At 36.2% G+C, this 72089-nt stretch overlaps 1 protein-coding gene and 1 long non-coding RNA gene across 2 annotated transcripts; both read left to right on the top strand.

Annotated features, from left to right (window-relative positions):
* Nucleotides 1-21490: 21490 nt before the first annotated feature.
* LOC113281980 lies at nucleotides 21491-35979 on the top strand. The gene is made up of 8 exons (XR_003326465.1): nucleotides 21491-22548; nucleotides 29368-29666; nucleotides 29802-29859; nucleotides 30173-30238; nucleotides 30427-30513; nucleotides 34914-34958; nucleotides 35091-35280; nucleotides 35453-35979. It is a non-coding gene; the product is annotated as an uncharacterized LOC113281980 (long non-coding RNA).
* An 11241-nt stretch (nucleotides 35980-47220) lies between these two features.
* On the top strand, nucleotides 47221-47817 carry LOC113279211. Its single transcript, XM_026527913.1, has one exon. The coding sequence runs from the start codon at nucleotides 47221-47223 to the stop codon at nucleotides 47815-47817; it is 597 nt and encodes a 198-aa protein (XP_026383698.1).
* Nucleotides 47818-72089: the final 24272 nt, after the last annotated feature.

The raw sequence follows: 72089 nt of genomic DNA, 5'->3' as shown, positions 1-72089 counted from the left end.
GACTGTCATTGTAGCACTACGACCCTCCAGTGTTGTGTCTTTGTCACTGTAGATGAACGACATTTCTTTAGGGTCTTATGTTCTTCGTTCTCTCCTTCAATGGCAGCAGCAGAGACAAGCTCTGCAACTCTTTTTCTCACCCTTTTCTTCCCCTAACTCTCCATCCCCCTTGTACACATACCCTACTTCGCTTTTATACCCAACAGGACAAAGAAATCACGCTCATAACTCCATAAGATCTCCCATAACTCGGTAGTGAAAATAATATTCTCGGGAATATTTTGTTTCCATTTTCTTCACCTGTACATGTCTGCAGCTTGTCAATTCGTGTTTACTCACTCCAAACAAAACACATATTGAGTCACGTCTTCTCCCATCACACGCTAACCATAGAGAAACACGGGAAGGAGTAAAATGGTCCCATGAAACCTCACGCCTGTGTTTTCTTCATCCGGGCAATGTAACCAATTCTAAACTGAAACCGTGGACCATACCATCCCTGTTTGGTCCAAACAGGCCCAAAGAAACAAAAATCAGTGATCGAGTCTCACTCAAACTTGCCCAATCTCTTAACAGGGTTTCCGCACGAAGAAAACCCTAGAATCTGTTCAATCCATGAATCCATCGTTCTAGCCAATTATGGTCTAAACTATGACCATTACCAGCTTTGTTGTGTCGAAATAAACAAACCCAACAAGTTTTGGCCTTTGAATCTCCCTACAACACGTCCAATTCTCAAACCCTAAATTCTGTTTTCTAAAGAACACTTTTCCCACCAAAAATAAAATTTGAATGTTGAAGATGAAGTGCCCTGAATCGTTCTACGGATGCCTTTAACATTAGGGTGCTGTGGAAAAATTTGGGCTACATATAGCCGTGAGTGATCCTTAGTAAAAGTGGGGGTTCGTATAGCAATTGTCCTCCGGGGGTGCTCCGAGCAACTTTTCGAGCCGAAATTTCCAACAACATTTATTGCCCAAAAATACCTACAAACACATCAAACACCATAATAAGTACAAAAATGGGTACTAACAATATACAAAATTGAGATGAAAATAGACACATAAATGCGTCTATCAATTATGTCAATTATTGATGGAAGATAGGTTAAAATCTTTTGTTTATAAGGATTATGTCTATTGAATATCGTTATGCGAATAGTAGTGGAAAATAGAATGAATCCTTGTGTATTCCACAATATTGATCTTCCCTGATCCATATTTTATGTATTATTGTGAGGCTCCGTAAAGTATTTTATGTTGAGCATTGAACGACCAAGTTGATTATTTTTATGATTAGCTATGTTGTTGTTCCGTGAGGTACTTTATCTAGAGCATATTCAACAAAATTAATCATCTTGTTTGGTTATGTAGTTGTTGCTCCGTAAGTTTTCTTATGTCGATCATGACCAATTAAATTGATTACTTTTGTGATTAGTTTGGTTGTGTATTTCGATTAGATTAATTATGGGTTCTCTTGTGATTAATCTAATTGTATGTTTTTAAGTCTCCATAAGTTCACTTATGTTGAGCATTTCTCGATTAAGTTAATCATGGGTTCTCTTGTGGTTAGTTTAATTGAATATTTTGGATTCAAATTCATACTTCTATGTGATTTGTTATGTCCAATAAAATCCTTCTTTTCATTCGAAATTAAGGTCGCTCTTGTTGTTCTTTCGGGAATGACATTTTATGGGGGAGACTTCTTAATTCAACTGTGGCTAAATTTCCAAATCTTTGTGGGGAGTGCGGCTGTGGAATATTATAGGGGTTATCTTGTATCTTTACAAACTCCTTGATGAATGCATTCAGCTTCGGATTTATGATTGCATCTATATAAGATGATATATTTTTGCTTTCTTTTGGTCAAGAAATGTTTCTTTCGGAAATTTCATTAGGATCCCGTTCTTGTACCTTTGCCAATTTTATTGACAAAAAGGGGGAGAATTAATATGCAGTTCACACTACAAATACATATGGTTTTCGGATCATTATGTAAGGGGGAGTGGTTTCCATGTGAGATGGAGTATTGACTAAGGGGGAGTGATACATATCACCATAGTATTGTTGTTGAAGTTGTGATACAATTGAACTTTGACACTGTGTAATGATACTATGACACTGTGTAATGATACTATGACACTGTGTAATGATACTATGACACTGTATACCAATGATTGAGAACTCTTGTTTTCTCGTTGTTATAGCTATGGATTTTCAATAACGATGATGCTGAACTTACAACCTTTGGGATCATTAGATTACTTGGAAGTGACGAAGATTTCAAGTAATGTTGAAGATTAGGCTTATGGAATAGGAGCTACAAAAGTTTATTTATTTATTTTTTGTGTTCCATATGTATTGATAGTTTTGTCACTAAAATTGATAAAGGGGGAGATTGTTAGAGCATTGCCCGGTCGAACTCGCATGCGTTGCTATCTCAAACATGTTTGTCAATGTTAGTGATCAAAACTCTAAGTCTTGATTTCTAGTCTACTATAGCTAAGGTCTCGGACTAGGATAGAAAGTGTAGTTGAGCTCAAGAACTCCATGACAATCATCATACAAGACGAAGGACTACTCAAGGAACCGGTGAATCTTCATCGACTAAAAGGTATGTGGAGACTTGAACTTATCTATCACTCAAAAGTCTATTTATCTCCTATCTTGAGACAAAGGTCATTTTGCTATACAGACTTAGATTATACACATTTGTTATTCGAGCCGAGTTTATCTCGCTTATCTATTTCTCGAAATATGTGTTGGTAAGCTTTCGCTTTAACCAAGTTCATCTTTACCTAGTGACGAAAGTCATTACAAGTTTCAATCACTTTGGAAATTTCTTACTTTGACGAAAAATAGTTTGTGAATAACAACTATAGAATATCAACGTCCTCTAAGAATGTTCCAATGATTGAAATGAGAGTTTAGATTATATAACCATTGGAGGATATAAACATTGTTGTGGAAACACATATATGTATAAGTCCTTATTCCTTGAACCGAAGTTTGCGAACTTTGTTGATCAAGAGATTCAGCATGGTGGCGTGAGCCAAGTCCACGAACTCAGTCCGCGAACTGGCGGAAGTTCTTGTCCCGAGAATTTCTGCTGGAGTTTCTGAACTCCGTCCGGGAACTTAAGTACGCGAACCCAGTTCTCGAACTTGAGTAGGTTATATCTAAAAACGATGTTTGTGAACTTATTCTTATATAAACTAAGGAATGCAAATGCAAACCGTGGCTGTATACTTCATGAATCGATTCGAGTGAATCAAATCGTTTTTGCTTCGATTGTGTCTTGTGTAGTTACATAAGATTTCCTTGCAATTTAACAACTCTCTAACTAGTTCATTTGAGTCATTTAAACTAGTTATGGTGAAGAAGAATATGGTTGATATGAGAGTGATCATATGGCTAACAATTTTGTTGACTATTGTTGAACCAACAAATTACAAGTTTGGGTACGGTTACACAAGCCTAGAAACGTGCATTTCATTTGTGTGTAACAAGCTAGTTTTCGATCTAACGGTTGCAAGATATTAGCTTGAATCTAAATCAGGTTTTCATCTAACAGTGAATATTGAATGCTTTGTTACCAAGCTAACATCGATTGCAAACCCTGATTTGAAAGACTATATAAGGGAGAACTCTAGCAACTGGGAGACCTAATCCCCACACCTTGTGTGTGATACTAGTTGTGATAAGCTAGAGTCGATTCTCATTTAACCTTTGGTTTCTTCTTCTAAACCAGGTTAACGACTTAAAGACTTCATTGGGATTGTGAATCCAGACAGTAACTACTTTCTCGTAGTTGTGTGATCTGATCTTCCTGTTTCTATCGTACGAGTACAATTGTAATAATTAGCTTGAGATTGATATCTCCGATAGGAAAGATATAAAATAAATGACAAAAACTTCGTCTCATCGTTTGTGATTCCACAATATCTTTTTTCGCTGCGTCGATTAGGATTATTGTGAGGTGATTGATAATATTAGGTTGTTCTTCGGGAATATAAGTCCGGTTTATCAATTTGTTCCTGTTCACCTTGATTTATCTCTCTAGTATTTGATAAAGACTCGCAGATTTCTATTTGCTTGAGTATATATAAAGTCGAGAGATTGAGATATAAACTCTTTGGTATACTTTTTTATCTAGATTGAGTCTGACTATCTAGTTGATTCTCTAGAAAGTATATTGGAGTTTTTCCATATAGAGTGTTAAGCGAAATATTGGGTGTGGTTGTTGTACCCCCACTTTTTCATGATGAATGCATTTATCTTCGGATTTATGATTGCATATAAATTTGTTGGTATGTTAATACACCTTATGGTCATGATGTATCTCCGTGGAAATTTCATTAGGATCCCACTAGTTTTCGTACCTTTGCCAATTTTTTTGACAAAAGGGAGGAGAATTAATGTGTAGTTCACACTACAAATACATATGGTTTACGAATCATTATGCAAGGAGGAGTGCTTTTCATGTTGAGATATGTATTGACTAAGGGGGAGTGATGCATATCACCATAGTGTTATTGTCAAAGTTGTGATACAATTGAACTTTGATGATGTGTAATAATACTATGACACTGTATAACAATGATTGAGAGCATTTTGATTTCTCATTGTTATAGATACGGATCTTCAACAACTGTGATACTGAACTTACAACCTTTAGGATCATGGAGTACTTGGAAGTGACGAAGATTTCGACTCGCGTTGAAGATGCTAAGGAGATGAAGCATGTGGGTAAGAAGCTACTTTTTTTTTTATCTTTTTTGTAATCCATATGTATTGATAGTTTTTTCACTAAAATTGACAAAGGAGGAGATTGTTAGAGCATTGCTCGGTCGAACTCGCATGCGTTTCTATCTCAAGCATGTTTGTCAATGTTAGTGATCAAAACTATAAGTCTTGATTTCTAGCCTATTTGTAGATGTCTCGGACTAGGACATAAATAGTGTACTTGAGCTTAAATCTCTCGAAGTTCATCTATTGAAGACGAAGAACTACTAAGGGGAGCTTGTGGAACTTCTTCGACAAAAGGTATGTGGAGACTTGAACTCATCTATCACTTGGAAAGTCTATTTCAACTATCTCCTATATTGAGACATAAGTCGTGTTAAGATATAGTTTTCTCTATACACATTTGAGATTTCGAGCTGAGTATATCTCGCTTACATATTTCTCGAAATATGTGTTGGTAAGCTTTCTCTTCGATCAAGTTCATCTTATATCATGAGAAAATTTCCGAGTAACATCTTACATGGTTTGTGTGATACAATCATTTGATGTAGGCTTAGAATGTTTCGATAATGATTATTTCAATATCTTGAAAATTGCTTTGATGCTGATAGTGTGTGAAAACAGCTATTGTCATTATAGAAGAATGTTTCAATGATTGAAATAAAGAGTTGAGAATGTGACCATGTTTGGATATAAGCATATATATAGTGTGTTCACACATTAATGTATAAATCCATAAACCAGGAGCCAAGTGTATCCATATGTGTGTATGAAATTGGTGATGGATACAGGTTAAGTATGCATACCCGTACACATACTGGCGAAAGTTCTCGAACCGAGAATTTCTGCTGAGTTTGGTTTTAGCAAAACTCTTAACTAGTCACCTTAAGTATGCGTACCCGTACGCATACTGGCGGAGGTTTTCGAACCGAAAATTTCCGCTGAGTTTGGAAACTTAACAAACTCAAATCCGGTTGCTTAAGTACGCATACCCGTATGCATACTTAAGTTGGTTACTTTGTCAAGTCGGTCAGTTCATGGACTTAAACATTTAAATCATAAGGAATGCAATCTTTGCAAACCATGGCTATAATTTTCATGATTGATTCAAGTGAATCAAACCGATTTGATTTCAATTGTGTTTTCTAAACAATTGAACAACTATTGACTAGTTTCATTTGAGTAATTTGAACTAGTTATGGTTAAGATGAATAAGGTTGATATGAGAATAATAATATGGCTAACCTCGGTTAACTATTTGTGAACCAAGCTGGTGTACACGTTTAGGTACATTTCATTTGTGTGTAACAAGCTAAGTTCGATCTAACGGTTGAAAGATATTAGCTTGGTTGAATCAGGTTTTTCATCTGACGATGATTATTGAATGCTTTGTTACCAAGGTAACTTGGATTGCAAACCCTGATTTGAAAACTATATAAAGGAGAACTCTAGCAACTGGGAAAGGTAATCCCTACACATAATGTGTATTACTAGTTGTATAACTAGAGTCGACTCTCCTTTAACCTTAGGTTTCTTCTCGAGACCACGTTGGTTAACGACTTGAAGACTTCATTGGCATTGTGAAGCCAGACCCAACTATTATCTTTGTAGTTGTGTGATCTGATCTTGCCGTTTCTATTGTGTTGAGTGCAATTGGAATAATTGGCTCGAGATTTTATATCTCCGATAGGCAAGATAGAAAAGAAATCACAAACAAACTTTGTCTCATCGTTTGTGATTCCACAATAACTTGTTTCGCTAGTCGATTAAGTTTATTATGAGGTGATTGATAATACTAGGCTGTTCTTCGGGAATATAATTTTGGTTTATCAATTGGTTCCTGTTCACCTTGATTTATCAAAAGACGGAACAAAAACTCTTGGGTATTGCTGTGGGAGACAGATTTATTCAATCCTATAGACCTTTCTGTGTGAGACAGATTTGTCTATCAAGTCTTCGACTTTGGGTCATAACAACTCTTAGTTGTGGGTGAGATCAGCTAAGGGAATCAAGTGCGTAGTATCCTACTGGGATCAGAGACGTAAGGAGTGCAACTGTACCTTGAATCAGTGTGAGGTTGATTAGGGTTCAACTACAGTCCAGTCCGAAGTTAATCGGTAGTAGGCTAGTGTCTGTAGCGGATTAATACAGTGTGGTGTTCAATCTGGACTAGGTCCCGGGGTTTTTCTGCATTTGCGGTTTCCTCGTTAACAAAATTCTGGTGTCTGTGTTATTTCTTTTCCGCATTATATTTTGTTATATAATTGAAATATCACAGGTTGTGCGTTAAGGTCAATCAATTAGAATATCCAACCTTTGATTGTTGATTTACATTGATTGACACTTGAACATTGGTCTTTGGTACCGTTTAAGTAACTCCTCTTATATTCAATCAGGCTCGCAAATTTTTATTTGTTGAGTGCAGATTGAGTTAAGAGTTAGAGATATTAAACTCTTTGATATACTTTAATCTAGATTGAGTCTGACGGTCTAGTTGATTCTCTCGAAAGTGTACTGGAGTAAGCCCTCTCAGATTGCCAAACGAATTATTGGGTGTAGTTGTTAGACCCCCGCATTTTCAGTCTCAATTCCAAGACGTAAATTACCAATTACTGCTGGGTCGATAATATTTCCTAGCCGCAAGTGCAAAAGAAACATAATATTTCCTAGACGCAAGTGCAAAAGAAACATATTACTGATGGATTTAAACGGAGTGGATCTACAAAATCCTTAAAATATAAGATTCCCCAAGAATTTTGAGAATATGCTTCATAATATTGGGTGGTTGACTTTAAAAAATAAAATAAAAAAATCTTCAATATCAACTACTGAATCAAACAAAAAAAGAAAGAGAGAAAAAATAATGAAAAAATGTTTTGATTTCAAGAAAAATTAATCCAATGATTAATCCTAATCTATACACTAATCATAAGTAGTTTAGTTAATCACCCTAATTAATACTAATCTAATTGGGGGCACTTTCATGATTTATAAAGAGAGATACCAGTCCTATTAGGGGCTGATACCGTTTCATGTAGGACAAAAAATATTAAGCGATCCTGACTGTTGGATCAGTGAGATGGTATCAGCCCCTAGTAGGACTGGTGTCCCCTCATATAAATCATGGGTATTTTAGACATTATAGAAAAAAGATAATGAGTTATAAGAATTACTACTTCATGACCCATTAAATCCCCCAAAAACCTAGCCATCAAATGCTATCGTTGACCAAAGGTTTAAGTCAGTACAAACTTAGTCACATAAGTTTTTCGTCCACTACCAGTAGAGCTGCTTAAGGTGTTGGTTAATGATTCACTAATGAAATAAAAATCTAAAACAAATCCACAATTTGTTTTATTCAGATATGCCTCTGTTTTTGTTCATTATTTTCGATCACTACAATTAAAACAGATTTGTACAATGATAAATTATAAAGAATTTTCACAAGTATTCAGCAAGTTAACCCTCCACCTTATGGATGTTTCAGAAATGGCTACTCAAATGAGAAAGCAATTGACATGCAGCCGCATAAAAGTTGACACTTTCAGATTTTGAACCAGGGGGCTGCATCCCTTACAAAAGCATGAACTTTTTTGTCCTTGTTCATCTTCTTTAAACCTTCAACATCCATGTAATGACTGATCTTCTGATCCTGTAATCCAGAGTAATGAAGTATGATTACAACAGAGGAAACAATTTGTTTAGTTCTCATAAATATGTCAGATATCAATTTATGTAAGATCCTAGATTCTAGAGAGACTAGTAACAGAACAAACACCTGATGGATTGTCTTTTCTGACAAACCAAGTAATACAGATTTAGTCATAAAAAACAAGATTTAAGTAAATATTATAAATATTTTTAGTATTAAGCAGAAGAACTCAAATATTTAACTTAGTACTAAGATCCTTGTTGTCCAGATTCCAACACATGTAACTAATAAAAGAACACTTTTCAACCTCAAAGCTTAAGCCATAAGAAGCAGACACATATCCAGGGGAACAAGCAAGCATATAAAATACAATGCAATAGACTCTTTAAAAGACTAAAACACTATAAAAAGAAGAACAATGTCAAATTGGCTTTTCATAGTAACAAAGTTATGCAAATCAAGTAAAAAAAACAGTTGATGCTAAACTTGACAAGATTATGTAATACCATAAATACGTTTAACTGAGCACTCTCATTTACAAGATGAGTATTTTTAAAGAATGAATCTACGTGCATATATCTATGTGTTCATTGACCAGGTGAATATTTATGCATTGCAAAGTCAGATCAAATCTAATGTAATTTTCATGACATTACATCACAAACCCAAATACTGAAAATGAAACTAAAATTGTAAGGAGTTACAATAAATTAGAGAAGTGAGTATCGCCTTCATCTCAGACTTTCTTGGCTTTGTTCCACACCCATCTTTTCTCTGCTTGACGAGCTCTCTTGGCTGTGGGGTTCAACTTTCTTTCTCGGATACACCACACATACCACAAATTGACATATTTCTGTCTACTTCCTACAAATCTAAACAACCTGAAAAAGAAACAACAATGACAAATGCGTCGGTCTATTTGTCCCTACCAGGTAGCAACGCGTTTATTCAAACCAACCAATTGAACAAGAAGTGGAGACATGAAATAATCAAACAAACCGAAACAAAAACCTATCCTCACACGTCACACCTTACCAAGCAGGTGAAAGGACCAAAGAGGCAACTACATTTTCGATGACATCCGAGAATCCCTCATCCAATACAATGTCAATCAAGATTATCATCCACATTGGTATATCTCACTATCGAGAGAAAAAAGTGCAAGCAAGAACATCATGAATCAAACGTCAAACAGTTTCAAAAAGTAGCTGGTGGGCAGACATAAACATTTTTTTGTTTCATTTGTATGCTGGATAACATTGTCTCTGCAGTGCAATCGATCAAGGGCAACAAACAAGTTAACAACGGGTTGAGGTTTTATAGATGTAAAGAGAGAAAAATTATGGATACAACTCCAACATAATGTGATATGAGGTAATCTTAAGTATAAGTTGTATTTTTTTTATTTATGAGCCGCATTACATGAAAGCCAATTTCTAATTCATAAGCTAACTTTATGAATTAATGTAAAATGGAACAACCTCAGAGTTAGACCCTTGCGTTGCTCTAATTATCTATGAATCCACCCCTTTCCAGACGATGTGGTTCTTTAGATGACCCTATTGTTATTCACCTGAAATGCATAAACGCACTTAAAATGTAACCTTAGTATTATAAGATTATTATCGTCATTCAGGGCACAATGACGAATTATCCCCTCTTATGTTCCGACTATTTAGCCATATTAAATTATTTTGAAAATGAATATACAAGATAAATGAGTTTAATTATGAAGAATGGTTCCTACAATATAAATTCGTAGAGTACTGCAGTCTTCTATAGGAAAAGTTGAATATTTCAGCAAAACGAAAATGAAATTGGCAAACTGAAACTGACTGTTTATATTTATGACTCAATAGGGGATTTATTATGCCTACTTGAAGTTGATATCATAATTGTTATCCAGTCGGAAGGTAGAAAGTGTTGTGTGCAATAATCAAAAACAAGGAAAAATCAAATAAGCATAAGTTATCGATACTTAGCTCTTTTATAATGGAAGTGATCGATTTGACGAAACGAACGAGTTCCCTAAATCTCCGCAGCATCAACAAGGCAAAACTTTAGAAAAACAGAGTGAATCATGTATTCAACACGCTGTCCTTAAGACACTAGCGCCTGGCTATACTCTTGAGTGATGCTATAGCCCGCATAGGACGGATATCTCCACGATAAAACACCCTACTACACCTGCATATGTAGTAGATGTTCAATTTGATCTTGGCAACTCCGAAAAAACCCTTAGGGAAAACTTCAAATGCTGAGGAAAACAATATAAAATATTTCCCTTGGGGGTCTCTCTAAAATATACAGAACCCCCTTTCCCGTTGATTTTACAAACGTAGAGAATTTGTTTATATAATGGAATAATACAACTTAAGAAGAGTAACTTACCGATGTGGAACTAATAAGATTTTAATTCATAAAGAAAACAAAATTGATTTTAGGGATATTTAGACTTTGGGTCCTAACTTTGTGACCAACTTAGAGTTTGGGTCCTGGAAAAATTTTAATTAGAGTTTGGGTGTCAGGACTCAAGTTGACCATCTTGATTACTAAGTTAACGGCATTGAGTTACGGTTAGCATGTAAGATGCATGTGTTACTCAAAAATCTATTCAAAAACATTCAATGGCTTAGACTAGGTAGGAATCTGAGGAATTTCCACAAACAACTGTTGTGCATCTTACACTTACTTCTTCTATATTTCTATGTAAACGTAATTTTGAAGTTTGTTGATCATCTTCTTCCTCCGCAAATTGGAGAACAATACTACTAGAAGTAGCAGCGGCAGTATCTTCACTATTTTCTTGTAATTGGGCATTTGTTAGTGACGATGATAAACCAACAAAAATATGATCAAATTAATTGATGTTACTATCTTCTTTTTCTGTTTTTGACATTATTATCATTGTTCTTTTTTTATTATTAATCTATCATTCCCTCTCTTAATGTTATCATCAAGGCTACAGAAACATTACCACCACTAATTATACTGTAACTTGGATCTACTCGATGTTCTTAATTTTGCCATGTAACTTCCTTCTATGTACAATCACACATGCATCCTTAACAAGGTGATCTTGGATCTACTCGGTGATTTTTTTTCCAGTTTTTCTTCTTTGTTTTAATATTTTACGGGGTTTATTAATGTTCCTAATTCGATAATGAAGTTATTGTTTTCTGGTTTGTTATGTTCTGTTGAGTAACTATTCAATTGGTTTCCACTATTTTTTTGTCTGGTTTCTGATCAGGAACAATATTCGTAATATTGGTGGTGATGGGAGAGGAGTAGCAGCCGTTGGATTAATCTAACTTATACAGATGGCAGATAAAAATACAATGGCTGGATGGTAAATATATTAAAAGTTAATACTAATTCGGTCAATTCATATTTAAACAGTTTTTATAACTGTCAAGACAGTCAACTCGGGTCCTGAGACCCAAACTCTAGTTAAAAAATTTCTAGGACCCAAACTCAAAGATGATCACAAAGTTGGGACCCAAAGTCTAAATATCCCTAATAAATATTGTTTCCAACAATCCCCCACATGAATGATAACCTCAATAAAACATTAAAACATAGATAGATCTTGGTAAATCAACACGACCCTGCCTGACCGAACAGACATACAGATCGTCCGTGTTTTGAAATCATACTAGTCGTTTTTACGTCCTCTCCTTCACAGAAAAGTGTGTTAACCCCAGGGTCATACTGTGGATTGTGTAAATCATAATAGTATAACGAGCTTTCATCTTTAGTTTCTCACAGGTGAGACTAAAGGTTTCTTTCACCAAAGTGAAAAAGCATGAACTAGTGAACCCTTAGTGACCTTTAAGTTCTAAGTTCCAGTAATACCAAAACCATCAAACTCACATAAAAAATGTAGGAAACACCATTTTAGGCAGAGGTGTCCGTGAGGTCTTTTGCTTAGTGAGATATTATCGGAACTACTTGCTAGAGACAGTAAACGCGATGTCTTGAACTGATAGTGTTTGATGTAATTAAGGATAACAACCACACATGATATCTCCAAGGTTGCTGCCAAGCTCGTGTCGTTGTATCCATTTTGTACTTTGATATATCCTGTTTCTCAGAATGCTCTGGAGAATTAGATCATATTCTCATAGGAAGATACCCACTTCCTCATTCAGATAGGTCAGTTCCATCAAGAGTGTTTACTGCTACACTGCACTTCAATCATAAATTGAAACTATAAAACTCATTAAGACTTATTTAAAAGTCATCCTCCACATGTAGTCACACTGTCACGTCAACACCATAGGGAAAGGACCGAGAATGAAATTCTCAGTTAGTGTTTAACTTTATCCTCAAGGACAACAAGATACCTTTCATAAATCAAACAAAGGGTAATAAAGTATTTTAGATACTGTAATACTCTACTAAGTGCATCCCAATGCTCTTGCTCTGGACTAAAAGTAAATCTACTTAAGTTACTCATAATATAGGCAATGTTTGGACTCTTACAGTTCATTAAATTCATTAGACATCCTATAACTCTTGAGTATTCAAGTTAAGATACTCCACTACCCTTATTTTTCTTGAGTCTACAAGAAGAATCGTATGGAGTACAAGCAGGCTTACAATCAAACTGATTGTATCTCTTAAGCACAAGTTCAACGTAATGAGAATGACTAAGACTATAAATGTTATATTATCTTCTAATCATCATCCCTAAGATTACATCAACAGGGAAGTCTTTCAAGTCAACGTTCTCATTCAACGCATGTTTTTAGTGGAATTAATCACATCTATGTTTGTATCAAGCATATCATCAACATACAAGTATACAATCACACATGCATCCTTAACAAGTTACTTGTAAATATACTTGTCAGATTCATTAACTTAAATCCACTACTCATTGTCACATGATCAAATTTTCCGTGTCACTGTTTACGTGCTTATGTGAAAACCATACAAAGATTTGTTCAACTTACAAACTTTGTCTTCACAACCTTTCAATACAAAGTCCTCAGGTTGGTATATATAAATTTCTTTATCTAATTCACGGTTTTAGAAAAGCTGTCTTAACATCCATCTGATGTATCTCTAAGTTGTTTACGACAACAATAGCAATTAACATCTCAACAGAAGTAATTCTCGTCACAGGTGAATAAGAATCAAGGAAATATACACCTTCTTTTAGTTTATAGCCTTTATCTATCAACCTAGCCTTATATTTTTCTACAGTTCCATCTACCTTATGTTTCCTCTTAAAGACTCATTTACGAATTATGGTCTTACTTCCAGGAGGTAAACTACCAAGCTCTCAAGTTTGGTTCTGACGTACCGAGTCCATTTCACTAAATGAAGCTTCTTACCAGAATGGGGTTTCAGTAGATATTATATATTCTTTACAAGTCTGTGACTCACACTAGCCTAGGCATATTATGAAGTCAAGTCCACAAGAAGTCTCAGTCGTTTTACTTCTCTTGGGCTCATCAACCTCTACTTCATCTTTCTTTGAACCTAAATTCTGACTAGTTGAGACATCTAGAGGATCAGCAACACATCTCTAAATAGAGACAAGTTTCAAATTAACATGTTCAAAAAACTCAACATCCCTAGACTCCAAAATAGTATTCACACCAAAGTCAGAAAAATCAGAACAGACAACCAAAAATTTATAGGTAGAAGTATACTCGGCATACCCTATATCAAGACACAATCAACATTTTTGGTTCCTATCTATTTCTTTTAGGAGGATGAATGCAACCTTAATCAAACACCCCCACATTTTGACGCATGCATAAGAAGGTTGTCTACCTTTCCATAAATCAAATAGAGGTTCATCTGATCCTTAAAAGAGTACTCTATTCAGGATATACTAGTTGAGAAGACTACCTTCCCCCACAAGACCGCAGGTAATCCTGAACTAATCAACATGGCAATTATCATCTCCTTAATGATACGGTTATTATGTTCAAGGCTTGTAATTGGTTTTCAACTTCAAGTTTATACATCTTAAGGCTTCTAAGGCATCATCCTTATCCCTAAGAAAGTATACAAGATAGTACCTCGTACAATCATCTACGAATGTTATAAACCATCTTTTACTACAGTGGTTTTGAGTTGAACTCATGTCAACTAGGCCTAACTATATTAATTCTAAGGGCTTAGAATTAGTTTGAACATTTTTGCTAAAATGGTTTATAGCATATTTTGATTCTACACAGACTTCGCTTTTGTGTTAAAAATCCAAACTAAATTTGGGTACGCAGCCTATACTAGCCAGTTTATGCATTGACTTATAAGTTTGCGGTTTAAAGTATACCATGCAAAACATTCAATCACACAAATAAAGAACAAGAATCAACTATGTTCACTTCATCAGTTTTTCCGTTAAGCTTAGATAGACCCAAAGTCTATAGCCCTTGCCTAAAAAAGCACTGCCTAGTTACAACAAGTTTTCTAGATTCAATTAAAATCTTAAAACTTTTACCATCTATAAAAGAACAAGATACAAGATTCTTACATATGCCCGGAACATGAACACTTCATTCAATGTGAGAATATTACAGATATGAGCTTCTGCTCGACCTTTTCCTTTTATGCAACCTCGGTCGCAAATGAGTTACTCATAAAGAGTTTCTCGACATCCCTATCCTCTGATAGGAGGTGAACATGTCTCTGTTTCAACAAACATGCTTGGTGGCTCCAGAGTCTACCTACTGGTCTCTCACATTAGTTATTAAAATAACTTCCGATTCATGCCACTGAACTTGTTCTAGTTTGGTTCAACTAAATTAGCATTAAATTTCTATTTATTAAGGTTTTTATGTCGTCTACAATTTACTGCCATGTGGCCAAGAATTTTACAAACATAAAAATCACCCTTAATTAAAGTAATGCAGGATTCAGTTTTACGAAACATACCTTTCTTATGAAGACTACGCTTAGAGTTGTATTTGATGTTCTTACCTTTTTCAGCTTTGGAAGACTTGTGTTCATCCACATGCGCCTGGTAACCATGTTCCTTTTCAATTTCATGTCACAATCTTCGTTTATACTCTGACCACGAACACGGTAATTTCCCAATCACCTAATACACCACATCTCACAAACCTTAGTTACAAATCGGAAAATAAAATATGAGTTTTGAATATAACATCTAGATCTACAAACTTCATTTGAATCATCATATCAAAAAACTCATGGTTACCCCATAAAAACTAATTTAGTCAACAAAAAAATTTCTGCTCGTCGGAATTTTTAGGAACGTTTCTCTGTTTTGTAAAATATAAAAAAAATACTTTTACAACTCCAAAAATTCTGAAATTTTGTGGTTAATTATGGGTATGTCTTCTACGTTATGTCAAAAGGGTTCATCGAAATTTCTTCTAGGTTAAGAGATAAATTCGAAACTCTACAGCTGACCAAAAATTCGTTTTTTGTTTTTCACTCCATGATTATTACAAACTCTAATGTCTCCAGATTGTTGGGGTGCAATAATCAAAAACAAGGAAAAAAATCAAATAATCATAAGTTATTGATACTTAGCTCTTTTATAATGGAAGTGATCGATTTGATGAAACGGACGAGCTCTCCAAATCTCCGCAACATCAACAAGGAAAAACTTTAGAAAAACAAAGTGAGTCACGTGTTCAACACGCTGTCCTTAAGACATTAGCGCCCGACTACACTCTTGAGTAATGCTATATCCCTCGTAGGACGGATATCTCCACGAAAAAACACCCTACTACACCTACTACTAACATATGTAGTAGATGCTCAACTTGAGCTTGACAACTCCGAAAAAACCCTTAAGGAAAACTTCGAATGCTAAAGAAAACAATATAAAATATTTCCCTTGGGGGTCTCTCTAAAATATAGAGAACCCCCTTTCCCATTGATTTTACAAAGTAGAGAATTTGTTTATATAATGGAATAATACAACTTAAGAAGAGGAACTTTCCGATATGGGACTAATAAAATTTTCATTCACAAAGAAAACACAAATTAATTTTATTTAATTAAAAACCTTAAAAATAGTAATTAATAAATATTGTTTCCAACAGGAAGTCAATACGGTGTCGATTTTGTTCTTCTCCTCCCTGACGTCATCAATGATATCAAAAGAAACTAATCACCTGGCTTGAAGGGTATAGAGTTCTTTGGTTGGTTGGAACCGTAGAAGACCAAATAGCTCTTAATAATTCATGTAGTTGTAGACCAATAGCTCTTAATTAGGTCGACCGAGCGAAGCGAGGGAAGACTCTATATATGGTGATTTTGTGTCGATGTGAAGCGTAACATTTTTTTCCAATTTCACAAAAAAAATTGAATTTGGTTCAACGATGAAAGGACCTCACCGCCTCTCTTTGATTTTTTTCCTTCTTTAAAGAGACGTAAATAATTACAATGTTGAGGACATCATTGTAAAATGAAAAAACCAAAAACACGGAACAAAGTTAGGGGTCTTAGAGCAACTGCAGTGGTGCGAGTATAATCAAAGACCAAAGAGGGAAAAAAAGATCAAATTTTGGGTTTAGTCTGGTGTGTGACGCTACGGTGGAAAAACTAAATTTGGTCAAACGTACATTATACGTTCGCCTGGTGTGGGGCGTGGATTATACCAACGCCTGGTGTGGGACGGAGACTATACGTTCGCCCGGTGTGTAGAAAGATTCAAAAAGAAATAAAAAAAAAAAGAAAAAAAAATGGGGCGGAGGTATTAAGCCCGTCCCATGCATTTGAACTTTGTAAAGAGTGGGGCGGAGGTATAAACAACGCCCCACACAAAAGAAAAAAAAGAAAAGAAAAAAGGGGCGTGCATTATACGTTCGCCTGGTGTGGGGCATGGACTATACGTCCGCCCGGGGTGGGATGTGAACTATCGTCCTCCTGGTGATGGGGCGTGGACTATATAAACGCCCGACTATATTTGGATTTGGTCTTGGTCGCGGACCAAATTTGGTCTGAATTTTAGTCTTTGATCAAATTTTGATCGATGGTCCGTCCCACTACGCCTATCCACTGGACACTATATTTGGGTTTAGTCGTCCATTATGGACGCTCTTAGGGTCGAATCCCGGCCACCTCCAAAAATTTCATTCTGTTTTTTTTTTTTTTCCTTTCTTCTTCTTCTTCTTCCTCTTCCTCCTCCTTTCTCCTCTCTTCTCATAAAATCATCACCATAACCAGCACAACCAATAGCAGCTCCGTCGCCATCACCACCCAGACCAGAGCCGAACCACACAACAAGACAATAACAGTTCACAATTTTTTCCAAAAAAGAATACGAAAATTTGATTTGACCAGATCAAATACAAAAACCAAAATTGTCAATTTCATCAAATTGAACCATTCCACAAGCAATCAAAATCATTTTTACTAGAGTCTCATATGATTGCAACAAACCCATGTACCGAATTTGACCAATTGCCTGATCCAACTCGATCAATTTGCAGTAGCAGAGATTCAAAACAAAAAAAATGTCTTCACTGAATATTAAATAGAAAAGAAATTATATAAGATAGTAGTTACTTATACACAACTAAAGATGTAGAGGAGTGAGGAAGCATGGAGTCTTTGCTACCTACATCAAGCAATTCATCTTCTTTAGCTCAACCTTAAACGCACCTCGCCTATACAGCCAATCTTGAGAGACAAAATTACTACTGCACCACCACTTGTCTTTTCCACTGGACTTGTTTTAATTTGGTAGAATACAAACATCCCAAGTTTACCAATTTGTCAAAAACAAAAAAAAAAAAAAAAAACCCTTCAATTTGTTGAAATCGGATCAAAATCGACATTGAATTTCCCCATCAATAACATCAGCAGAGAGTTGAAATCTAAATTATTACAGTAGCAGATATCCCAAAGAATACATGAGTTCTCTCAGTATTAGTTAAATAAAGAATGTAACAATGTAAGTATGTAATCATGGAAAAATAGTTTAGGTCGATACAATTACAAGGGTTAACTTCTAGAGAAAAAGCAGGGGCAAAAGTAAAGGGGGAGAAAAAATTATGATTTTTGTCGGAGGGAGAACAAAAATAGATCCGACAAGCGCGAAAATCGTAGTGTAACTTGCTAAATATGACCTGTCCAATATATTTTTCTGATTCGGACCAAACTACCCTACTAAAAACACCAACAAACCGCACAGTTCTCTCCCGCACTCCCCAAACAAACCATCGGTATCTAATGGCGAATAACAAAAGAAAAAAAACTCTTTACTGCTTCCTTTTACAAATTTTCATGGATTAATATATCTCCCTACCCGAACTCTTCATCTATCTTTCGAAACATATCATTTTCTCCTCCCGTGAATAGCTTTGCATCAAACCCAATTCATTCTTCAGGTATAATTTTATTTAGCTCTCGAACCCTAGATGCCGATATTGATTTAATTGGTATGTTCCAATTCCAGTTGAGACATCTAATTCGCAGATCCCTAAAGATACCGAGTTGTAATTGTTTCATCTACGTTGTTAATGGAAAATAAAATCATCTTTGATTTAATCCTAAGATGAAATCAAAAGAGAAGCTACTGGTTATTAATGACAAAGGACGAGAACATGGGTATTGAGTACGAGAGTCATGAAAGACTATTTGGACTGAATATATTACTAAATTAGAGGAAAGGCCATTCAAACAGATAAGAACTCTGTGAAGATGGTGGTGATTGTTGGTTAATGAATGATTTGCGAGTATATTTAGTAGGGTAGTTTGGTCCGAATCAGAAAAATATACTGGACATGTCATATTTAGCGAGTCTGACTACGGTCATCCATTTTTGCTCTCCCTCTAATAAAAATCAAAAATTATGACATAATGAAAACTGGAAATCTAGAAAAGAAAAACACTAGGGTTAATTCGTTTTTCAAATGACCAATACACCCATCATGACCACCTGTTAATCATGCAGGTAGTACCATGGACACGTGGATTTGTGAATTTACTTAAACATTTTGGTTTGGTTGTTGCAGGATGCATCACTTGAACACTTCCCATTAACGCTCGCACATGTCTCTCTTGCACGTGAGTCCGGATGATATGGTAGAATTAAACAGTAAGTACAAAATTTAGTTTTCGGTCAATTTTTTCGGTTATCTAGTAATTCCTGTAATTTGTGATCAACCCAATATCATTGCTTTAAACTGTGAATTCTGTGAAGGTATATGCTCCTGAAGAAAACCCGCACCAAAAGTGTGAGGGAGGGACCGTACTCTTGGGCAATGTGGATTGAATCGTGCATCGTTCTTGCTTATCTTTTCGGTAGATGTAAATTTTATTTTGTTGGTTTCTGTTATGCCCTTATTTTGGTCCGACTATTGAAAACATGTCTTGGCAATATGGATTTTGTACTTATGCTAATAATGCAACTTTGACCGGTTATTTCAAGTTTATTAAGGGTATGTAATTTGTGTCGGCTCATCAACTTTTATTAATCTGATGCTAGTTTGTTGAGAATTTTTTTGATTCCGGCGATTTTGGATGGGGTAGTATGGACCAGTAAAAAACAACCATTGTCATCCTTAATTAACTGATTTTAATTAATTAATTTTTTAAGCAAAGGTACCCCAAAGTTATCAGAAAATTAGGATCAGAAAAGTGTTAACCTTTAAATTGTGATTTTTGAGTAGTGATATTTTGTTGATCGAATAAGGTTTAAGGATTTACATTGTTAATTAAAAAAGGTTAAGGATTTACAAATTTGATTAATGATAAATCACAGACCTTGATAAAATAGGGAAAATAAAGATACCACCGGCATGTTGTTGTTGATGTCATAACTACAACCTTGAGATAGTAATCACCATTGATTTGAGATAATAATCAAATATTTTAGTTTCTTCTTGCGAAACAAAACTCCCATGTTTAGTCTTTGATAACGCGAAGAGAGTTATAAAGACCATCAAAATTAATGATCGTTAGAATTTTGCAACAATTAAAATTCTTTAAATTTAATCTCTTAATGTTACATTATATTTTTCCCCAATCAAACAAGATCCAAAAAATTTATTAAAAAAAATAGAAAAAAAACAAGATACAAAATTAGTAAAAATAAATAAATTAATAAACAAAATCCAAAGCAGACACAAATTTTTGTCTTGGAGTTCATTTAGAGCCAACAAAAAAGTTCACCTCTTTGAACTTCTTCCCTGTTGTATGTTATAACTCCATCAATTCTTCAGATTTCTTTTAGTAAAAAAATTCAGATTCATAAGATTTGTTTCATAACTATATTTCCCTAAACACAGCTGGTGTAACAATTAGAAGACTAATTAGTTAGAAAATTTAATGACAAATGACAATCTTCTACTGGTCCCCCATGGACCCATCCAAAATCGCTCCCATCAAAAATTTTCTCTATTTTATTAGCCTTTTTTTTGCAATAAATAAACTAGCTTTTCAACCAGAGTGTCTTTACGTAGCATCCAAAATCAAACTCTGAGATAAGCAACTACGGGTAGGTGTTGTTCCTACTCCAATTTAGAACAAAGAGTGGCAAGGCATCGCCTTTCTTCTTAATTCTGTGTTGCACGTCTTTATTTTATAAGAATTTGAAATTTTCACTGTTAATGTTTTATACTTTTGTTATAAGGAGGGGAGGTTTAGATCAAGGGGGTGAAAAACTCGTACTTTACTTAACTCACCTAGTGCGGCATGTTTAACATTTTCCTAGGAGCCAGACAAAGCTGCCCTTGCCCGAAACGTCGTTTTCAAAACAAAATATTAACCCTCTTTCTTTACTTCTTAACCGTGAAGAAAACTCATCTACCCTAATTCATCTGACGTAAAACCATCAAGACTTCATCACTGGAATTATATCTTCGAAAAAGGTACGACAACAATGATGGGAGAATATCTAGACTATTAGGAACCAAATTTTAACACCAACCAGGAAGTCAAATGAAACATTTGTGAATCCCTCTCTTCAAATGTGCAAGTGTTTACTGGAAGCGATATACTTTAGGTACCCTAGTAACTGCATCATGATTTCTTGTTTTTTTACAACAACAACAACAAAAAAGAAAAAAACAGACCTTGGTTCGATCATATCAATCGAGGAGAAACACAACATTCTCGTTTATAATACGGAACGTGAAGACCATATTTTCAAGCATGTAGGTTATGGTGAAACACAATGTTTCACTACCAAGAACAAATGGATTCGTAGACAAACGCTTACCAAGCCAACATTTAGCAGCTGGCACTACCAAGAACAACCAAAAGCCCATGCCATATTCATATCCTAATTTATTAAAATAAAATGGAAACAAGTCTTCATTTGAAATAATAAAAAACTCTAAATTCGTATAAATTTCAAAAATTTCAACCAAGTTTCAGAATAATTCTGACCGAATCACCCGATATTCAACCAAAAAATCCGGACGATTCTGGCCAATTCTGACCAAATTCCGTCTCGGCGGAATTAACCTTGAGAGCCCAAAACAGAATAATAACCCGATTTGTACTTCTTATCCCGAGCGTGCATATGTTTTCTAAAACTTCAAGAGTTATGGAGTCGATGATTCCGTCACCGCATCCATCGTTATAATAGTGATAGACATGGAGAGCTGCTTCTAATTTGTCGTCGAAGTTGTCATTGTCGTCTGCTAGTGGATTATAGCTATCCATATATCCCTCTTTGTTCAAAATCTTTTTCACCTCGTTCATACCTTTTATTGTATCACCTCTTTTGCTTCCTATCAATCCCTCCAACTCCCAGTATTTTGCCGAACGATAATCCACCTCTTCCATAATCGATCCCGAGTCTGCTGCTGACATATCTCGCCTTCTTCTAGAAACCTTCCGACGGAGATCTGTTATCTTTTGGTGATCTGCTGAGTTTAAACTTTCTCTAGTTAAGGTTCCAAACCTAGCTTACATCTCTTTTATAGGCATACGAAAAACAATAATAGGAAAGTATGTTGATCTTTGATCTCCACCATCCATTGAGGTCTCAAGATAAAGGACACGGTGGTTATGACGCAACCTTCACCTTCCCCTGAACCTACTTTCCCAAGTGCAGTGAGGCTTGGTCTGTTCCAGCCGTTTTTGTTTATTGCCGTCGTGTAGCCGCTGGGTGCGGTATCTTTTGTCGCTGAGGCATTATTTACATCAACGAAACTTCACATTTAAATCAAACTCGGATTTGTTTCTTCAGCTATCAAGGTTAGTCAACTCTAGATTACAATCTAATTCATTAAAATTTGTGAATTTCAGTCACCAGTTTTCTACTCTTATTTGACCAAAAATTTGAATTTTGCTTCCCAAATTCAGTTAGGATTGCTTTAAATTCTTATAAAATGAGATGAAATATTGGAGAATGTCTGTTTTTCATAGGCTTAGTTGTTGTTCTCGTCGTCGTTGTCTGTTTTATACATAAATAAGCTTTCTATGTACCCATTATATATCCTGGCTTGATTAGGGTATACCCAAACTAATTAGGGTATACCCAATAAGACAAAATCTGGTTATTTTGAAATAAAACCAAGCCATCCCATAACCTTGTATTTTCTAAATGGCTAATATGTCCTTGTTTAATTAACACTAAAATTCTGGTTAGATTAATTAACTGAGTTTAGATTGATTGAATAGATTAAAACTTAGGAATTGAAGTTATGAAATTTTGTTTTTGATTGAACTTTTGTGGGATGATTTTTTATGAGAATTTTTTTTTTTTTGAGAATATCTCTTGCAACGAAAATGAAGTACACAATCGAAACACTTTTAAAAGATGATTGCAAATCTGTGGTATGAAATCATACTCAAAATCAAAGAAGAAATCCACACTTTCAGTTCTGAAAGTATTAAAGGTCGGCAGGGTCGACTAATGAAGATCATGCCGACCACTCGACGCCCGAAAGGTATACGGTTGAAGAAGGTGCCGGTTTTCTACGGCCGGCAGGGTATACGAATGAATAAGATGCCGACTGTAATATTTTTGACACACATGAGACTGTTATAAATGCGCAGGTAGTCGGCATGGTATTGATTTATTACCTTGCCGGTTTCCTTGTAGTCGGCATTTATTAACTTTCTTACCCTGCCGGCCAGCGTTTAGTCGGCATGGTTGTAATATTATAACCTTGCCGACTTTGGTTATCCCCCAAAAAAGACTGAATTCTAATAGATGCAATTCACTTTATTCATTCAATTTTGGTTACTACATTTATTGAAACATAAAACCTAATCCTTGTCGACGGAAAAACGAATGCACTTAGCATGTGCATCAAGCCTTTGAACCCCTAGGCGACCCTAGTGGACGAGTTATAGTCTCGTGAGGGCTTACATAGAGGTATACCCACAAAACCTACACTAAAACTTCTAAAGCCATCAATCTTCCTCCGACGAAGACGATACAACATCCAAGTAGTCCGGGTTATCCTCCGGGATTCTTTCGGCCAAGAAGTGATAGCTTGCATCGAACGCGAATGCTTCCCCCTTTTCCTCCGAGTAGCGCGCTTTCACGACTTCGTGCTACAAAAACAAACTTACATTTGTTAGTGGGGTTTCATTGGAAGATAAAACAACATGGGTTACGTAAAAAAAAACCACAAAATTACTCACAAGTTGCGCAATGGACAAGGTGAAGGGCCGAGTGTTAAAAATCCGAGGTTGGAGAGCTAAAAAAGCAAGTATCGCATTTTTGATGACAAGGTGCCTATCATGAATTTGTTGAACACTTCTTGCATTAGGATTCCCACACTCTTGGCTAAATTTTTTGTGTACCCTAGCCCAAAAGGTTGTGGAATCCACCATTTCGGAGGGTTGACGTCTAAGTCATTTTTCCGCATACCAAGCTTTGGTGATTGCCAAATCTTCATTAGAATCAAATGAAGCCATTGTTATATGTATGTAGAGAGCTATTGGGTGAGTTAGATGGAGTGTATGATGATACGAGCTTTGGAGAGTATATGCAAATAGTTGTGTGTTGTTTTGTGGATATAAGTAGTGTATTTATAGGATGGTGCCCAAATTTGGCCGTTATAGTGTATAAGTACAAGTCAATCAATGTAATTGTACTTGCAAAATATTTGAAATTTAAATCCGCTGGCACTGTTTTATTTCCCCATTATGCCGACAAAGTCAGGCCGGTAGGGTCTGAAATTTGTTACCATGGCGACCTGATGATGATTTTAGGCATCAGGAGACCAGTTTCTTTTGTGTATCCGCCGGAACTGTATTTGGTTATTAGCATGCCGGCTTTGATATGGCCGGCAGGTTAGGAAATTATAACCATGCCGACCTTTGATGATTTTAGGCATCAGGAGAAGGTTTTTCTTCTGTGTATCCACCGGAACCGTATTGGGTCATTAGCATGCCGGCTAGGATTCGGCCGGCAAGGTAAGAATTTTGTTACCATGCCGACCTTATATGATTTTAGGCATCAGGAGAAAGTTTTTTTTGCCACAGATAGCCGGCATGGTCGATAACATATTACCTTGCCGGCGAGTAAACAACCGACTAGGTAGGAATCGTATTACCTTGCCGATCCTGGTAACTACACAATTTCCGTTGTCAGAGTCGGCATTCTGACAATTCACAACCTTGCCGACCCTGGAACAGTCGGCAATGTAACTTAAACAAAGCATGCCGGCATAAGTATTGAAACTTTATATAGCTAAACAAACCATTCATTCAACAACTATAAATCCAACACTTTTTGTCCAAAATACGAAAACATGTCCCATAAACCTTAAAAAAACATTTGTCCACACCATTAACTTAAACATTTTTCCACCACAACATAAAGAAATAAACTAGGAAAGCATTCATTCACCACGACCACGACCACGACCCCGACCCCGTTTAGGAACACTACCACTGCTGCTACCTTCACCACCACGACCGCTACAAGCCCTCTTTTTGTCAGCATTCAACTTGGCTTGTGCTTCCCTTTCTTCCATATTTACTTGAGCCTCAAGTTGCTTGAATAATTCATGGGCATCCTCATTGTCAACATTGCAAGCATAGTCAATGTGCTTGCTTTTCTCTTCAATCGACAAAGGCTCTCCTCTGTCTTTCGCGCAGCACAATACCTTCACAAAGGTCTTCAATTGGTCCTTCTATTTTCAATTAAACAACAAACAATTAATAGAATGATTTGATAATATAATCTTAAAATAGTAAGAGCAACTCTAAAATACTTACAAAGAACTTAAGACTTATTGTTGGGTCTTTAGATGCCATCCTCCTCTTACGAGCCAATTCTTCAGCAGTCATTTCCCTAATCACAGTAGGACGAGCCCAACCCAAGTACCACGCCATGTATTTCTCACTGGCTTCACAACCGGTGGTCACCTCGTCCAAAAAACTCACATCGAATTTACGACCACGTCTGTCGTCCCAATGTTATTGAACTGGCGCTGGATCGTAAGAGACGTTAATAGTTTTTTGGGACGTGGTGCATTCAGCCATTTTCACAGTAAAGAACGACTTTTCTTCATCGAAATGAGGTTCTTCTTGGACGCAACCCAATTGTCGCATTACCCGATGTGGATCGTACATTGAATATCCATCATACATAGTCATCAAGGGTCCATAGTATAATGCAACTTCATCTCTCCTTTGGATTAAACCTTGATTTCTAGCATCTCGATACAGATCAAATAACACATCATCCGCAGTCAATTTGTCGATGGCGACTCGGAGTTTGATAAGATTTTGCGTCATGTCCTTATCCTGAGTACCCTTAAAACTGTACCTTTTCGCTCTTGGCTTATGAACCGCAACATTCGCATCCACTTTGACGTAGGAGTTGGCTTTGAACAAGGAAGGGAAGTTCTCATATATCCAAACCTATGCAAAAAAAAAGTTTAGTAAGAATATTATCTTACGAGAATTTTGCAAATATAAATGATTTAGACAATAAAATTACCTGGAAGAGACATGTGTTTCCGTTAACTTGCGTACTGAGTGCCTTAGAACATTTTGTCAACTCATTGTTCAAGAAGGCGACCACCGCAGTACCCCAAGAATACTCACACATCTTATCTAAGGGATCCAATAGTTGCAAGTAATTTGCCTCGACCAAGCTTCCAGAACGGTCGGGGAAGATACATTTGCCCAGGACGTATAGCAAATAAGCTGACGCTGTAGCATTGATTCGCACCGGGTTCACCCTTCCTTCCTTATCAAAGATTTTATTTGTCTCCCATAATTTGTCCCTCAACTTCTTCAGATTAAACTTCTTGCTTAGACGACCATCCTTCATCTCAAGAACAGACTCCGTATCAATCTGATTCCAACCGAACAATTTCTGGCTCAATGCGTAAATATCCTTGAAAGGAAACTTATTATTGAATCCCTCAGTGACTGCTTTTCCACCAACCTCGAGGCCTAGAATTTGTTGAGCATCATCGGGAGTTATCGCCATATCACCGAATGGGAATAACATTGTATCAGTCTCTCCGTATAACCTCTCACAGAATGCAGATACGGTAACTTTATCATGCTCAATATTCGAACTCTCCACCGCAGGCCACAACCTGTAGTTCTTGACAATCACTTTCACCTCCTCACATTCCTTGTCAAGATCCCAAGTACTAGTCACTGAACACGAAGCTTGGCGTCTCATGAGACGGACGACATGCCTGTGATCCTAAATACCAAAAAAAACAAAATGAAAAGAAATACAAACACTTGACGCAAATTTAAGATAGTTACACACTTGAATAAAGAACAAAGACGGATTGAGATTACTTACGATAGTATTATGGATCGTACATGCCCAAGAGTCTTTGTATCTAAAAAGAACTTCTCCACCATCTCTTGGGGTCCCCCTTGGACGCTCACCTTTTTCAGTGTAATCATCAAGTGAGGGGGAGGCATGTGGGAATCATTTGGTTTAGTGATCACCCTCTTCTTCTTTCCGGTTTCACTTGAAGTTGAAGCTTCGGTTTGTTGAATAATAGCTAGAGTTTGTTCTCCGGTTCCATCACCTTCTTCTTCTTCTTCTGCCTCTTCAACAATTTCATCCTCCATATCCTTATATTTATCTCCATCATCATAATCATCATCATCATCATCATCATCATCATTACCTCCTCCAACATTAGGCATTTTTCATCACCCTCATCATCATCATTGTTACCTCCTCCAGCAGCCGGTGTGCTTTCATCAACATCATCATCATCACCTCTTCTACCAGATGGAATTTATTGGTCTTCATCCGGAGTAGCGTCTGAATCACTGGGTTCCGATGGTGGTTGAGAATCATTCGGTACACGGATCTTGAGCGTTCCCGGCACAACATATGCCCGTCGATGTGTTGAAGTCAAGAGTTTATCACCAACACGAGGAGGTCTTGAAGGAGGACTAAGAGCTTTCATAGCTTTCTTCTTTTCCTTTTCCAACCTGAACAAGAACAATTAAGGGAAAAAAATTACAGGTCGACAGGGTCGACATATATAACCTATCCGGCGGAACAATGGTCGGAAGGGTCTATATATAAATTACATGCCGGCTAAAGAGAAGCCGGCAGGGTAGTATTCATATAGTCTGCCGGCCAGTAACAAATATACTACACAGGAGATACAAAGATTTTCCACATTACAGGTCGGCAAGGTACATTACCCATACATTGCCGGCCAACAAACAGCCGGCGTGGTTGTATCCAAACACCGTCCCGGTTTTTAAAAATTCAAGGCATCAGGAACCAATAGTTCCGAAACAAGTTATAACATGTCGGCAGGGTAAAAAATAATAACATGCCGGCTTCATTAAACAAAGACTGCCGCCGGCAAGGTTGCAGGTTGAATAACCTGCCGACCCTGTGGAAGCAGTTACAGATATTAAACAGCCGGCAAGATACCTAAGAGCTTGCCGGCCAAACCCTAACTATGAAAAGCCGGCAAGGTCGATAACATAATACCTTGCCAGCTTCGCAACTGCCAATTCACAATTTCGATTTTTCTAACCTAATTTAACATGCAAACATGAAATCGAAGTATTAGAGTGAGTTTAAGTAAGCCCTTACTTTCTTAAGCGCACAATTTCTTGTGTTTCAGCGGCTGCAAATTCTCCTTCTTCGACAATTCTTTTCTTCACTTTCTTTTGAACCAAACTTGCAATTCCAGGGTTATACTCATTGGGTTTTCGATTAGCGCCTTTCATACGAGTTTCCTTCCGCCGTGGTGGATCTATTGATGAAGATTAATCGGAGTTTTCGAATCGACGATTTCAATGAATTAATCGACGAGTTTTGACGGTGGTGGAGGTGATGGAGCCGGTGTGGTTGTGGAGGAGAAGAAGAAGAGAAGAAGAAGATGAAATAAAAAGATTAAAACTGATTTAGGGTAATAGGTTTTTAAAGGGTAAGGGTAGTTTTGTAACTTACTCATTAGGACTCTCCCTAAAATCCTTAAAATGAGTCCCTTTAAAATTGAGTATACATCAATTAATCTGGGTATACCCCAATCTCGCCAGGTTATATATCTATATATATTTTTTCAAATTTGTGAGCTTCAGTTATTTGTTTATTTTCCTATGAGAAAAAACATGTAAATTTGCATTCTCAACTTATTCTCATACTTAAATTTGTACAAGAGATGAAAGATTCGTCTATCGGGTTATGACATATGCTGTGCATCATATGCATATTTAATGGTGACAGACTGAGGATTGGCGATTATATGTATGTTTATCATAGAGAGTGATTGAGGTAAGTGGTTATCGTTAAAGAGTGATAGAGAAAAGTATTTTATGCAAAAGAGTCAATTTAAAATTCAGTATGTACTTTAATCAGAGATGTTGGTCTGATGTTTTAGCAGTTGCAGTCAATCTATAATATCATCGATACAGTACACGATGTTTGGTTTGCAATGTGTAGGTTGTTTCTTCTTATGCATAAAGTTATTGCTTACTTCTGTTGCTGAAGAATTACAATTTGGGGGGTGTTAGTTACTACTTACTAATGCACAATGGATACTGGTTTAGTCTGTTTAGTTTATGTGCTTTTCGCTTTTTAATTTTAATGCATCTGAGCAGGTACTCATTAGTCATAACTTGCCAATTCGACGTGGGTCTAAGTCTAATTCTCCTACAAAGCGTCAAGGGTCTTCTGGAAGGAGTCCACCTTGAAGAGAAAGACGAAAGAGCTCTCCAAAAAGAAGGTATCCTTTTAGGACCAATTCTTCACACAAAACTGAATTAGCTGTCGGAGAAAAAGAGAAATTCTCCAGGAGTGGTAGGTCTCCTGCAGATGAGAGAAAGAGTTATCCAAGAGCTAGGTCTCCTGCTGGTCGAGCAGGTGAAAGAGAACTCGAAGACAGGTGGTATGGTACCAGGTAACTTGATTAGAGAAGTGTGATCTTGACTGTCCTTAAGAAAGGATTTTTTAATTGGGCCAATCTTACGTTAACGGATTACCTTGCATAAAATAATTATCATATCTTCTTACTTAAAATAATATACTTGAGCAGGGATGGGAATGATGATTTAGTCGTGAAGATGAAGGCCGTTGAAGAAGCCTTGGAAGAGGTAATACTTTCTTCATGCATTATATGCCAATTTGCGGTGTCTGACGTATTACCTTGCGTTTTGTGACAAGTATGACTTTTCTTGTTAATGAAAATATGCAATTAATCTAGACCATTGATCCATTGTTAATTTTAGTGATTGGCTAGATTCTTTCTGAAAGTTATTGAGTACTGTTTACCGATATACTGTAATGAATTAGTTTAAGGAAAATAATTTCGAGGCTTGATGAGTTCATTTAAGTTTAGATTTCTGGAAAATAATTTTAGTAATGCTTTTAATTTATTGTGATTTTCCATATTTTTTTGGATTACAGGAAAACTTTCATTTATGCAATCTGGGAAGCACGCTGCAATTCTTAAAAAGGCCAAGCAATTTATCAGTTAGTGCCTCTTTTCTGTTTTTACAATAGTGTTGCGAATAAAATCCCCTGCTAAATAGCATGCAAAATGTCTATTCTTATTTGAAAACGTTGTTTGCTCTTGAGGTCACAAAAATAATGTGACCATTGATATCCATCCGAGATTCAAGTGTGTTACTTATTCAATTTTTTTATTTGTTATGTTGCAGCGGAGACACGGTGCTTTGATGATGGTCTTGAACCATATATGAGTTGGAGGCTTGAGACCATAGAGGACGATAATTTGCTTAAGCATGGTAAAACATTCTACAAAGAAATTACTTTTGCTTAAACATAATTACTACTATATGCTGATACTTTATTGGATGCTTAGTATTATAAACTCTACAGCTAGATAGACTACAGACCAGAAGTAATAGCACATAAATACTTACTTGAGATTGATTTAATGATATAGTGATAAGTAGAAAGAATTAATTTGATGCCAACTAGGTTCTGTTTCTGCTTCCAGCATCCAGCAGTCTTCCACTTCTATGATTCTATCTCCTCATGCCTTAGCTAATGGAGACATTTTAAAAAAAAATAAGAGGCTATGAGGTAAACTAACTTTACACCATGACATGACATGTGGTCTTCAGCTTGCCATCATAAGTTAAAGACCAGCACTGAAACAAAAGATATGTACTTGTAGACCACTTATATGGTTCATAGTGGTACTATAGCCGTATGCACCCTTAAACGATAACAGAACTTTAGCACATGATCTTTAAACCTTTGTCTCACTCTCACTATTATGGTTTAATTAAAACAAAACAGGCTTGATGCTAAACTGAAATTAACAATATGACATATCACAACCTAATCTAGTAATCTGTCGTATATTTTTTTTAGCGTTTTTCAATATGATCCTATTAGGAAATAATGGAAAGACTATATTTAGGAGAGTTGTGTGAGTTATATTAGGAATAGAATATCTTGAGAACCAAGTCTTGTGCCTTGAGAGCCAAGTCTTGTGATTGTATAAATAGCTAGAGAATTAATGAGAAAGATACATCGAATTATTATCAATGTAGTCTTTTATGCTTCCACGTTTATGCTCTCCTCTCTCTTGCTCGATCCTTAACATGGTATCAGAGCGAGGTGAGAGGGAGAGAGGAGAAGAATAAAGAGTTAGAGAAGTTCTATTGTTTTTCGTTTTAGGGTAAAAAAAAAAAAAAGTTGCTGCCTTTTGTAGTTGAGTTTTTTCCTGAACGAGAAGGCTGCAAAAGAAGACTTGTTAAAGTCGTGTTGGTGTACGTAATTGAGCCGAAGAGATGCATCTCAGATGGTGAAACAGGGACCGAAAATAGCTTGAAGATACAACAAGTTATGAAGGGGCGATGCTGGCTGCTGTTATTTGAAGATTAATTGGACAAAAGTTTGGTCCGAGAAAAAAAAAAACGTGAAGTTTCAACTGAGAAGAACTCCAACGAGATGGTGAGTTGTTGCGAAGGATTGATTAAGGGCTTGTGAGAGAGAAAAAAAAAAAAAAGTGCTAAGCTGTATAGTCATGCAATATTGAGCAGGAAAGATATGATGGCTTGTTGCTGCCATTGTCGTAAGAACAGAGATGAGTAGCTTTAGCCGAGAAAACAGAGTTTGGAAGGTGTTGATATGGATTAGGAAACAGCAAGAAGACGGTATTGCTGTGATGATAAGAAGAAGATGTTGGAGCTCGAGAAGTCGTGGTGATAACGAGGGTTCTATAGAAGAAAGACCTATGTTGCTGCTCCAAGACCTGGTGCAAGCTTTATCCGTGTGAGTCTACACGGAGGGACGAAACGAGAGTTTCAAAAGAAAAAAAAAAGTTAGGGTTCTGACGTGAATCGAAGTTAATAAGGAAACATGGGTTGATTGAACTATTTTTAGAAGTCAACATAAAAAGGAAGTTCGGTACGTGAGATTCAAACTCGTGAAAGAGCTTGGCAGTGGCGATGATGATCTGCTGCTATAGTTGATAGATGAGGATGGAAGAAGAAGCATGGTCGGAGACAGAGATGGTTGGCAGTAGAACAGGGAGAAAGAGTTGCTTCCAATGTTATCTCCATTAACGGCAGTTCATGGTAACAATCTCTGTGATGAGATGATGGCCTGGAAGAAGATGGGATCGAGATGTGAAAAAAAGAAGAAGATGGAGCTCGAGTTAGGTGCTGTTGTGTATGGAGTCATGGTGCAGGTGATGTTATACCGGTGATGGTTATAGACTGATGAAGAGAATTCATCAAAGAGAATCGTGTTAAGTTTGATGATAAGAAGAAGGCGTAACTCTTGGTCTTATTCTGCTGCTGAAGACTACGTTGCCTATCAAACCATGTATGGAGTCTGGCATAAAGATGAGAAGAGATTCACAGTTTCTCGAAAGCTTGAGATAAACAAGGAAGTTTTCAGAGTTTCGTAATTACAGAACAGGGAGATACCGATGTCATGTATGCTATGGTTACAGTGGTTTGTTGCCTAGGGTTATGACTTACGTTCGAAGCCAAGATGGATGGTCGTAAAGTTCAGGCTCAAGGATGTTTCAGAAGTTGGTCCGGGGGTTGATTTAGAAGCTGCCATGGTTGGTGAAACTGTTTGCCAAAGATTGGTAGAGAAGACAAGCGAAGAACTGATGCCATTCTGGCAGTTGTTGTTTTGGTAAAGTTTGGAGCAGGAAAGAAGATGGTGTCTGCCGTTGTGAAGTAACACATCAGTTGAGAAGATGTGCTCGTCGTTCAACCTGTGAAGCAACGGAGAAGATTGCAGTGGGTTAAAGATGGCTCTGTGTACGAGGTCTAAAAGATGGTGACGAACAATGGACGACAGAAATTGGCTTGTGATCAGAACTCGAGTTTATGATGAATTTCAGGTGAGTTTCACATAGAGAAAGCATCCAAGGAAGTGGTTGTCACTGCTGTTATTTGTGGGTCAGTTACAGATGAATGGTTACAATTGAAGAACGTTTCCGGAAGTTGAGATGAATAGGAAAGAAGACAGGTATGTCTTGGATTAGAATTTCGAAGCAAAGGTATTGCAGGTGATTTGAAGACGGGCTGAAAGCCTCAAAGGAAATAGATAAGTGCAGACAAGGTGTTTGTTTAAGTGCCTGAATGATTTGCAAACAGAAGTGTGACAATTATGTCACAGCGTTGCAAATCTGTTACGAAAAATGTGGCAAATCTGGATAGCGTGGCAAATTTGTAACATCAATATAATAAGAAGAAGTGAAGTGTGGTTGAAGAGTTTGTGGCAGAAACTTGGATATCCTACAAAGTGTGGCAGACTTTGTAAAGACGACAAGATTGTGAGAGAATCTTGAAGAACAAAGAAGTGTGAAGGTTTCGCAAAAATAGCGTGACTGGAATAAGAGAAGAAGAAACAACATTCATGTTGTGAAGAAAGAAAAAAAAAAGAGAGAAGAAAACAATCACCAAGAGGTGATGAGAAAAAGAACAACAATAATAGGTTGAAATCCTATGAGTTGTCGAGAGAGTACAAAAAGTATTCTATCGAAGAAACCAAGAAACCAAGAGTACAAGAAGTATTCTACGAAGGGAACCGAAATGTTCTAAAACTACGAAGATGGGACCGCAATGTCCTTAAACTACGAAGAGAGGACCGAAACGTCCTTAAACTACGAAGATGGAACCGAAATGTTCTAAAACTACGAAGATGGGACCGCAATGTCCTTAAACTTGCATTGGGACCGCAATGTCCTTAAACTATGAAGAGAGGACCGAAACGTCCTTAAACTACGAAGATGGAACCGAAATGTTCTAAAACTACGAAGATGGGACCGCAATGTCCTTAAACTTGCATTGGGACCGAAATGTCCTTAAACTACGAAGAGGACCGAAATGTCCTTAAACTACGAAGATGGGACCGTAATGTCCTTAAACTACGAAGGGGACCGAAACGTCCTTAAACTACGAAGAGGACCGAAATGTCCTAAAGACTACGAAGATGGGACCGTAATGTCCTTAAACTACGAAGGGGACCGAAATGTCCTTAAACTATGAAGGGGACCGAAACGTCCTTAAACTATGATCTGAAGATTTTTTTTCCGCAAAAGCGTTGGAAGAAAAAAAAAAAAAAAACCGAAGTTAAATTTCTTTGGTCCAAGATGGGCATTCGTGATCTACATGCTCCATCTTGAGGGAGGGTATTAGGAAATAATATAGGAAAGACTATATTTAGGAGAGTTGTGTGAGTTATATTAGGAATAGAATATCTTGAGAACCAAGTCTTGTGCCTTGAGAGCCAAGTCTTGTGATTGTATAAATAGCTAGAGAATTAATGAGAAAGATACATCGAATTATTATCAATGTAGTCTTTTATGCTTCCACGTTTATGCTCTCCTCTCTCTTGCTCGATCCTTAACAGATCCTTTCTGATTTTAGTTCAGCTTATTTTTGTTTATTTGTATTACTAAGTAAAAAATCTGATGGACAGATACCCTATACATTCATTCGGAAAAGCTGCTATCTTATTGGTGGGAAATGGTTTAATGATGTTGTCGATAAGGATTCTTACAATATACATGTTGTTATCGTATACCAGTAAAGTTCATATTCTGAACTTTTGTTTTTATTTCTCTTAACGGTAAGATTATGCAAAATCTGTTGATGTGTCCTCTATGACGCTTTCAGAGCATATAAATAGTTTGTTTATAAAATTTCAGGGAAGCAGTAAAAAAGGAACCTGGTGGCATGATAAAGCAACTAAGGTTAGACTTGTATAATCTACCATTCTTAAAATTTTGTTAGGGAAGATTTGGCATGGCTGTTAGCTGATTATTCTCGTCAATTGTTATAGATCTCAGTGCTAACTTTTTTTTCTTGTATTTCTAATTTTTCAGCCTTTACATGTGGAATTTTGGTTCCGACATCGGAACCTACATTAATGTTAGTGATTTAGAGAGCTATTATGCAAGAATAGATTTATAGTATTATATTAGGTTAGCGGTGACATCTGGGTAAACTCATTAGACCTGAATGCTACATTGAACTCATGGAAAAAGACAAAATCAAATTTGGCAAGGGCAGCAGGTATGCAGCTTTACAATCAAAATTACTAAATTATTTTTTTAGTAGGTTAGGCTGCTAATTACTTTATGTTTTACCTTCTTTTACTAATTCATTAATATATTTAAAGATTGTGATTATGATATCCACAAATTAGTTTAATATCTCTGTTCCTTCTTACTGTTGGTTTTTGCAGGCGAGAGTATTATTTGTTGCACGAGTACTCGAAACCGTCACCTCTTAATAATTTCATACGTGAGAGATCAATTGTATTTTGAACCACCTAGTCACTCATCAGAATAACGGAAAAGACAATGGGAGGAGATAAACAATATGGGTCAGAGCATAAATATTTAAGAGAAATTTCCTGTTTAGTCCAAAGATTCGATCCGGGATTAGTGTCTAGTCCAGCGGGATAGAACAATTATCCGCTAGTCCAAAAAGGTTTAAAATCCTAGAAAATTACTAGCCTACCCTCAACATTCATGCGTGGGTTAAAACTGTCTCTTCCCACTTCTTCTTCTTCTTCTTTCTTGAAGAAAAAACCGACTGCAACTCCTTCATCTGAAAAACGATTTCGGAAATCATTAATTATAGAAAAATCATCAGTTCCTGACCTAATCAATTACATAAATCATCAGTTCCTGACCTAATCAATTACATAAATCATCAGTTCCTGACCTAATCAATTACATAAATCATCAGTTCCTAACCTAATTTTTATTCATTCAATTAAAGAGAAAAAATGGTTAGAACTATCAAGCGGACAATTACAGAAGAAATTGTAGAAGAAACCCAGGTAAAAAGAAGAAGAAAAAATGTTGATGATTCACCAACACAATCCTCCCCTGCGGCTAAATCTCCGACAACAAGGAGTATGAGTAAAGTTGGTACTCCGTCACGAACAAATGTTCCTCAGGTAGAAGGTAAGCAAAAATCAGAAGAAAGTAAAGCCTAATTTTGTACTTCATATTGACATGCAATACTTAGAAAACTGTTGTTGAATTTCATATTGACATGCAATACATATCAATATGTAATGCTGATGAAAAACTGTAGATATGTAGTGATGTTCAACTAATATACTACATATGCTCAATAGAATCACTACATCTCTGTGTGTAGTGTTTGTTTTACATGTTTTCAATGGAATCACTAAATATTTGTATGTAGTGTCTGGTATACATGTTTTCATATGTTGTATATGTAACTTGAGACAACATATTGACATGCAATGTGTGATTCATATGTTTTTTGTTCAATAGAAACACAACATCTCTGTGAGTCATATGTTTTACATGTTTTTCATCTGTTGTGTATGTAATTTGACACAACATATTGACATGCAGTGTGTGATTCATATGTTTTATATCTGTACTACATATCAATATGTTGTCTTCAATTTGTAGTTATTGATATGTAATGATAGCATCTCAAATTGATATGTGTGCTACATATTATTATCTGCCTGTAATATGTAATGTGTACAAAACTTTTGGTTTACAAAAACAGCAAAAACCAAAGGAAAGAAAGCAGCTGCTTCTCCTGAAGCAAAAAGCAAAAGAAAAACAGCAGCGGAAACTACTAAAGCAAAAGGAAAAACAGCGACAACGGCTGCTACTCCTTCACCAACAGCAAAGGGGGACAAAGCACTTGTCCTGAGAGCTGCTACTCCTTCTCCAAAAGGAAAGGGAAAAGAAAAAAGGGGGAAAGCAAAAGCGCTCCTGAAAGAAGGTTTGTAATGTTAAAACTGAAGATAATTCTTAATAACGAGGGGGCGATGCCCCCTCGACCCCCGTAAATTGTGGTTCATATGTAGTTATCAGTATGTAGTTATAAAATTACCAGTATGTTGTGGTATTTGATATGTAGTTGTTTCATGTTCATGGTAGATACATTAACTACATATTTGATATGGTGTAGGGGAAGAGAAGGGGAAGAAAGCAGTTGCCTTGAGAGCTGCTACTCATTCACCAAAAACAAAAGGGGGGAAAGCAAATGTAGAAGGTATGTAGTACAACTACATATAAGAACAAAGCGTATGAATAATATGTATCCTTAATAACATGTGTTTATGAGTATGTAATGATGCATTGTTGTGCTTGTTTTTGGTATTAAGTATTTTCTGAAGACTTGGTAGATATTACAACTACATATTGATGATGTAACTACATATTTGATATACCATATTGATATGTATTGTATTAGTTTTTGGTTCTTGTTATTGTGTAGGTGCTAATAAGCGTAAGAAAGGAGCTGGAAAACCACGAAGTTTATACCGTGGCGGTTTCAGGGTCTTGTGGGGGCTTGCGAAGACTATTAGGACCACTAAGAAGGCTATTGCGAAGTCCACTGAAAACCTTGAGTTGAGTGAGTTGCAGCTGAAGATGATTTCTGAAGCATCATTCGGTAACCTGTTCCTAATGTTCTGGTACACAAGATTTGAGTTGGAACATTGGTTGAAGATTGAAGATGCAATGACGAAAATGTTACGCTGTTACGTTAGGGGTCAAGATCCAAACAAGCTTAGATTTGTCTTTAAAAGGCATGGCCAACCGAATGAGCTAGTATCCACACCAGAAGAAATGGCACTTATTTATGGGATGCCGAGAATTCCAAATAGGGAATATCTTGATTATAGGCTTACAAGTCAATAAAAAAAGTGGATGGCGTGAAACAGAATTTTTCAAAAGGACTTTTCCTACTGATATGAAAGCTGGTGATAAAGTGACTAGGCCAATGATTGTGAAGGCAATCTTGAATATCCTTAAAAAAACACCAATTAATCTGAAAAAGAAGAAGTCTGATGAAGAGTCTCTGCAAAGCGTGGGTGATCAATCAAATGAAGATTCTGAAGAAGACGAGGAAGACGAGGAAGATGCCGAAGATCTTGTTAGGCTTATCTGCTTGTATATGTGCACTTCATTATTTCGCTACAAGTGATGCAAACGCTTTGACTGAAAAATATATTGGTTTCGTTCTTGATCTTGAGAAGGCTAAGAATATTTCATGGCCTGACCTCATCCATTCTCATTTAGAGAAAGAGCTGAATGAAAACGTGGAATCCGTAGAACGCACAAATGGTTGTGCTATTTATTTGTTGGTAAGAATCTATTTATTTTTGTTATTCTACTTCAAAATGTTTTTGTTTTATGTGTTTTCTACATATTGATAGTATATCTAATACTGCATATCAATATTTTGCAGCCATGGTTTGCGGAGCATACCCATTTGGTGGCGCCCGAGGATATAGTGACAGAACCTGCAGGAATGTATGTGCCAAGAGTGGCTAGGTGGAATCATACAAAGATATGTGCTGAGTTCCTAAAGGATATTGATCTTTTGAGTATCAGGTAAACTTGCCGTACATATTTTGTCATAATAAAAATATATTGATAAGTACACGTAGTTCGACATATTGATATGTAATAATTAGCATATCAATATGTAGTAGTTATTAGCATATCAATATGCTACTACATATTAGCATATCAATATGTATTAGTTATTAGCATATCAATTTGTGGTGATACATATTGATATGTAGTTATTAGCATATCAATATGTAGTTCTCCCTGTGTATCTAATAGAGAAAGAACTACGACATGTTTTTTTTTTGGTAATATCTAATATGTAGTTGCTTCTTTACATTTATTTGATTTGTACCAGTTCCATGTTGATTTCAAAGATGAGATAACACACGAAGAAAGACAAATCCTTAATCGTATTTCAAGAAGGATTCAACAGGAAGCAAATGATGATGCTTTTTGTTTAGATGAGAATTCCGAATCGGAAGAAGAGGAAGAAGAGAAGAGAAGAGAAAGAGAAGAGACTCAGTATTGGGGGGAGAAGATTGGAAGATTAAATACGATGATTTGAGGAATACAATATCTTCCAAATGGAGTGAATTCAACACAATGCAGCAAGAGGGCGAACCGGTTGACGCTTCAAAGCTTGAGTTCATGTTGCATGATATTTACCGGAAAGCTTTCCCTTTGCAGAGAGAAGCCAGCCAGGAAGATTATGTTAGATTGGGATGTACACCTACTCCAAGAAACCCCAATGAAGAGTTGAATGTGGACCAAATAGTTGATAACGAAATGCAAGGTTCTCCGGAAGATCAAACAGATGCTAATGTCAACATTCCTGAAGTTGGTTTGTCAACACCGAAAGATCAAACTCATGTTAATGCCACCTCTGAGGTTGAATTGTCAACAACTTCAGTATTGAAGTTCCATGATGTTGAAGTTCCGCGTTCTGAGGTTAAAAATTGGGCTAAATCTAATTTGGAGGAAAAAGTCAAAGAGATACAAGAGAAAAAGGGAAAAGAAAACACACAGGTAAGTAGCATATTAATATCTATGTGACATATCAATATGTAGTGGTATCTACCATTACATATTGATATGTAACAGTACATTCTTGTATACCACTATCTATCTGTTACATATCAATATCTATCTGTTACTTATCAATATGTAGTGGTATCTACCATTACATATTGATATGTAACAGTACATTCTTGTAGTGGAACATATTTATATGTAACAGTACATTCTTGTGGTGGTATACATAGCAAAAACTCAAGCTAAGTAGGTTTTTGTTGACAGTTTCAATTGATTTTTGCAGGTTGATCAACTTGAAGTTAGGCAGGAAGCAGCAAAGGAGTTGCTTACAACTATGCTAGAAACGAAGTCTTCAGTTGTAGTTAATTCGCAGAAATTTCCAGAGTATAACGCCGGATTGGCGGCGGAAGAGTTTAATTTGCTGGATGTACCTTTGTTTACTATGATGTCGAGTTTGGAACACATTGAAAAGCTGTCTATGCCAGACTTTATAGAAATGGAAAACTCTGGCATTGGTGTTTATGTCGAAGAGTTTGCAGACCTCCTTCCAGATAACAACGATGGTCTTTTTGGTATTAACTTACGAGAACAATTTGATAATCTGTTTGGAAGAGATTTGCGGCCTTTACACATTCCACAAGAAACAACTGAGCAACAAGAACCCATTGAACCGAAAGATGCAGGTGAAGTTACAGGTAAGCAACAAGAATACATACCTACAACCAGTTCAAAAAGTCATTTGGAGGTTGCATCACAAGATCCTTTGGATGTTTCATCACAAGATGTTCTGGATGTTTCATCACAAGATGTTCTGGATGTCCCCTCGCAAGATGTTTTGGAGGTTCCATCACAGGTGAATGATATGTACTAAAAATCTCATTTTGTGTAGTTAATATTACACTACAAATCACTACATATTGATATGTATATCAGTATGGTAGCACTAGAAATCACTATACCATACAATCATATACCACTACATGCTTTCAAAAATGATTAGGTGATGTAACTATGTTTTATGCAATATAGATATTTACATATTTTTTTTATGTTGATTAAAAATGCAGGAACAGTTTAGCACAAGCCAGAAACAAAAAATGGTAAAAGTGAACAAAAAGCGTGCTACAAAGCCCGAAAAGCAGCAGGTAACAACACCCACCAGACCTGTTACTCGTTCCCATCCTGCAAAGAAGGTAGATGATATATATGAGAGTAGAAGTAAGTTCTCACCATCATATAAAGGACCGAAAACTGCAGCTGCAGAAGCACTACCACTAAACAAAAAGAGAAAGCTTAAGTTGCGCAAGTATTTCCGGAAACTGACTAAATCACCATTCTATAATGACATGAACGATGAACAAAAGAGTACTCTTTCCACATACATCAATAATGCAAAAAATCTTAGGTGAGTTCTCAATTGACACTTTTATATTGATATGTACTATTAGTTTGTGTATGTACTTTTGATATACATACATATTTGTATAAAAAATACTGAGAAAGACATATCAGTATGTACTGTTACACAAAGAATACTAACCTTTACGTCGTTTATTTTCTAGCTCAATTGCTTGGAGAGTGGGAGAAGGTGGTCTTTGTGTAAGTGGAACTACAGTTGATGACTTGGTGCAGAACGATTTATTAGAACAAGATCTTCTCAACTACGCACAATACAAGCTTAACACCAAATTTCAGAATGAGCAACCGATGCACGAAGTATACAGGAAATACTTGCCTGTGTTGCATCTGGATCCATCCGCTTGGGTTAGTTATTATCTTACACTGCATATTTACTACAACACATATTCAAAAATTAAAAAAGTATGTAGGGGTAGGTACACTACATATCAATATTGCATAAAACAAAATTAGATATAAACTATTTCAAGTACATCCATGTTTTCAGTACAATGTCGAGTTCCCGGATAACCTCAAAGGAGCAGCACATGATTCTGTTTACAAACCAATATTGGCGATGGATGAAAGTATCAAGAAGATTCTTGTACCAATGTGCCACCACAATCTTCATTGGACGCTACTTGAGTATGACTGCGAAAAAATGGTGTTCAACCACTACAATTCTTCTAAGGCTGAATGGGGAGGTATTTGTTATCTACACGCCTGCAAAATGGCAGATTACATGTACGTGCCTATCAACGTGTACTTGATGGAGAAGGACAAAGTAACAATGAAGAATGTAATAGTGAATGAATGTGAAGCACCTCAACAAGGGGGATCGCCAGACTGTCTACTGTTTGTGATGCATTTTATGAAGATGATGTCAAAAATAAAATATGTGGGAGTGCCTTTGGGAGATGATGAAGAAGTGCAAGCGAAGATTCGTAACAAAAGGGTCCCGTTAGCATGCAAATTGCTGAAAGCATCTCCACCGGAAATCAGTTGGCAGATGACATAAAAATAGTCTTACTTGCTAAAAGTAATCTGACAGTACATATCACTATTTAACTATTTTCTTTTCTTTCTATTCTTGGTTTCATTTCATGAGTTCAAGAATGTTCAAAAACATATATCTAATATGTAGTGATTTTTAATTTGAATTTGGGTTTAACTTTAATGTAGTGGTATTTCAATTGTGTTACTTAAACATGATTTTGTGTTGTTGATACGAGGGGGCGCTGCCCCCTCGACCCCCGTGAAGATGGTGAATCATCTGGAAAACCAAAAGATGTTCTAAATAATCTTAGTGGAAGATGGTTAAACCACAAACCAGTACATATTTAATTGTTTTCTTGTTACAAACATCTAGTATGGTTACACTACAACCACTACATATCAGTATGTAGTGGTAGATACTAACACTACAATACTGACATGTAATATCAGTATGTAAATACTTCACTACTGCTGATAGATAATGACATTTTGATAGACTTAAAAACATATTTCATAATTCGAAAATAACTACAATAACTACATTTTGATAGACTTATAATGTTTCAAAAACCAAAAGATGTTCTAAGAAACAACAAAAACAGTATTTTCAGTACACTTGTAATGTATGTACTGTAAATGAAATACTTATTAACCAAATTCAGTTTGTACTGACAAAATCAAAAAGAAAAACGGTAGAATAGAACAAGGGATAGAGGAAAGAATTGTGGAAAAGGAATCTGGCAACATCATCGATATAACATTCTGCTGCACGTTCAAGCCTGTGATAAAAGAAAAAGAGAAATCAGAACACTACTTGCTTAAAAGTACATTGTATTGTATCAAACTTACTTAATTAAGACATTAATATGTATCTGACTGAAATACATACCTGACACAAAATCATTCTTCAGAAAGTTCATACTGTCGGATAAGATTGCATGTTGCCTTGTTGTGATGAGTCTTCAAATTACAGTTTGAACACTTGACAGATTTTCTACTAGTCTTAAATGCAGACTTAAAACGTTTCCCCTTTTTCCTGCCTGGTGGAGACCTAATTACTTCTGCTGGGAGAACGATATCATCTACGTGATACTCATCGGGCCTGTGAGAAAAAAACAATATCATATAAATGAATGAACCACAACTACATATGAATATGTACACGGTATATTGTTCCTGAAAACAAATATAAAAAAATGTAGTGGTATCTAACATTACATATCAGTATGTAACATCCATATGTAAGTAGGTTTATGTTGACAGTTTCAATTGTTATTACATGTGTAAGTGGTATCTACCATTACATATTGTTATGCAAAATGTACTGATTAAAGACACATACCTGTCGTGGTTAGGAACGGATATAATATCTATTGAATATAGCTTACGAAAAGTGGTAACTTTGAAATAATCTTCAACCTAATCAAGAATCCTTCCTCCAGATCTAGTAATAGCTGCAGTAGCGTGCGATCATGGAAAACCATAAACGCGCCATCGTTGGCAAGTACAAGTTTTTCTCTCTAGATCTACCATATGAGATCTGCACAGTACATATTGATGTGTTATTTTTCAGTACACCTAATATACACAGTACATATTTATATGTTCTCACAGAAACATGGTACTTAAAAAAAAGAAAGAGAAAGTAAATAACATTCAGATGATAGAGATTAGGGGTAAACGCTAACCTTGGAGAATGCACTTCATAACGATTAGCATCTGACTGGCTAACTTTCCAGGGACGGCCAATTTGGATGTGTAGTTCAAGCAAGGCTTGATACGTAGGGGTTAGCAGTTCTGGGTCCATAAAGAGACTCTCTTCACGACGTTCTGACATCATTTCCATCATACGTATCCTACACGACAAGGGGATAGCAAAGTCTGTTATACTAAAAATATACGTAGATTAACAGAACATATATGCTAATACTGTTACAAAAAGAAAACTAATATAAGCTTGTACTGTGACTAAGGAAACTGATACAAACCTGATCGAGTCAACGAACGCACACACAGGTGATTTCTTCTCTTTGTTAATCCAGCTATTGAACGATTCAGCAACGCTAGATGAAGTGTAACCATAACTACAACCCTTGAAGAAAGCATTGGACCACTTTTCTTTTGGAATGTTGCGGCAGTAGTCAGCAACCCAAGGCCTTCCCAAATTAACCATTTCTTGAAGACCTTCCTCGTATGTTGCAAGAGAAAGAGCATATGTCGCCTTTCGGAAAGCATCAATCACTTCCTTATACTTTTCGTCAGAGTTTGCGGTAGGTAAGTTTTTGTCCAAATGGAAGTAACAATATCTTTGATGAGAATCAGGGAACTCTTTGGGAATATATTTAACCAACCCTTCACCTCGGTCAGTCATAAAAGTGATTGGGCGATCATCATTCAAAGCCTCCTTCAGTTTCTTGAAAAACCATTCCCAGCTGATATTGTCTTCACCAGGTACTAAAGCAAACGCGAGCAGATAAAATCCTGCAAAAAGGAATTACTAGTTATGTTAAGCAACTAATATTGACACTACATATTGACATGCAGTTGGTTTACCTCTTTGTTGATATGTGAAAACCTGACACTACATAATAACATGTTAAGCAACTGATTGACACTACATTTTCACATGCAGTATGGTTTATCTCATACTCAGTAAGGTCAATATGTAGTATGTAGTATGGTCAATACTCATTGTCAGATAGTGAAGTAAGGTCAATATGAGTGATCTAACTACCAGACACTACATATCAAAAAAAAAAAAAGAACCAGTTACCTTGATTACCATTAAGACATGTTGCTGCCATGAGACCTCCTTTAAAAGTTCCAGTGAGAAATGTACAGTCACAGAAAATCATGGGACGACATAGTTTATATCCCTCTATACAAGCTCCAAAGCAAACAAAAAGTCTATTGAATCTTTTTGTAGCATCATTGAAATCGAAATCAATAAATGACCCAGGGTTTGTTTCCCTAACAACATTCACCCACCAAGCAAGATCAGTGTACGACTTAACATTATTACCAAAAATCTGTTTATGCGACAACTCAATTGCATGATATGCGTGGTGATACTGGATTTCAATGCCACCACTAACTTTAAAATAGAAGAACTGCAGCTATATCAAAAAGAGAATACAAAATTACTACACGATCTATCTAACAAAACAAACCTATATCAAAAAATACAGTAAAACAAACCTATATCAGATTACAAAGAAACTAAAACAGAACAGCAGCAGAGAAAAGGTGATTATAGTAACATATATTGTTCGAATCTGAGATTAACCTAATTCGATTTTAAGATACCTAATTGAAACACACAAAAATCACAATGTAAATCGAACGGAAACTGAATTGAACAATATAAATCATCACAAAACTGAAATCATAAAAGAAAGATAACAACGTACATCATAGACAACTATTCTGATAGAAATCGGATCAGAATAAACCTAATTATTCATCAACATTCCAAGAACAACAGCAGAGGAAGATGATTTACGAGATAAATACCTTGTTCGAATCTGATTTCGAAGCACAGATGATTTACGAGATAGTAGCTGTGATGAGCCTAATTGAAAGATGCTACCAGATACTTTGATGAACCAAAACGCAGGAGCAAAGAAAACCAAAGAGAAACAATCTGAGATGAAAAAAAAGAGAAAGAAACTGAATTTGATTTGTTCGTGGAGTTGCAGAAAGGGTATTTTTGGTACTTTTGAAAAACTTGTCTTGTGTGACCCGCACGTTTTGGACTAGGGAATAAATATTCTGGTCCAAAAACATGTTTTTGGACCAGCGGATAATTTTATTCTAGGGGTGGATTAGAGAGTAACCGGTACTGGGTTTCCTGGACTACCTAGTAATTCCTAGAATATTTAATGGGTTATACTTGGAGACTTAAATATCACTCTCTTCAGCTCAGAAAGAAGCAGCTTTTCAACTCACCCTTCTCAATCACTCCAATTTGTTCTAAAAACAATTGATAATTTTGGGCTCAGTGATATTACTTTTATAGGATCTCCCTTCACTTGGTCTAACAAACAATCTCCTAAGAATGTTAGATCCAGAATTGATCGACCCATTGCCAACCCCTTGTCAATGCTCCCCAATCCTCCTCATTACTCATGAAAATCAAAAACCCTCTTTTAAGCCTCACAGATTCTATGAAGCCTGGCTCTCTCAACATTCATGCTAGGAAACAATAGCCCAAAGCTGGAATTCTGCTTCTATCAACTCAGAGTCTCTCACGGAAAAACTTCATAATACAACTAAAGTTCTCAATACTTGGAACCACAAGGTGTTTGGTCATATCAAGACAGAAATTAAAAAATCACAATTTCAGGAAAAGAAGAAATCATATAGACAGTCTTCAAGCTAATCAAGCTAATTGGGTTTCAAATAGAGAAGATCTTCACCAACTCCTCAACAATCACTTCAACAGCATTACTACTTCGGTCAACCCCACTTTAGATGAAGATATTTTCAAGCTTATAGATAAATGCATTACTGAAAAAGAAAATAACATGCTCACATCCACTCTTATTTCTGAAGAAGTGAGGAATATAGTGTTTAAAATCAGACCGTGGGCTGTTCCAGGACCAGACAGGTACCAAGCCGGCTTCTATCAACACAATTGGGATATAGTGGGAAATGATGTAGTCAATCTAGTCACAAATATTTTCAGCACAGCAGAACTACCGAGTCAGATCAATGAAACATTTTAAGTTCTTATTCCAAAAAAAGAGCAACCTGCTAGACTAGAAGATTTTAGACCAATAAGCTTATGCAACATAACATACAAGATCATTACAAAGCTTTTGGCTTCAAGACTAAAGGTGGTGTTAAGAAAAATGATCTGTCCGTGGCAAGTGACTTTCGTTCCTGGCAGAAATATCCATGACAACACAGTAATAGATCATGAAATGGTAGATTATATGAAGAAAACTAGAGCTTTTAATGGGGCTATTGGAGTCAATCCAGACATGGCCAAGGCTTTCGACCTCATGGAGTGGAATTTTTTGATGAAAATACTTCAGCAAATGGGGTTTAATTCAAAATGGTGTGTCATGATCTATAACTGTGTGAGTACCTCTACCATCTCTCTTATGCTTAACGACTATCCTCTTCAACATTTCACCCTGTCCAGAGGCTTGCGACAAGGTGACAAGGTGACTCCTTATCCCCTTACCTTTTCATCCTTTGTATGGAGGGTTTCAGTAGAATGTTACCAAATGTTGCTCATCAAAAAGCTATAGAAGCTATGGAACCCAACCATTATTGTCCTGAAATCACACACCTTTTCTTCGCAGATGACTGCATTTTATTCACAAAAGTCACTGGAAACAAACTTATTTCTCAATTTTCTTCATCTTCTGGCCAATTGGTTAATCTAGAAAAATCTAGTGTTTTCTTTAGTAAAAATTTAAGTCCAGCTGCTTGTGAAGATATCTCTCAAATGTTTGGTATGAAAAAAATGGACTTAAATGAAAAAAATTTGGCTGTTAATTTGTTCCCTGGCAGAAATAGAGATAAATGTTTTGAGGTTCTAATTAACAAGATGAAGAGTAAATTACAGAGATGGCAGGGGAAGTTAGTTAATCAAGCTGGAAGATCAATACAGATCAAGGCTACTCTTGGTTCTGTTGCTCAACACCAAATGAGTATATTTTCCATTCCTGAGAAGACAAGTGCCAAAATGAATGACATTCAAAGAAACTACTTCTGGAATAAATACAATGCAAAGGGAGTTAATTTAATATCATGGAAGAATGTCTGCAAACCAATTGCAGGGAGGCTTGGGGTTTTTAGATACAACTAAGTTTAATAAAGCTCTTCTCGCTAAACTCGCATGGAGACTGCTGAATGAAACTCAAGCCAAGTGCAATTATTGGAAGCAAGATATTTCAGAAACAAGGATCTTCTCACTGATAATCTTCCTAAGAGGGGTACCTGGATTTGGCAGAGCATTTTAGAAGGGCTAGAGATCATCAAGAAGTTCACAGGTGGGAAGTGGGTTATGGAAAACAAATAAAAGTTTTTCAGCATAACTGGATACCAAACTTTGATGCTGCTTCTCTCCAACATCAACGTAATGAGTCAAACAAGAACATGAAGGTGGTTGAGCTAATCGACAAGGATACAAACAGCTGGGAATTAAACGAGTTAAAAAGTATTTTCAATCAAGATCAGGTTAACCAGATCCTTAGTATAAGGATTCTGTTAGGGTTCTAAACCTAATCAAGAGATGAGTAACACAAAACTTAAGAAAATAAAGAAATAACCCTTTTGATTTGGGGTAAGAAACCTCATAATAACAAAGATTAAAAGAAAAAGAATTGTATATTGATTGAATGCCTTAAACAAACTCGAGTTCTGAGTATTTATAACTAAACTAGCTTGTATAGCAAGCAAAACTAATTAAAGAAAGTACGTAAATAATTATAGGTTATCATAAATAAAGCAATTGTTCTAAATAAGGATTTATATCCTGAGAAGGAACTGGCATTGCAGCATCCCACGCCGGTTGAAAAATGGTTTTCCCTCAAGCCTGAAATGCAGGGAAACGAGCAAGAAGTTCATCAGCATCTTCCCAAGTGGCATCTTCTTTTGAGTGATTCTTCCACTGAACTAACCATTTGGTTCCAGCATACGCTCCTTTTTTGTACATCTTTCGCTCCAAAATAATATCTGGTTCCCATTTATCGTAGTCAATAACAGTGGGCAAGATTGGTTCAATAGGTGTAGCAGATCCAAGCTTAAGTTTAAGTTGAGAAACGTGAAACACTGAATGGATGCGACTAGTAGTTGGTAACTCTAGTTTATAAGCAACATGTCCAATCGTTTCCAAAACTCGAAATGGACCAAAAAATTTTAGTGAAAGCTTAGAGAAAGACTGATGTGCTGCAGTGGTTTGTTTATAAGGTTGCAGACGAAGATAAACAAAATCATTCACGTCAAAGGTTCTTTCTGTACGATGAGAATCCGCATAAGTTTTCATTCGAGCATCAGCTAAGTGAGATTTCAGAAGTCTCAGAGTGTGATCTCTAGCTTTTAAGTTGAGTTCTACATCATTGACAGCAGTAGAGCCTGGTAAATAAGCTGAGATTGTTGGAGGGGAACGACTATACAACGCTTCAAATAGACTCGTCTTTATTGCTGAGTGATGACTTGTATTATACCACCATTCTGCCCATTGAATCCTTTGGGCCAATCTTTTGGTTTAGTTCCAGCAAAACACCGTAAATAACACTCCAATGTTTTATTTGTTACTTCTGTTTGCCCATCAGTTTGTGGGTGATATGCTGAACTCCGACACAACTGAGTGTTTTGTAATTCAAAGAAAGCTTCCCAAAAATTTCTCATGAATATTGGATCTCTATCACTTGTGATTTTCTTGGGCATACCATGAAGTCGTACCACTTCTTTCACAAAAACATCAGCAATGGTGCTGGCAGAATAAGGATGTGACAATGGTATAAAATGGGCATACTTAGTTAAATGATCTACAACAACCAAGATAGAATTTTTTTCTATTGGAATTGGGAAATCCATCAATAAAGTCCATTGAAATATCCAACCAAACATCCTCAGGTATGGGTAGAGGTTGTAAAAGTCCAGGAGGAGCTAAGGCTTCTGACTTATTGCGTTGGAAAATATCACAATGAGTAATAAAGTCTTTGATGGTTTGTTTCATACCTTTCCAGTAAAAATTGAGCTGCAGGCGTTTGAATGTACGTAGAAATCCAGAATGACCACCAAGAGGAGAAGAATGAAACTCATGAAGCAGTTTGGTACACCAAGTAGAGGAAGGAGCTACTAAAATTCGCCCTTTATAACGAAGAATGCCATCCTTATAAGAATATTTTGACTCCCTATCTGTAGACTGCTGAAATTTGTTGATAAGAGCACCCAATTACGGATCATTATGACATTCAGCAATGATTTCATTAATTCCCTCAAACACAAGAGCAATGATTGATAGTAATTGAATGTTAGCTAACCTTGAAAGTGCATCTGCAACTTTATTTGAAGATCCACTCCGATAAATAATTTCATAGTCATAGCCAATGAGTTTAGATAACCATTTATGCTGCTAAATAGAAGATAATCTTTGCTCCAAGAAGTATTTTAAACTTCTATGATCTGTGTAAATTTTAAAGTGACGGGCAAGTAAATAAGGTCTCCACTTTTGCACTGAAGATACAATGGCTAACATCCCCTTATCATAGATGGAAAAATTCAAGTTTTTTCCTGATGATAGTTTGCTATAAAATGCAATAGGTTTACTAGCTTGAATTAGCACTCCTCCTAAACCATTCCCAGATGCATTGCATTCCAAATAAAATTCCTTAGAAAAATCTGGCAATGCTAAGACAGGAGTAGTAGTTAAAGCCAATTTCAACTTGTTGAAGGCTTGTGTAGCTTCATCACTCCAAGTAAAAGAATCTTTCTTCAAGAATTTAGTCAGTGCATCACTAATTTTCCCATAATTACGCACAAACTTATGATAATACCCTTCTAAACCCAAGAATCCTCTGAGATCTTTAATTATAGAAGGAATGGGCCAATGTGTAATGGCTGAAATTTTATCAGGTTCTACTGCAATCCCATCAGCTGAAACAATGTGACCCAAATAGCTGATTGATGTTCTAGCAAATTCACACTTAGATTCCTTGAGAAATAACTTGTTTGTTCTAAGTAGTTGAAAAACAAGTTGTAAATGTTGAATATGTTCAGACATGGAATTGTTATATATTAAGATATCATCAAAAAAGACAAGAACAAACTTGCAAAGATAAGGTCGAAATATATCATTTCAAGCTCTGGAATGTTGCAGGGGCATTAGATAAACCAAACGACATTACCAGAAACTCGTAATGGCCATCATGAGTCCTGAAAGTTGTTCTTCAATGTCTGAGTCAAAAACTCTTATTTGATGATACCCAAAACGCATATCCACCTTCGAATAAACCTTTTTACCATGTAGCTCATCTATCAATTCATCAACCACAGGAATGGGGAATCTATCTTTAACAGTAACCTTGTTTAATTCTCGATAGTCGACACACATACGCCAAGTACCGTCTTTTTTACGTACCAACAATATTGGAGAAGAATAAGGGCTAGAGGTTTGTCTAATAAACCCTGTTATTTGAAGTTCTTTCACTATTTTCTCAATTTTCTGTTTTTTAAAATGAGGATATCTATATGGTCTAATATTAATAGGAGTAGTGTTTGGCAGTAGGGGAATATGGTGATCATGTGATCTTGAAGGTGGTAATGAAGTAGGAGTGCAAAAAGTATCAGAAAAACTAGATAGAAGTTCTGAAATTTCAGTAGGTACCGAGTAGTAGTTGCGAGAGAATCTGAAGTAGAAACCAATTGTAGAATGATACCTTGATGTTCACGATGAATAAGTTTCTGCATTGATATACTGTCGAGCAACACAACTGAAGTGGAGTTATTACCAATAAGAAGATAATCAGACTCAGTAGATTTGAAGCGCATATGTAGTTTTGAATAATCCCAACTAATATTTCCCAGAGTTCTCAACCAGTGAACCCCAAGAACTGCATCACAACCGCTGACTGGTAAGAGAAAAAAATTCGTAGAAAATCTATGGTCTTGTAACTTAACCAGAATATTTGCACATGATCCTTGAGTCTCAAGAAATCCACCATCACCCACCATTATACGGATAGAAGTACCACCAGATTGATCAACAAATCCACATCTCCTAGCAATTATTGGATGAAAGAAATTATGGGTTGATCCAGAATCGATGAGAAACGTAATAAGCTGACCTTTAATATACCCTTGAATTCTCATTGTGTTGGGAAAAGGAGAACCCAAAAAATAATTTAATGAAATAGTAGTTTCAGGTGTTTTTGGACATGAAACATCAGTTTCATTAATGGCAGCTGCATGTGTCTCATTAATGAGTTCAATATATTCTTCAGAATCTTCTGAGGCACCTTCCAAAATAAGTAGTTTAGGTTTTTCACAAATATGACCTGGTTTGTAAAACTGATCACAATTGAAACAAAGACCTTGATCTCTTCTTGTACGTTTCTCTTCTAACGTTAATCGTTTAGCTCCAGGTGGAATAGTATTTCTTCGCTGTTGCATACCATTTGAATTAAGGATCTGTCAGAAAGGATTTGGTCGAGCAAAAGTCTTGGAGAAAAAAGAATTTTGTAAAACTTCTTCCTGCTTAATAGCTTTCTTGAAAGCCATTGACAAAGTTTGAGGCTCCAATACTTCAACAACAGATCGAATCTCAGTTTTTAAGGATCGAATAAAAATATCAATAATATGCTCTTCAGGTAAATCAATTACAAAATTCAAAATTTGTTCGAATTCTGTAATGTGTTCACGTACTGAACCAGTTTGAGATATTATAGATAAATCCATACGAGGATTGGCAAACTTTTTATCTGCAAAACAATCACAAATAAGAGAAAAAAAGTGCAACCGAGTAGCGTCTGTTACCTTTCCTTGAACCCATCTATACCAAGCATTGGCTTCTCCCTTAAAGTGAGCAGTAGCAATTGATATTTTGTAAGATTTAACAACATTATGTAGATTGAAGTACTGATCAGCTTGAAAAATCCACCCTGCTGGATCTTTTCCATCAAAAGTAGGGAACTTCAAATTGATGGGTGCTGCTCGAAAAGGAGAAATATTATCTATAAAGTTAAGACCACCAGTGGAACCAAGCGCACCATTGTTGCCACATGTACCGTTGTTGCTAGAACAAGCCATAAAACTAGGTGGAGGTGTATTAAGAGGAAAACGTGCCAGAAGAACTTGTGCCATACTTCTAGCAATATTATCACCAAGGGAAGCTATGTCTTGCTTATTTTCTTGCATCATAGTAGCCATTGCCTTCCTATTATCGTCCATTAGTGTAGCCATATGTTTGGAGTTCGAAGTCTGTAATCTAGTAAACAAAAGTTCTAAAGATCCTTCCAAATCATCAAGATTTTCTGCCATAGCATGCATGAAATCGTCAACTGATTTGGTGAGAGCTTCTTGACTTGTTTTTAGACTTTGAACCTCCTCAGTAATCTTCATAATAAAAAAAAAATTGAGTGAAAATCGAACCTACTCTGAGATACCAGATGTTAGGGTTCTAAACCTAACCAAGAGATGAGTAACACAAAATTTAAGAAAATCAAGAAATAACCCTTTTGATTTGGGGTAAGCAACCTCATAATAACAAAGACTAAAAAAAGAATTGTATATTGATTGAATGCCTTAAACAAACTCGAGTTCTGAGTATTTATAACTAAACTAGCTTGTATAGAAAGAGAAACTAAAAGAAAGTACGTAACTAATTATAGGTTATCATAAATAAAGCAATTTTTCTAAATAAGGAATTATATCCTGAAAATGAACTGGCATTGCAACAGATTCCTTCTAATGGTGAAGACAAAATAAGATGGCCGATTGACAGATGTGGTAGATTCACTACCAAATCTGTGTATAAAGAGCTAGTTAAGGACAAAAGTCATCACAGAGAACAACAACAAGGACTGCCTTCAAGACAGTCAATGGCTGAAACTTTGGCATACACCTCTTCCACATAAAATTCAGCAATTCCAATGGAAGTGCTGCCATGATATTTTTCCAGTGAATAGAAATATGGGTCATTATGTTAAAGATATAAATACAAAATGTCTGCCTCTCATCTTCTTCTCAAATGCCAATTTGCTCAAATGGTCTGGTTTGGAGTCTCTAAAGATCTTCATCAGTCTGTGTTGCTTCAAGATAACCTGCAAGGCTGGATTAAAGCTGGTTTGATGGAAGCAAGTCTATAGAAGCTCTGAATCCTCATCTCATTTCTGTTCTTCTGGAACTCTATGGCGTATCTGGGAATCCAGATGTGAGAAAGTTTTCGACAAAAAAAGCCAGCATCCTAGAAGAACCATAACTAAAAGCATAAACTTTTATGAAAACTTAGATTTGGCATCCTAGGAGTTGGCAGAAGCCTCCAGAAAACTGGAGCAAATTGAATATTGGTTCTTATTGGTATTCTGATCTTTGTGATACTTCGAGCAAACTTGATTCTCTGGGATCCAAAAGCAGTTTATTTCGACAAACATCGGACTTGTTAAAATATTGAACAAGTTGTCTAGTTTCTTCTAATTGTAGAGTTTCTTGGATAAAGCTTGTTGAGTGAGATAGATTATTTTATAATATTTGTCTTGGTTTGTTCTTTGACCAAAGAAGTTTATATTGAATAAACGGATCTCAATTTTGATCTCATACCATTGCCGGATTTGGGAGGTACACAGTGAGTTGGTTACTGTTATAGCATGGCTCGGTTGAACCCACCAAGCGTTTGTATGTCAAGTTTGGTTGTCATAATTTAGTGAATCAAAACTCATGTTAAGAGTCGCTTGATTATGTACTAGAGTCAACTTCGTATAGGTTAGCTTGAAAGTATTAGGATATGAGACATTACAAGTATTGCGAAGTCTTGAAGATGTGAAGAAGCAAGGAGCTACAATGACAACAATCATACTTCCACTTGAGGTTAGTGATATTTGACTTGAACTGTTTCATTCCCTAACGTATCTTTCAAGTCGTGCATATTGAAAACATAACTGCGAAGCATATTTGAACTATAGATAGACGTAGTATTAAGGAATACAATACAAGGTTTATTGTTTAACCATTAACCGTTGTAGATAAGACATCGCCATAATCATTTAAATTCTATTGTGATTATGTATGGGTATGAGGTGAGGATTTCATCCTAGGGAACAATGTTTACATGTGTTCTAAGGAAGTAAGTTCATAAACTTGTTTGTGAACCGAAAAGGATATTGCCAGGTGTTATTGGTTTGTTATTCATTGCATATCTTATGAACAACCAATATGTGTGATTGAGTATAACCACTCACAACTTGTTTGTGTTCTTGGTAGAACTATTCACAAAGGCCTGACTTATGTATTGATATGACTTTTATTAGTGAAACCGATCTTAAGTAATCACCTGAGATGGTATGATCGGGTTTGTGTTTTGTATGACCAAATATGGGAAAGGGGAACCGATCCTAGTAAGAGGTGAAGTACATCACAAAGGGGAACCGACACTTCTATGGGGTGCAACAAGGCATATAGCAGAAAGGGGAACCGATCCTATGGACATGTGCAACACATTTTTAGGCAAAGGGGAACCGATCCTATGGACATGTGCAACACATATAAGTTAGATACCATATATATGTGGGGAACCGATCCTAGTACCTAGTCAACCGAATTTTGGAAAGCTAGCGTGACTATGCACAATACTCACATGGAGGTAGAACCGAAACTTGTTTTGGTAGAAACGTTAAACCCATGATTGTGATTGAATGTTGGTTTGATCAATCACATAGTTCTTAAAAGTCAGATGAACCAATTCTAAACTAGTTTGGAAATGTGGAAAATCGATTTCAAGGTTGTAAGTGTGAAAGAGAACTTACAAAGTAAGGATGTCGACATACTTTGAACATGTGCTGTGAATGTTTATTTCTTTAATTGTTCAAAGATATTCCTTAACGGCTAAGGGAAGAGAATCCCATGATCGAAACATAAGTAAGTTAAGAATCTTTTAATTAAGGTTATTAATTTTATTTTGTAGGGAAATTCCATAATTAGTAATGTGCATTTACTAATTAGATTTTCCGAGAGATTTCGATCATTATTTTTGGACAGAGCATTTCCAGGAATTATGGAAACCGAATTTGTGCTTTAATGAATATCTTGAGATTATTTTCGGTTTTGGAAATTCCTTGGTGTCCAAACTTCCTTGTCTATAAATACTTGAAGTTTTCCTTTCTAGCAAACTAATCCTTCGTAACAACATACTTCCTCTTTTGTTGTTGTTACTGGTGTAGCCGCCTATTCGGAGAGGAGAGTAACCTAATTAGGCGAAATCTCTTACGACCACTCAGTTTAAAGTTTTCTTTGGGATTGAGAATCTCTAGCATGTACCGTTGGTGGGAAACTAGATAATTACGGTTTATCTTTTGTTTTCGATTGATTTGATTGACTAACGGTGGTTGAAATCTGATTGCACCTAGTTTAGTTATTCTTGAGAATCTTCTCTTCTGATATAAGATTCACTCAAACTAGTTCAGAGTTTCGACAGGGATCTTTAGACTGTTGTGAGTTCTAAATACGATCTTGTGATAATCTATTGTTAACAGACTCCGTTTTGTGCGTGATTGATCACAAGAGATTCAAGTGATTGTGTGCAAGCTTTTATTGAAGATTTAAGAAGATTTGAAGACAAAGAAGATGTTGAAGATCTGACTTGAATTTTATTATCTTTGGTGTGCACAATACTTGTTTTGGTAAAAGAGGATCCAATTAATAATCGGTTTATCCTTGTGGTAGATTGGATTGATTAATTGAGTAGATCGGCATCAACACAATTCTTTGGATTAAGAGTGTTGTTGGCTTAATCTTAAACGATTACTTCGGTAATTGAACATAAGATAGATCTAAGGACCTGACGAAGGAGTTTATGTTAAGATAAACGGAAGAGCCTTTGTCCGACTCATATCACTTGGTTGAATAGAGTTGATACCAAACAGATTTGTTGTTCCTTTACTGTTTGGAATACGAACCAAAGGAATTGTTCTAAGTACGTGACTTATTTATAAGTTGGAGGCGTGGGAATGCAGACGGAACTAGGTGAACTATAGGTTTAGTTGCTTGGTCTCAACTATACGAAGTTAGGTGTAATTTTGTGTAGTGCCTTAATCCCGAGAGTATTCAATTCTGGACAAGTTCCCGGGGTTTTTCTGCATTAGAGGTTTCCTTGTTAACAAAATCTTGCTGTGTCATTTACTTTTATTTTCCGCATTATAATTGTTTTATTATAATTAAAGTAAATTACACATACGTTAATTCCTATTTACTTGATAAGCAATCCTATTGTGTTTGGTTAAGTCCGAACCTTTGTACCAAGTAAACATACTTCGTTGTTGTATTGTCTCGATCTCGTATCCATAGACGATCACACGAAGTGTGAACCAATTATTTGTATTGTCTCGACTCTGTCCATAGACAATCACTTTCGAAGAAAGGACTTATAGGTAGGAAAAGTTTTAGCTTGAGGTATATTTGGGTACCCTCGCCTTTTTCAGTTACTGAAATAAGTTAGTCATTTAATGTATCGGGTTACGAATCAAAGGAGTTGAGAGCAGTAGTATTTTACAGCTGGTTAAGCAACTTAAGATAGTGGACTCTATCTTAAGACTCACGCGCGTAAACCACATTTGTTGTAGGCGCATGGATACTGGAGGAACTGGGTAACTAGGAGTAGTTTACTTGGTTTCAACTATATGAAGTTGCGGTAGTCAATTTGTATAACAACTTAATTATGAGAATATTTAAAACTAGACTAGGTCCCGGAGTTTTCTGCCAAGCAGTTTTCCTCGTTAACAAAATCTTGTGAGCCACATTATTTACTTTACTCCCACATTATGTTGTTTACCTTTATAAATTAATTAAAGTAAATAAACTTGGACGTTAATCCACTTGGTACACGATCCCATAGTTGGTGTTTTAGAACATATACAATATACAAGCTAACATCTTGTTGAAGTAATGTTTTGGCAGTTACTGTTTCTGTAAGATTACACAAGTGTGTCTATAGTAGGTTGATACGAAAATATTATGGTGTACTTCGTACCCTCGTCATTTCAAATACCAAATGAAACCATATTGGTTTGTTTTTTGTCAATCAAGTCATATTGTTAAAAGACACATTTAATTGCTACAAAATACCCAATGAGAAGATAACCTTTATATACATGGGTAAAATAAACTTGTACATGCATGTGTATAACTGATAGGACCCTAATATCTATGTCGACCAAAATCATCCACCTCGAAGTAAGCAAATTTTTTTTTTTGATTGGAGGTATAACCTAATGATTATTTTGCTGTAAGTAGTAATTATTTATTAGTTTTCAAGTTGAACTTAAAATTACCTAAACTTAAATTAGTTGCATAGAATTATCTTTTCTTAGATTTCTAATTTTAAGATTATGCAACAACCAAAATTTAATATTAATTACTAGAATTGTAACTAAATCTCTAGTTATTCAAAAATTACTATAAATATATTACTTATGCAATGAATATTTCAAAACTGTTGTACCAAAAATTCATCATGGACACGTCTTGAACGTCACAAAGAGGATCTAGTGTTTTAAATATATAAGTTATATAAATCCCCATAATCTTCTTCTTTAGTAAACTTATGATCATGAATTCTGGATCGAGTTACTTTTCGAGATATCATAGTGAGATTAAAAAATATTTTTCAGAGATTGTGAATGTATAACGTGTGATTTGAAATGGGGAAGAATGATATACATATGGGATGTATTTATGACTATTGGGTCAACTAGTCATTGTTAGCTTGGGCTTCGCTGCAATGCGCCAATACTCGGATTTAAGCATTTGCTCATCCTATTTTTCAGTTTGAGCCCCTTTATTGTGTAGATTAATGGACAAATTTGCCATTTTCTCTCTACACTGCCTTCGCTCTTAGTGTTCATTTTCTCCAGCAGAATGGTTAAATAATGTTTTTACCGCGAAATAGTAGAGTATTCAGATAATTTCACTTTATTATGAAAACGCAGGGGATACCAAATACACCCAACTTTTTCGTTTTGATAAGAGTATGAACGTATGTAGTACTTTTAACAATAAAAAAATGTGGAAAAGTAAAAAACACACACATATAAAAATTTTGTTAATGTGGAAACCGCAATAGCAAAACAAAAAAAACTCGGGACCTCGTCCAGATTGAACACCACACTGTATTAAGCCGCTACAGACACTAACTTACTATCAGACTTCGTATTGGAATTTGAAATTGAATCCACCCTCCAAGTGATTCAGTTATAGTCGCGCTCCTTACGTCTCTTGAACCTCGCGAGGTTCTACGTACTTGATTCCCTTAGTTGACGTCCTTTACAGCCTTCAGCCGAAGTGAATAATTTTGATACCAATATGCCTCTAACAAATAAGAATATTTGATTTTCGCTTAGCTCAAAGATCAAGGTGTGGAAATATGCTTGCAACAGCAGATAAAGCGAACCTCACAAATTCGGAATTTACGACTCCCGAAGAGCATCGTAGATTCTTAACCACATCCCAAGAACAATCATTGAAAGATCAACTAAGATCAGTCTTTAGATATCTATCTTCAGGAATCACAAAGTCTGAGAGGAAGAGAACTTTGTGATTACTATCCATCTTGCCTGAAAGAGATAACGAAAACCTCGATAACAGAAAAGCAAGATCGGGATTCACGAACTATCAAGGTAAAGATAGTCGTACCTAGATTCACAAATCCCCAAGCTAAGTCTTTTTAGTCGTAGACCTAAAGGGTCAATAAAGGCGATTCTAGAATCAACTAGGACACAAAGTGTCAGGGATTGATTTTCCCAGTTGACAGAGATGCCCTATTTATAGTTTTCAAAGACCAAGGTTGGCTTAGAATTCAAGCTAAGATAACTTGAGAATCAAGCAAATAAAATAGGTCTTCAAACTACAATAGAAGACTATACACTTAGGTTCGGTTATTGAATTGTGTATAATGAATGTTCGGTTTGGCAAGTTAGCCAATGAACTAAAAGCTACTTGATGTTCATTTAAACACCTAAGAAAATTTCAAACACATAAGTTTTTGATAAATCAGTGAAGTCTTAGAAGTGTTTAAAAGAGTTCTAGTAATACTAAACATATTAAAATAATAAGTCTTTCAGCATCTGTTAAACATTGTTGGGACAGTTGGTACAACGGTTTGCCAACCGCAAGGCTTGTTCACGAGTCAGGGTGCTACGGTTCATGAACCGAGTTCGCCAACCCTACTAGACTATGGAACTTAGTTGACCATAGTTCGTGAACTGGGTTCGCCAACTGCTAGCCAATTAATCCAACATATAAAATCCAGTTCACCACGGTTCGCCAACCAGGTTCGTGAACTATTCCCAACTGAACTTGTGGCATATATTTATGAATCTCAGATATCTATGGTTTGCAAACTGAGTTCGCCAAGCTACCCCGAGTATAAATTAAGAAAGTCTATATTTCTCTCTTTTGAGTTTGAAATATTCCCAAGTGATATAATCATTTTTCATGGGAAGTTTTCAATTGATCCACAAATTAATTCAAATAGCTAATATTGTTAAGGACCTTTGAACATCCAATCGCTGAATCATATTTCGAGATTTTTCACAAGACAAGCTTGACTCGAAAAATCTTCTTTGCTAATTGATGTAGTTCTGAAGTGGTAGTAAGATTCGTTCAACTCGGGCTTGTGTAGACTCGATTTAAGACTTAATAAAGAAAATATATACAAAAGATGTCACAATATCAATAGGTACTGAGACTCTGGATTCCACCAATTCTCACATTCATATGGTTTAACTGTTAATTCCAGACAATTATAGCTCATAAAATAACAACTATTGACTCTGTTCTTTGCCAAAAGTAGATTTAGTAAAGCATTAAATGTAAATCATAAGCATGACGCATCAAAAGTTCTTAGACTAAGCATGCAACATCAAACAAAATCACAACTAATCAAGAAAAATCATAATTCAATTTAAAATAGTGCAATAGTCATAAAGAAATTAAATAGAATTACCACAGTATGAAAAATGGCTTCCTCCATTGTCCCAATGTTGGGGTTTAGCTCCTCGTGGTGAAAACACGCTCAAAATAATAACTCATGGCTGAATAGGTGTTTTATTGAAGAAAAATGATATTACAGCGAATCTGTAACAGATATAATTGTTACAGAATCCATTGTTACATAAATTGCTGCAAACTGAAGATAATAGTTACTAATGGACTGTTACAGGATCTGAAATTTAAGACGCTAGGAAATACGACTGTGCTATACAACCTTATGTTTATGTTTTTCGGCTTCGTATTCTTCCTGTTGCTGCTGTAACTCCTCCTGCAGCTTGATTCTTCCCTCTGCAACGTACCCCAAACTCTCGATCCTTCTTTCTGGTACTCCAACAAACCTTTTATACACCCACAGTTCGATTTAATCTTCCAATATATTTTTCTTCCCCCTCAGGGAAAAATCAACACTCGTATTTCTTCTTATCCTTTTATTTACACATCTTAGGAGTTCTCACATCTTACCAATCTCTTCCAGATACAGAATCAACTATACAAGGAGATATTTTCTCCATTTCTCCACACGCTACTTCCAAATATTCCTGAAATATCTACTTTTTTTTTGATGATAAACTCCTTTCTTCACGTCTCTGCGTTCATCTAATTTCTTCCAAAGATATAAGGCAATCTAACTGAGGCAACATTCTTCTCCCAACTCCACGGAACTTCCAAAACTAAGAAAACCCCGTGATACTCTCGGTTCTCCGTTTCAGTGAAACAATTATGGAAACTTCTTTATTTTCGGTCATAACCCAATTACCAACCCTGTTTCAATGCCACAGGCCCGTAACAATTGAAATCCATGAGAAAGTCCGCCTAAAACTCATCCAAGTTCTTCACAGCAAAGCACGCATCTAACTGTCCAACTTTCCCGCCAAAATACGTTTTGAACGGGGTAGAAGAAGATACCCTCTAACCAAAGTACGGGTGACATTATCCATGGGGTGCAAATAGTCGATCTGGAATGCAAACAGTGATGGTTTACCCCTATTATTAGACACATAAATGCGTCAATCAAATACCCCCAAACTTATTATTTGCTAGTCCTCGAGTAAATCTAAAAAAATAAAACAAAACCTAACTCATTGTCGCAGGTATCACGATTGCACTTAGCTTGTGCAAAAAGCCTTTAAACCCCTAGGTGGCCCTAGTGGCTGGATGTATTAAAGAGGGCCTCTCTAACTGGTGAAAAGTGGTCGGTATCCACTAACAACCATTCCTGGTTCGACTCCGTCCGAGTTATAGTCTTGGGAGGGTTTACTAGAGATATACCCACAAAACCTTTACTCCAAACCCTAGCTATCTACGCAGAACCTTGGAAGGCATTAAAGAATCTCCTTGGTTGGCATACTCTCACTGACTACAAGAGGAAGTGCCCTGATTCAAAATTCCAATTGTTGTACACGAGTTTGCACTCAAGCATACTAAAATTCATATAAAGTGACAGAGCTCTACTCAGATAGTCGGACATCAATATCCGGAGTCAAACAAATCACATGAATAGATTAAGAAGATGGATATAGAGAAGAACATAGATGGTTTTTTTATGTTGACTAAGGTGAACGGTGTTTCCCATATCTGTCTGAAGGCCACTGCTAAGACGAACCTGTCCTAATGGACTGAGATACCGGTCTGACTAATATCAACACAACTGGCATATACAAGGGAACCAGTGGTCGACAATCCTAATTCTATATTAACTCAGCTGACATATACAAGGGAACCAGTGGTTGACAATCCTAATTCTATATCAACTCAACTGACATATACAAGGGACTTAGCTATAAGTAGTCTAGAAATCAAGACTTATAGTTTTGACAACTAAACTTGACAAACATGCTTGAGATAACAACGCACCCGAGTTCGACCGAGCAATACTCTAACATAGATAAATCTGTCTCCCGTAGATATATACCTATGAGTTTTGTTCAGTATTTTGATAAGTCAAGGTGAACAGGAACCAATTGGTACACAGACTTATATTCCCGAAGAGCATCCTAGTAATACCAATCACCTCACAATAATCTTAATCTATGGTAGCGAAACAAGATATTGTAGAATCACAAACGATGAGACGAAGATGTTTGTGACTACTTTTTATCTTGCCTATCAGAGATTAAATGTCGGGGCAATCTTAAAGAATATAGTACTCAATCACGATAGAATACAACAAGATCAGAACATGCAACTACATAGAAAATAGTTGGGTATGGCTTTACAATCCCAATGAAGTCTTCTAGTCGTTAACCTACTGGGTTTTGGAAAAAACCTAAGGTTAAAGGAGAATTGACTCTAGTCGCAACTAGTATCACATATGAGGTGTGGGGATTAGGTTTCCCAGTTGCTAGAGTTTTCCCTTATATAGTCTTCAAATCAGGCTTTGCAATCAATGTTACGTTGGTAACAAAGCATTCAATTTTCACCGTTAGATGAAAACATGATTAGACTCAAGCTAATATCTTTCAACCGTTAGATCGAACTTGGATTGTTACACACAAATGAAAAATGACTTCATTTAGATATGAGTAACCGTACCTAAACATGTGCACCTTGTCGGCTCAACAATAGTTAACCGAAGTTAGCCATATGAACACTTTCATATCAACCATATTCATCTTAACCATAACTAGTTAAAATAACTCAAATGAAACTAGTTCTAGAGTTGTTCAATTGTTTATATTCTCATAGAAGTATACAAACACCTATGAAGAAAAATCGATTTTGATTCACTTGAATCAATTTATGAACATTATCGCCACGGTTTGCAAAAGATTGCATTCCTTATTATATAAATGTATTAGTTCATAAACAAACCGATTTTAGAACATAACCTACTCAAGTATGCAAACGGGTACGCATACTTTCGTTCACATCCGAACTCAGTTGAATATAATGCGCGTACGGGTACGCATACCAAGGTTCTCGTACTTCAACTGATTTCGCCAGTACATACGGGTATGCATACTATAGCTCCCGGACTTCACCTGACCAACCAGTACTAGATTATCAGTCTTGGACTACACATATGCAAGTACGCATACTGTGTTTATATCCAATCATGGTTAATCGTTCTAAACTCCCATTTCAATCATTGAAACATACTTAGAATATGACAATAGCTGTCTCACTCAAACTATTAGCTTCAAAGCAATTTTCAAGTGATCGAATGATCAATACGAAACATTCCGAGTCTACATCAAATGACTGTCTCACACAAATCATGTACGATGTTAACAGGTGATTTTCATATGATCATATTTTGACTTTCGTCAAGAATATAAGATGAACTTGGTTAAAGCGAAAGCTTACCAACACATATTTCGAGAAATATGTAAGCGAGTTAAACTCAGCTCGAAATATCAAATGTGTATAATTGAAGTCTATATAGCTATGCGACTTTTGTCTCAAATAGGAGACAAGGTAGATAGACTTTTGAGTGATAGATGAGTTCAAGTCTCCACATACTTTTGATGATGAAGTTCCACAAGCTCCCCTTAGTAGTTCTTTGACTTTAATCGATGAACGTCGTGATGTCTAGAGCTCAACTACACTTCTTATCCTAATCCTAGACTTAGCTATAAGTAGACTAGAAATCAAGACTTATAGTTTTGACAACTAAACTTGACAAACAATCTTGAGATAGCAACGCTTACGAGTTCGACCGAGCAGTACTCTAACAATAACCTGAAGAATTGAGGATCCTCATAGTCAATCATATTTGACTCACACAGTTGACCACAGTGAGTGTGGTGGTCATTCTTAAGCAAATGTGTCAATTCTAATCTCCTAAAGTACTTAGGTTTAGTCTCAAAACTTAACAATTGACACATTCGAAAATCATACATTTCCACATCTGGAAGAATAGTTTTTGATGGGAAAACAAAATCAATCTGGATACCTTAGCCTGGGTAAACCACATCAACCAGCGGATAGGTTTCTAACAACTGAACTTCTTCCTGGACATCATTAGGTTCGGGAAAACGTGCCTGAAGATGATCCTGTAAAATGGTAGAGCTACATATGTCAAGTCCCAAGTTAGGGATCTATGTAAGAGCTAAAAGTAAGGCACATGGAGAATAATAATCACCCCCAAACTTAGAGTTTTGGGTGTCTCTAGATAGACTAGCTACAATTTTCCTAATTTATAGATCTTCAGAATCCTGAAAATAGTCAATTGCTTTTTTTAGGTTATACTCTGGAGATGCATCCTCACTCATATTTAAAAGCTCTATGAGTTCATATTTTTTGTTTAAGATTATTGGTTCCAAATCGCTAGACTCTAAAATAAAATTCTCAGAATAAACTCGTTCCTCTAAACCATTATCGGCTTCGTAATCAAAAGGAAATACTACATCGTCTAAAACGGTGGTATCTCTAGTCAAATCCTCGTCCTTTTGAATAGGTGAATAATCATTATAATTATTTGGATTTGAACTAGAAATAATATTATCATTATAAAGCTCAATTGGAGTATCAAATTCTTGATCACTATGCCTACATATTTCAGATTCTTCATCAGCACTATCCTCATCATAATCATCATAGTAACATGAAAATGGCTGAACCTTATCTAAACAAGTAGTGTTACCAATTATAACCTCGTCATCTTGATTATGTGAATAACTATCCTCATTTTTAAGGTGTCTAGTGGAAACACTATATTGGAAATTAAGATTATTTCGAGCAAGTCTTTCGTTCGTCTCAGCCATCATTTTGAGGGATTCCTCAATAGGAAGTTTTCTGTCGTTAATAACTATGTTATTCATCTCAGCTATCTTACGTGTCGAATTTTCTAACTTCCTGAGGGAATCTTATAGAGGAGGAATAGGAACAGAAGGATCATAAAAATGACTACTTTTCAATAGTTTGATTGCATCCTCCAAAGGTGAAGAACTCGTGATATAATCTTCTTGCTCGTATGACCGTTGCGTGTGTGAATAGTAATTGGGCTCACCATGGTATGAACGATAACCTTCAAAAGGTTGATGTTCCTAACCACTATTTACACTATGGTCGTAATATAAATAATGCCCATTTTGAAACTCAGTCGGATAATTATTGTATTGACTATTATAATACCAGTTTGACATTCTGCTGTGCACGTGCAAATGCAGGGTTGAATAAAATGGGTAATCTTAGGTTACCAACAAAATATACATATAGTCAAAGACTGGTCAAAGGTACAAGGCTGAGGCTTGTGGAATTTCAGCAGGTAACTCCCATAAGGCCCAAGGCACGGGTTCATCTTACTAATCCAAGAGTTATCCTAAACTCGGTAGTCTGACGAATGCAATTGGTGTGTATACGTGTTTGAGTGTTTTCACAAAATAAAACCCACTGATAGGGGATTCGTGGGTGGATAGAGTCTTACCTCCCATACCAGACAGGCGATAAACTATTGAAGTCGACTCAGGCCACCAACTCCTATGTCATTGTACGAACCTGAGGGGCCGAGACAGTATCGTAATTGTCGTCCTTCCTTGCAGGAGTTTTATTTGAATCAACCCTTACTTAGGGTTTTAAAAATAATGTCCAAGTACAAAAATAAAGTTCAAAAAGAAAAATTACAACAAAGCAAACCCCAATAAGGTTTCTAAAAATAAAAAGAAATAAAATCTAAATAAAATAACTATATACAAAATCTGCTTTAGTCCTTTCAAACTCCTTGTTTGTTTCCTTCTTTGGCGATGCTTTCCTTTTATAGCACTTTTTCTTTCTTTGTAGCTTCGCTCCAAATCTGAAAAGAATCGAAAAATACCAAAGGCGTAAGATAGAACAAAAAAATCTAAAACCTAAAACCTAAATACAAGTCCGTGTCGGTGGGCCAAAAATTGATGTAGTTTTGAAGTGGTAGTAAGATTCGTTCAACTCGGATTTCTGTAGACTCGATGTAAGACTTAATAAAGAAAATATATAAAAAACATGTCACAATATCGAGAGGTACTGAGACTCTGGATTCCACCAACTCTCATATTCATGTGGTTTAACTATTAATTCCAGACAATTATAGCTCATAAAACAACAAATATTGACTTTGTTCTTTGCAAAAAGTAGATTTAGTAAAGCATTATATGTAAATCATAAGCATTACGCATCAAAAGTTCTTAGACTAAGCATGTGACATCAAACAAAATCAAAACTAATCAAGAAAAATAATAATTCAACTTAAAATAGTGCAAAAGTCATACAGAAATTAAATAGAATTACCACAGTATGAAAAATGGCTTCCTCTATTGTCCGAGTGTTGGGGTTTAGCTCCTCGTGATGAAAACACGCTCAAAATAATAAATCATGGCTGAATAGATGTTTTATTGAAGAAAAATAATATTACAACGAATCTGTAACAGATATAATCGTTACATAATCCACTGTTACATAAATTATTGCAAAGATAATTGTTACTAATGGACTGTTAAAGAATCTGAAATTTAAGACGCTAGGAAATACGACTGTCCTGTATAGCCTTTTATTTTTCAGCATCGTCTTCTTCCTACTGCTGCTGCAACTCCTCTTGCAGCTTGATTCTTAGCTCTGCAGCGTACCCCAAACTCTCGATCCTTCTTTTTGGTACTGCAACAAACCTTTTATACACCCACAAGTCGTTTAATCTCCCAAATCTTCCAATATATTTTTCTTCGTCCTCACGGAAAAATCAACACTCGGGATTTCTTCTTATCCTTTTATTTACGCATCTTATGAGTTCTCACATCTTACCAATCTCTTCCAGATACAGAATCAACTATACATGGAGATATTTTCTCCATTTCTCCACATGCTACTTCCAAATATTCCCGATTTGTTTTTTTTTTTTTTGAAGATAAAATCCTTTCTTAACGTCTCCGCGTTCATCCAATTGCTTCCAAAGATATAATTCAATCTAACTGAGGAAACATTCTTCTCCCAACCTCCAAGGAACTTCCAAAACTAAGAAAAACCCGTGATACTCACGGTTCTCTGTTTCGGTGAAACAATTATGGAAACTTCTTTATTTTCGGTCATAACCCAATTACCAACCTTGTTTCAACGGCACAGGCCCATAACAGTTTAAATCCATGAGAAAGTCCGCCGAAAACTCATCCAAGTTCTTCACAGCAAAGTACACAGCTGTCCAACTTTCCCGCCAAAATCCGTTTTGAACGGGGAAGAAGAAGATGCCCCCAAACCAGAGTATGGGTGTCATTAGCCATCGGGGTAAAAATGGTAGATCTGTGGTGCAAACAGTGACGGGTTACCCCTTATAAACCGGGTGCCCCTTATCCATTTGAGGAGTGTAAATAACACTTTGTCCGGGTGCCTTTAGTAATACTCCCAGTGGTCCCAATACCACTTTTCGAGCCAATTTCTCCGCAAAATCTTATTTCTCCAAAAACACCCACAAAAACATAAAATAATCAAATAAAAAACAAAATCGAGCACTAGCAATACACATAATTGAGAACGTATTAGACACATAAATGCGTCAATCAAATACCCCCAAACTTATTATTTGCTAGTCCTCGAGTAAATCTAAAAAAATAAAACAAATCCTAACTCACTTTCGCAGGTGTCGCGATTGCACTTAGCGTGTGCAACAAGCCTTTAAACCCCTAAGTGGCCCTAGTGGCTGGATGTATTAAAGAGGGCCTCTCTAACTGGTGAAAACTGGTCGGTGTCCACTAACAACCATTCCTGGTTCGGCTCCGTCCGAGTTATAGTCTCGGGAGGGTTTACTAGAGATATACCCACAAAACCTTTACTCCAAACCCTAGCTATCTACACAGAACCTTGGTAGGCATTAAAGAATGTCATTGGTTGGCATGCTCTCATTGACTACAGGAGGAAGTACCCTGATGCGAAATTCCAATTGTTATACACAAGTTTGCACTCCAGCATACTGAAATTCATATATAAGTGACAGAGCTCTACTCAGATAGTCGCACTATGGACATCGACAATTGCTCAAAAATCAAAATTCGATTTTACAAAAAAAAAACGTGAATAACTCACGTAAATTTCAAAAACAAAAAAAAAATTCCCGTGAATAACTCGCGTATTTAAATTTTTTTTTGAAAAGAACAACCTTTTCTCGTTCGAACGAGCATTCACCTATGGAACGAAAGTTTTTCTATTTTTGTGGAATCCACATATTTAAAATAAAGTTTTATTTTCATAAAAGCTCATAAAAAAAATTTTCATCACTACCATTAAATCATGTCTATTCAAATATATATATATTTCTCTCATATTAGGAATAATTGTTCGTTTCTTAAACTAACGGACGGGCGGACGGACGGATCGGACGTTTCCTAAAGCAAAGTTTTATGGAAAATCGTACACGCATGCATATATGGCTGTATATATATATATTTTTTAAAACAATCCATTCACGCATCACGAATTTCAAAAATAATAATAATCCGACTTAGCTGGTCGGCGCCGGCCGGACGATGGTCGACAACGACTGGAATCCGGCAAAAAAAATTTTCTCCTCCACTGCTCGGACGTGAGGAAGATGAAAGAGGTTTCTTCCCTTTTATAAAAATTCTTATTTCCAAAACCTAATCAAACTATTTTTCCTTTTCGGGCTCGGGCCTGTAAACGCTAAACCGACAAAAATTGGGTGTCTGACCGCCCGAATCAGCGGTGCCTCATCTCTCCACGCTCCCTGGATGATGCTCTATTATACTACTAGAGTCCTTATTTAAGCCATTGCTCGTACATGACATTATTAGAGCAAATCGAGGATTCTAGTAACATCTTTTATGATTAAGTGCGGCCACTTATTTCGTTTACAAGAAAATCACCATCCAGTGCTTACTGCGGAACATGACTGTCCCTCACTAAGCAAGGGACTTAATGTTGATGGTGGATTTTCAACAAAGGCTAAAATCATAAAATCATAATCTTGCATGTTTCTGGCACAATTTCAAAAATGTATGTGAAACTCATATTTAGGATTCGTGAAAGCTTATTTCACAATCCCTGACTGACCGTACACCCTCTCAAAGCTCTGTATAAATATGTTATTCACAAATCCTACCCGGCTGAGCTTTTTGACACTTCACATATTTCATCAACACCTCTATATAGAATCGAAATGATTGGATGGCTCCTAGACATATTGCATGCTAGTATAGAACGTTAACGTCTTCAGGATGCCACACTGTTCCCTGACTATGTAGAGCGAATATGTATATAATCTCTTAACGATTAGACGGCTCTTAGTCATATTGTATGCTAGTATAGAGTGCTAACGTCTTTGGGATGCCACATTGTTCCCCGACTATGCACAATGAGTATGATTCTACCATCATCTCATACCTCATTCTCGAATAAACAATGCTCCTAGACATACTGCATGCTAGTATAGAGAAATTCATAGATTAAATTCTACCACAACATTCATCAATCGAATTCCTAGTAAAAATAATATATTTTATCTCATTACTCCATTTCATGGCTTATTCCCGACTAAATTCCATGAATTAGTAATAGATAATCAATCTATTTTATTACTCCATTTCGTGGATTATTCTTAGCCGAATTCCACGAATTAGTAATAAATATTCACTGTTCGGGAATCTGGGCCGTCACCGAGTAAGCCCCGAGAAAATGGTGCGAATGTACTTAACAATAATACAAGAACGAGCACCCAAATTCATAAACGAGCATTCAAAAATATGGAGGACGAGGAAACCTATGCAAAATCGGAAGGGAAAATAATTAAAAAATAATAAAGAGGCGCGCACAGTACCGGACCCACCAGCCGGGCGGTCATGCCGCCATGGACGATCCCACGCCACTTCCTTTTATTTTTAACTTATATTATTATTTTTCTTGTCTCTTGAAAACTTGTTTGAGCAAACTTCATCGTTTGAGCAGAACTCCTAGTTTCTCCATATTTCCTCAAATGATGAAAATAATAATATAAAATAGGGAAGAGCACGAGACGGGGCCTACTAGTCGTGGATGGTCATACACCTCCAATTCCTTATTTTATTATTATTATTTCTTTCCTCTCTCATGAAACTCCTTCGTTTGAGCAAAAACCTAATTTTTTCATATTTCTCAAATATTGTTAAAACTATCAAAAGCCAAAAGTCAACTGGTCACATGACTGACCGGGCTTCCCATGGCACATATTAAAAGAATCATTATTTTAATATTCTCAAAGTATTGGTCGCGTGAGCAAAATCCTACTTGCTCACTCAAGCAAAATCGAGAGTTTCAGTCAAGATCAAACCTTCTGAAAAATCCAAAATATTGCTCGAACGCGTACCAGAAAATACCAAAATTCTCATAATTGAGTTATGACAATATGGTGACACGGTCATGCCACCTTGACCGACCAAGGTCGTCCCTTAGGCTTGCAAAAGCCGGTCCCACATTCTATTAATGATTTTGACCTAATCAATCTTCTACAGTCCATATTGGGCTCAAACTCTTTCCAACCAACTTGGAACTTGATCAATCGACCATCAGTTGGTCCCAAGACCACCATGGTTCGGTTTCACACCCCTTGGTAGGTCCCTCCTCTCTCCGTTATTACGTTTTACCACCTAATGCTCAGACGAGCACTATTTTTAATAATGATTAAACGAGCATTTAATCATCCTTTCACCGTCTACAAAGGACTATGATGCATGCTCACTCGAGCACCTGGGCGCTACATGGTCGGCCCATCATCCCATGTATTCGGTCCCTCTATCAATCACTGGTTAATTTTCAATAAATCATCAATTGATCAAAATGATCAAAATTAGGGTTTCGAATCAAATGCTTAACGAAGCATAATTCTGAGCAAGTTCAAACACCAATAATTTTATGTAGATCCAGCAATTAAAACTTTAATTAATTATATAATATTCGATCCAGCTACCAGTATTTTAAGTAATATTTTGTTTGGTCCCGCTACCAATAATTCATGAATCGAGTAATATTGCTCAAAAGAGCAATATTTATTTTGTTCATCTATCAACACTAAATTGCTGAAGTTAGCAAAATACACGATCAACTGGGTTCAGAACTCATTGGTTCAACCGTCAATTGCTCGACTGAGCAATATTCCTCATGATTGATTCAACTATCAACATTCGAGAATTCTATTGATCCAGCAATAAATATTGTAATTTAATGTTTGGTCATGCTACCAACATTTTGCTCGAATGAGAAACATGGTTCGAATGGAAGACCATCCAATATTCCTACTGAACATATCAGAATAAGTCCTTGATTGAGCAAACTTATCGGACGATCATCCAAATTCCTAAAATATCATTATTACCTCGACTAGTAAAATGATATATCACAATTCATCAAAACTCAGCATGTCTCAGCAGACACATGATGATCAATCCATGAGTCCCAGAGCATACCACATTCGTTATATTATGCTCGATT

This window comes from Papaver somniferum, chromosome 5 (assembly GCF_003573695.1).
Source record: "Papaver somniferum cultivar HN1 chromosome 5, ASM357369v1, whole genome shotgun sequence".
Taxonomy (NCBI): Eukaryota; Viridiplantae; Streptophyta; class Magnoliopsida; order Ranunculales; family Papaveraceae; genus Papaver; species Papaver somniferum.
Note: the sequence above shows the minus strand (reverse complement) of the source record. Positions and strands in the feature narration are given on the sequence as shown.

Excerpts from the sequence above, each read along its gene's own strand:
- LOC113279211 (XM_026527913.1), top strand. The coding sequence starts at position 47,221 with ATGTTACCAAATGTTGCTCATCAAAAAGCTATAGAAGCTATGGAACCC.